Source organism: Ursus arctos, unplaced genomic scaffold (assembly GCF_023065955.2).
Source record: "Ursus arctos isolate Adak ecotype North America unplaced genomic scaffold, UrsArc2.0 scaffold_33, whole genome shotgun sequence".
Taxonomy (NCBI): domain Eukaryota; kingdom Metazoa; phylum Chordata; class Mammalia; order Carnivora; family Ursidae; genus Ursus; species Ursus arctos.
In genome coordinates, this window is record NW_026623019.1 from 25,949,424 (window position 1) to 26,021,512 (window position 72,089).

General features: G+C 44.6%; 2 protein-coding genes across 2 annotated transcripts in view; both read right to left on the reverse strand.

Moving 5' to 3' along the window:
- Nucleotides 1–18,013: 18,013 nt before the first annotated feature.
- FBP2 (fructose-bisphosphatase 2) lies at nt 18,014–48,807 on the reverse strand. The gene is made up of 7 exons (XM_026518721.4): nt 48,505–48,807; nt 43,920–44,082; nt 41,717–41,809; nt 29,663–29,803; nt 27,370–27,507; nt 21,478–21,597; nt 18,014–18,428 (listed from the first exon to the last, which is right to left on the reverse strand). Exons 1-7 carry the CDS (start codon nt 48,672–48,674, stop codon nt 18,234–18,236), a joined length of 1,020 nt encoding a protein of 339 aa, XP_026374506.1. The 5' UTR covers nt 48,675–48,807; the 3' UTR covers nt 18,014–18,233.
- Nucleotides 48,808–58,260: 9,453 nt separating this feature from the next.
- FBP1 (fructose-bisphosphatase 1) overlaps nt 58,261–72,089 on the reverse strand; it is a 25,533-nt gene continuing 11,704 nt past the window's right edge. The window contains exons 3-7 of the mRNA XM_026518719.4: nt 70,659–70,751; nt 64,801–64,941; nt 61,407–61,544; nt 60,331–60,450; nt 58,261–58,697 (exon numbers count right to left, since the gene is read on the reverse strand). Of these exons, the coding sequence (XP_026374504.1) occupies nt 58,506–58,697; nt 60,331–60,450; nt 61,407–61,544; nt 64,801–64,941; nt 70,659–70,751 (684 nt within the window). The 3' untranslated portion in view covers nt 58,261–58,505. The remainder of the gene's footprint in view (nt 58,698–60,330; nt 60,451–61,406; nt 61,545–64,800; nt 64,942–70,658; nt 70,752–72,089) is intronic.

Here is a 72,089-nt window from a genome sequence, read left to right on the forward strand (position 1 = left end):
CATGTTTCACAACCAATCAAATACAGTGTTGGACCCTTTCTGAGTCCCCAGGCTGCAGTATTAAATGCTGAACCTCTTCTTAGGGAGCCTATATCAACCAATCCATCGAAACCCAAGTTCATGTTCTTCTCCCCACTATCTCACACCCTTAATATCCATTCTCATACATGTTCCCAGAGCTGTTTGTATAAGTTAGAAAACTCAGGTGGTCCCTTGGAGTGTAGTGTACCTCTGAATGGGTTCACCTTGAACCTCACTTCTGGGGGCCTGCTGAGACCTGAGTTAAGCTACAGCATAGAGGGAGGTAGGGGTAGGTCCTGTCTTTGTGTGCTTGGGCTGCCATAACAAAATACCATAGACCGGGTGGCTTAAAGAACAGAAAATTTTCTCGCAGTTTTGGAGGCTGGAAGTTCAAGACCAAGGTGATGGTTGATTAGGTTTCTGGTGAGAGATCCCTTCCTGTCTTGCACATGGCCACCTTCCTGTCGTGTCTTCAAAATGGACTTTCCTTGTGCATGTGCATGGGGAGAGACAGAGATCGGTTTCTCTATATCATCTTATAATGCCACCAATCTTATTAGATTAGGACCCCCCTCCAAGGATCTCATTTAACATTAATTACCTCTTAAAAGCTGTATATCTGAACACAGTCACACTGAGGGTTAGACCTTTAACACTGAACTGTGTGTGGTACACAATTCATGGCAGAGGCTACGAATCTATAAAAGGGAAAAGAACATCTTTATTTTTTTCCGAACTTGAATCAAAACATTCCCTTCAAGTATGTATGTCACTCACAGACCAGGATATTAGCAGTACTCATGACTTTGTCATCATGAGAAATCAGATGTTTCATATCACATTACAGTTGTCCATAATCTTAGGAAATTGTTTATGCTTGTCACTATTTCAGAATTACAGCACTTAGAGGGTCCACCATTGCAGGTACACGTATTATCATGTTACCAACATATTTGTATCTTGGTAAATGTATTTCAATATCTGATCACCTTGTAATTTCAAGTACTTTGTTGCAAACCTTTAAAAGCATTATCATGAGACAGGGTCTGTGGGGCATCTTCAGATGGCCAGAGATGCCAGGGCTGAATGTCTCCTATTGCATGGATACCTGTATATTTAAGTTTTTGGACTTTGGTTTGTTCTCCACTGGTTACTAGTTATTCAGGATCAGCCAGGATTGTCTCAGCAGTGAGGGGTGGAGAGCTGAGCTGACATGTAAACCTGGAGGTCCCTTTGACAAGAAAGGAGTTTAGTGACCAGGCTTCTAAATACAGACTTGTAGGGCACTATGCATCATGGCCAGTACAGCACAATCATGGCCAAAACTCTGCAACTATGTTGAGGGTTATTGAAGCCTTGAAAATAAGGGCATGATTGACCAAACTTTAGCTAGAATTATTAGCAACCACCTTTTCTAATAGAACTATACTTTGTGGCATTGTTTTACACTGATCTCACGTTAATGGAAACTTGTCCTAAAATAAACAAGTGGTTATTTTCTGGATTGTGAACCAAAGTTTAAAAAGTTCCCTCTTTTGAACAGACACTTCTCAAAAGTGGCCACATGAAAAGCTACCCAACATCATTAGTCTTTAAAAAAAATACAGACTAAAACCACACTGAGATCCCTCATTCTACCTACTAAGATAGCTAACATTAAAATGCCTGACAAGACCAGATGGTGAGGATACAGAGAAACTGAAAATCTTACATTGCCGGTGGAAGTTAAAAATGATGCATCCACTTTGGAAAATAGGCTGTTTCTTAGAAAATTAAATTATAGGTCTCCCTCATGACTGAGCGATTTATTCCTAGGTGTTTCCCCAAGAGAAATGAAAGCAAGTGGCCACGGAACAGCTTGCTCTAGAATGATAAGAGCAGCTTTATTTGTAATGACCAAAAGGAGGAAAGACTCCCAACGGACATCAACAGGAAAACGCCTAGATGACTGTGGATATCCCTGCCCTGGAGTACTAGCCAGCCATGAGAGGAGGGAACTGCTAACGGGGGTAATATCATGGATGAATCTCACTGACATTATGTTGAGTGAAAGAGCAAGACACACAAAAGAGTGCCTGCAGTGTGACTCCACTGATACGAATGAATAAACACGCACCAGTGATGTGGTGAAAGAGATCTGAGCAGTGCTTGCCTCAGAAGGTGCGTTGGGGGGGCATTGCCTGGAAAAGCAGCACAATGGATGGTGCTGGTTGGATTGAATGTTCTACCTTCTGAGCTCAACGTTGTTCACACAAGTGAATATGTTTATCAAGACTCATCCATGTGCAAGATAGGAGCACTTCACCTCAATTAAACATATACCACAATTAAAACAAAGTGGGACCTGGATTCTCCCATATGGTAAACGTATGGAAACATTTCTCATGCCAATTTTTTTTCTCTGTGTAAAATTAGGATTAATATACATGCATAATAAAAGACGTGTCTATCTGGTCAGTGTGGCCAGAGTGTCAGCCCGGAGACTGTGCCTGATGGACACAAGTGGAAGAGACAGGGCTCAGTGGAGGAAGGGAGGAATGCAGGTGGAAGGGGCGTTCTCCAGGAAACCTGCCCCAACTTAGGAGAAAGGATCAAATCAAAGTGGACAAGTGCTGATGTATGAAAGGTTGTTGAGATGTGTCAGAAAGAAGTCGCTCTATGTTGCTGAAAATAAGAACTGGCATTAGTTTTCTGTAGAAGAAATTGTGCTAGCCATATTTTTCAGACTTATATTTTGCCCAAGATATTTCCCCTTTGAGGCGAGAGTTATTTTCCCCTACAGAACAATGTTCTGTTCATGTTTTCTTCTTAATTTAGTCTTCCCAGCTTTAGAACAACTAAAGCTGATTGATTTAGCATGTAAAATATTTTAAAAAGAATAATGGAATCCTATAAAAAGTCTCAACATAAGGTGTTTTTGGAATGCAATGAGGAATTCACACTTCTGTACCAGGGAGCCACAGAGTTGGCTGGGGCCACAGGCAACTCTGATATTTCAATAATCTATAAAACAAAACGATGATCTGCCATTCCGCCATTATGCCCTCTTCCTTAGGTGTGGATGGGAGATAGCGTTCATTCATTCATTCAACAAATATTTATTTAGGACCCATCATATTCCAGGTGAGTGGTGAACACAATGGTTCCAGGCAAAGGCAGACAATAATCAAATGAATAAATATGTAGTAATTTAGGCCTCTGATTGTGGAATTAAATAATTCTGGGTTCAAATCTTGATTCTGCTTCTTAACAGCCATTTAACCTTGGGCAAGACCCTTCACCTCTCAGAGACTCCATTTTTAGTTCTGTCAAAGGAGATTAAAAATGCCTACTTCTGGGAATGGAAGCTGGTGGAAAGCCACTTTGAAAAACAGTATGGAGGTTCCTCCGAGAGTTGGAAATAAAGCTAGCCTATGACCCAGCAATTGCACTACTGGGTATTTATCCCAAAGATACAAATGTAGTGATCCGAAGGGGCACCTGCATCCCAATGTTCATAGCAGCAATGTCCACAATAGCCAAACTATGGTTAGAGCCCAGATGTCCACTGACAGATGAATGGATAAAGAAGATACAGGTGTGTGTGTGTGTGTGTGTGTGTGTGTGTGTGTGTGTGTGTGTGTGAATATTACGCAGCCATCAAAAAGATGAAATCTTGCCATTTGCAACAACTTGGATGGAACTAGACGGTATTATGTTAAGTGAAATAAGTCAATCAGAGAAATCCAATTATCATATGATCTCACTGATATGTGGAGTTTAGGAAACAAGGCAGAGGATTGTAGGGGAAGAGAGGAAAAAATGAAACAAGACAAAACCAGGGAGGGAGACAAACCAAAAGAGACTCTTAATCTTAGGAAACAAACTGAGGGTTGCTGGAGGAGAGGAGGGTGGGCGGATGGGATAACTGGGTGATGGACATTGGGGAATGTATGTGTTGTAATGAACGCTGGGTAATATTTAAGACTGATGAAAAAAATGCCTACTTCTGAGGGTATTGTGAGGATTATAGAGGATACATTATATGGGGGTTAGCATACAGTCCTCAGCATGTAGCTACTACTATTATTCTTAATGATGCTCTGGAATTTGGATCTGGAGGGCCCTCAAACTATCAAAATACCCTTGTTGGGATCATACTTTAAGATATATCACTGAAGATTATAGAATTATCAGACAACACAGAAAAATAATAGAATATGTGACAAGGCCTTGAGGTCTAGGGTTGGCCGAGCACCTGCGATCAAGGCAGAGATGGACAGAGGATTAGGAACATGAGACCACAAATACTTAGCTGGAGCCATTCCAACACGCTGCCTCACCTGTGCTCTGTGCTCAAAGTTAGATGGAGAGTCAAGAACTTGGAGTCTCTCCACCAAAACAGCTTCCATCATCATGGCTTTCTGCCTGTGTTGCCCCTGCTTGTAGAGCTCCCAAATGCACAAGATGCACCAAAACAGGTCAGAATGGGCAGAATGGTGACAAAATGCAATGCTGTGTCCAGGCCTTGCCTTGGTGAACTTTGCTAATCTGTGATCTGTCTGGGAAGCTGGTGTTTTTCCCCCTCTTCTATTGCATGTTCTCAGAAAACCAAGCCAATGAGGGGCCTGGGTGGCTCAGTCGTTAAGCATCTGCCTTCGGCTCAGGTCATGATCCCAGGATCCTGGGATTGAGCCCCACGTCGGGCTCCCTGCTCAGCAGGAGGCCTGATTCTCCCTCTCCCTCTGCTTGTGTTCCCTCTCTTGCTGTGTCTCTCTCTGTCAAATAAATAAAATCTTAAAAGTGAAAGAAAGAAAGAAAGAAAGAAAGAAAGAAAGAAAGAAAGAAAGAAAGAAAGAAAAAGAGAGAGAGAGGGAGGGAGGAAGGAAGGAAGGGAAGGAAGGAAGGGAAGGAAGGAAGGAAAGAAGGAAGGAAGGAAGGAAGGAAGGAAGGAAGGAAGGAAGGAAGGAAGGAAGGAAGGAAACCAAGCCAAAAGCAACTTTGGAGACTTCCAGTGGGTTCATTCTCCAAATGGTCCTGGCAAATCGGACTTGCCAGAAAACATGACTAAATGATTACCTTAAAACGTCAGTCTCTATGTCCTGGACCTGTCCATAATCTAATGGATATGCGGTGGTTTGTTGTAAAAGTAAAGAGTGTGACTGTTTCACTACCAAGGGCAACAATTAACCAAACCAGTTGCCTGGCTCATGAGCAACAGTGTCACCCATTCCCGTGTCATGCTGCTGGGGATGGGACAGTCAAGCATCATTGCCCTGGCTCGTCCTCTCCTGTTAGAGCTTTCATGACCCACTTAGTAGTAGCTGTGTTCATGGATTCGCAGAGGGACATTGGCCATTGTCCTTCCAGCAGTTTCTTCTGTTACTTTTTCTAATTTTTTAGTAAAAAAAAAAACAAAACAAGGGAGCGCCTGGGTGGCACAGCGGTTAAGCATCTGCCTTCGGCTCAGGGTGTGATCCTGGCGTTATGGGATCGAGCCCCACAACAGGCTCCTCTGCTATGAGCCTGCTTCTTCCTCTCCCACTCCCCCTGCTTGTGTTCCCTCTCTCGCTGGCTGTCTCTATCTCTGTCAAATAAATAATTAAAATTTAAAAAAAAAAACACGTAATCATTATGAAAACTTTAGGAAGTATAGATAAGCAAAATGGGAGAAACATGCAATGAAAATCCCAGCCAACCTCCTAGTGGCCCCTTAAAGCCAGTGGACACCGGGGTATAGTCACAGACACTCTGCTTGGATGATGGGCTTTGTGCACCATAACGTCCCTATCTCATGCTCCAGAGGAATGAACTGAAGCTTGGAGAGGTCTGTCAGCTTCCCTGCTGGTAAATGGGGAGTCAGGGTTTGATCTCGGGAGCTGTTACTCCAGACAAGGCAGCACCCAGGGCTGGGCCAGACCTGGGATTGAAGGCTGACCATCAGTCAAGATCATTAAAGAGAATTGCAGAGGACAAGAGTTACTGTTTCATGCTACTGTCCTGGGGACAGCAGCCAAGGGACCACACTCCTCCCTGGGGCCCCACGTCATTACCCCAGGCACAATCCCCAACCCTCTGCCACTGCGTCCACTTAAACATTTCTGGAAAGTGCGTCCTGTGCTCTGTGACTGTGCACGACTTCTGGGGAGATCCTCTCTTCTCACTGCAGGAACCAGCACCCTCTAGCCCTAGTAGAAGACCCCCCACTGCTGAGTTATTTCCTCTAGAGCGGGTCCTGGGGTGCAGTTGGCAGGGCTGCAGGGAGACTGTATTTAGATGCTGAGGGGCCCTGTAGACACCTGCACACCTGTGCCATGTGTGAGGCAAGGGGAGTGATTTTTTCTGAATGTGTCAGTGTTTTTTTCCTGTCTGCGCTCCATTTCTAGGGACATGTCCCCTCCTCTGCCAGGGACATCCTTGTCTCATGGACAATCAGGATTTCAACAGCAGGAATGCAAAGAGGAGTAAGAGTCACTGTTCAGCACCTGACAACCCAATTAAAATTCCTGAGTCCACAAGGACCCTGAAAGCCAAACTTGGAAGAAAAAAAAGGTCTCCTAATCCCAGGGAGAGAGAATTCCTCTGATAAGGTCGCCGTCACCAAGGAATGACGTGCCTATTGTCTAGTGGAGTGGGAGGAAGCAAGGAGAAGAGTCTCCCCGACACTGGGAGAGGGTCAGGGGCTTCTCAAAGGCTGAGGGCCACAGCCTGCTCTCACTCATGCTGTGCAAGGCTGGTCTAGAGAGGGCGGGCTCCGGAGGCTCCCCAGACACAGCCATTGGCAGGGAGGGGCCCTGAGCGGCTGCACACAGAGGCAGTAGCATCCACATGTCCCCCTGCTCCTGTGTCCTGCCTGGTGGCCCGGCCCTTCCCCTCCTGCATTTTCAGGAGATGACAGCGCAAAGGGCCAGGTGTTTAGGGCAAACGTACCGCCTGCTGTCTGAGTGATATCAATGTGCCACGAGGACATCTGTCCCGGAGAAAGGCAACAGGCCTGGCCATTCTCGTAGGGCTCAGGGGAACCAGAGCTGTGGCCTGGGAGGGAGAAGAGCACGGCCCCCCAGGCACAGCAGAGCCTCTCTGCAATGACAGAGCTGCTGTGTCCATAATCAGACCCCCTTCCCTGGAGCCTATACAGTCAATCCAAGGAGCCTGTCCCCCTCCTCCAACCCGGTCTCCCCCAGGTGGCCTTCCTAGCCTGCCCATGTCTTGCTCTCCCTTAGGGTCCCCAGATGTCTCCAGTGAGCAGGGGAGGGCTTCTTGCTTTGGGGTGAACCAGGGATCTTGTCAGACACCACACCCCACCAGGGATTCCTGCCAAACTGCCTAGATCCTTACTGACACAACAAGAAAATGCCTCAGGTTAGCGGTTCCCAAACCTCACTGCACACTGGAACCCCGGGGTCTTTAAGAACCCCCGCTGGCTGCACGCGCCCACTCCCTTCTGGACACTCTGCTTCCCTCAGCCTGGGGGCAACCTGGACACAGCAGTCGTAAGCGCTCCCAGTGATTCTGACGTGCAGGCAAGCGTGGGGACCACTGTCCTAGTTGGGAGAAATCCGAGCCTTGACTGAAGCTGTCCCCGTCTTTTGGTGTCTTGTGGCCACAGCATTTCTCTCGGAGGCCCGGGATCGGCACGTTACACAGGCAGAGGACCTTCAGTGACAAAGGTTACTGTCCATCATGGAGCCTCCGCAGGAACAAGAAAACCACCAACAACCAAATGCCTGCACTTTACAGTTTGCAAAACACTTTGCCCAAGGAGATGCTGTTCAGGCTCCCAAAAGAGAGACCTGCCAGTGTCGTGGAGAGTTTGACCTTCGGAGTCAGAAGGACAAGGTTTACGTCCTGCATCTGCCCCTCGCCAGCTGTGCGGTCAGTCCCTGGGCCTCCTGGAACCTGGGCTTCTTCACCTGCAAGGCAGAAACAGGCACCCTCACCACACAGGGACTTGAGCAGATCGGAGAAAACCAAGTGACAAGAGCCCGCAGAGTGCCAGGCGCAGAGAAAGTGAGCGGCCGTAATTATGACTAAAGGGCTCAGAAAGTCCCAGAACTCCCTGGCTTCTGTCCAAAGGGAACAGGGTGGAGCTGGGTGTTTGCATTCTGGCCTTCCTCTACCCTGTGCCCCTGAGCCAGGCGCTGACTCCCTGGGAGCTTGTCACAAGGAGCAGGGGGATGTGCAGAGAAGGCCAAGACAGTGGGTTTATGGGTAATTAGAACTCGTGTCATCTGGAGGAAACCACCAGAGTAAAATTCATGTTCTGGGGCAGGTAGAACTTCCTGTTCCTTTGAGACATGAGGACCCCAAGCAGCTCATGTCATTGCCTCCCCTCCCCCATTGATTGTGAAATTAAAAAAAAAAAATCACACACCTTGCGGGGAGCCGCCCTCCGTAAGACCCCCTCATGTGGATCCTGAACACAGTCCTGAGGAGAAGTCTGTGTCTGCAGAACAGGGGTGGCCTTACCTTGCTTTGCCATTCCATAGGCTTCCAAGTGGACCCGATTAGCAGCAGAAACGCCCCCTGTCTGCACCTCGAATCAGTTGACAAGTCTAAGTTTTTAAAGAGGGTTTGCTAGGGAAGCCATAGGACTCCCTGTTCCAGAAATACAACCACAGTCCTGCAGAGGGCAGCTCCCCTCCTGCGGCCATAGTGAGACTCAGATGGTGCAAGGTCCTGGGAGCCACAAAGACGAGCCTCATGGGATCTTTGTCTTGGTGTTGCAGGGAAGGGCACCGGGGAACAGGCTCCTCATCCCCTCTGGGCGGCGCTGCCCTTGGTACAAAGCCTGCTCGTGTGCTGCCCTGTGGTGCCTGACGTCTCCATGTGGACAGGAGCGTCCCAGGGCCCGAGGCCTCTGTGGGCTGAGCTGGAGGCCACTGTGGGGGTTCCGCTTGGCTCCAAATCTGGATGGCACATTTCGAAAAAGAATCGAAACCGTCGGTGGAGATCCTGGTAGACAGTTTGCAAAAGGGGTTTAATTACAGCTGCAGGATTCCTTGAAATGACAAAACCACATTTGGCCCCAGAGTCCACATGGGTCTTACTAAACCTGGACCATGTGACCCTAGAAAAGCCACTGCAAAGTGCAGGGCTGAGCTAGCTCTTCCTACGCGCACGGCGGCCACGTGCCTGTCAGGAGGGACACGTGAAAGGAGGGTCAGGAGAGCTGAACTAACAGCAGAGGTGCTCAATGAACGGGCACACGACAGTTCCAGTCTGGAAGATGGAAACGCTCTGGGGACGGATGGTGGTGACGGTGCCCAGCACTGTGCGTGTGCTCACTGCCCCCATGCCGTGCAGGGAAATGCGGCTCAAATGAACAATTTTTTTTTAATTTAAATACAATTAAGGGGTGTCTGGGTGGCTCAGTTGGTTAAGCGTCTGCCTTCAGCTCAGGTCATGATCTCAAGGTCCAGGTATCCAAGCCGCCTCCTTTTCCTTCTGCCTCTCCCCCTGCTTGTGCTCTCTCTCGCTCATTCTCTCTCTCTCAAATAAATAAATAAAATCTTTTTTTAAAATAACCATAAATAAATAAATACAATTAACTAACATGTAGTGTATTAGTAGTTTCAGAGGTAGAGTTCAGTGATTCATCTGTTGTATATAACACCCAGTGGTCATCACCTCACATACCCTCCTTAATGCCCATCACCCAGTTACCCCATCCCTCCACCCCCCTTCCCTCCAGCAACCCATAGTTTGTTTCCTATGACTAAGAGTCTCTTATGGCTTGTCTTCCTCTCTGATTTGGTTTTGTTTCATTTTTTTCTTCCCTTCCCCTATGCTCCTCTGTTTTGTTTCTTAAATTCCACATATGAGTGAAATTGTCTTTCTCTGATTGACTTATTTCACTTAGCTTAATACCCTCTAGTTCTATCTACATCCTGGCAAATAACAAGATATCTTTTTGGTGATGGTTGCATAATATTCCATCGTGTGTGTGTGTGTATATATATCACATCTTCTTTTTTTTTTTTTAAAGATTTTATTTATTTATTCGACAGAGATAGAGACAGCCAGCGAGAGAGGGAACACAAGCAGGGGGAGTGGGAGAGGAAGAAGCAGGCTCATAGAGGAAGGACCTGATGTGGGGCTCGATCCCGTAATGCCGGGATCACGCCCTGAGCCGAAGGCAGACGCTTTAACCGCTGTGCCACCCAGGCGCCCCATATATCACATCTTCTTTTAAAAAGATTTTATTTATTTGACACACAGAGAGAGAGAGCAAGCACAAGCAGGGGGAGTGGCAGAGGGAGAGGGAGAAGCAGGCTCCCCACCAAGCAGGAAGCCCGATGTGGGGCTTGATCCCAGGACCCTAGGATCATGACTTGAGCCAAAGGCAGATGCTTAACCAACTGAGCCACCCAGGCGTCCATACACCACATCTTTTTTATCCATTCATCTGTCAGTGGACATCTGGGCTCTTTCCATAGTTGAGCTGTTGTGGACGTTGCTGCTATAAACATTGGGGTGCAGGTGCCCCGTTGGATCACTACATTTGTATCTTTGAGGTAAATACCCAGTAGTGCAGTTGCTGGGCCATAGGGTAGCTCTATTTTCAACTTTCTGAGGAAACTCCATACCTTTTTCCAGACTGTCTGCACCAGCTTGCATTCCCACCAACAGTGTAAGAGGGTTCCCCTTTCTCTGCATCCTCACCAACATCTGGTGCTTCCTGCCTTGTTAACTTTAGCTATTCTGACTGGTGTGAGGTGATATCTCACATCACGGTTTTGATTTGTATTTCCCTGATGCCGAGGGGTGCTGAGCATTTTTTCATGTGTCTGTTGGCCTTTTGGATGTCTTCTTTGGAGAAATGTCTGTTCATGTTTTCTGCCCATTTCTTGATTGGATTATTTGTTCTTTAGGTGTTGAGTTTGAAAATTCTTTCTAGATCTTGGATACTAGCCCTTTATTGGATATGTCATTTGCAAATATCTTCTCCCATTCTGTCATTTTCCTTTTGGTTTTGTGGACTACTTCTTTTGCTGTGCAAATGCTTTTCATCTTGATGAATTCCCAATAGTTCTTTTTATATTAATTTTTTATTATGTTATGTTAGTCACCATATAGTACATCCCTAGTTTTCGATGTAAAGTTCCATGATTCATTACTTGCATATAACACCCAGTGCACCATGCAATATGTGCCCTCCTTAATATCCTTCATTTTGGCCTTTGCTTCCTTGCCTTTGGACACGTGTCTCGCAAGAAGTTGCTGTGGCTGAGGTAGAAGAGGTTGCTGCCTGTGTTCTCCTCTAGGATTTTGATGGATTCCTGTCTCACATTTAGGTCTTTCATCCATTTTGAGTCTATTTTTGTGTATGGTGTGAGTAAATGGCCCAGTTTCATTCTTCTGCATGTGATTGTTCAATTTTCCCAACACCATTTGTTGAAGAGACTGTTTTTTTCCCTCGGATATTCTTTCTTTCTTTTGTCGAAGATTAGTTGACCATTCCATTTCTGGGTTCTCTATTCTGTTCCATTGATCTATGTCTGTTTTTGTTCCATTGATCTGTGCCAGTGCCATACTGTCTTGATGATGACAGCTTTGTCAGAGAGCTTGAAGTCTGGAATTGGGATGCCACCAGTTTTGGTTTTCTTTTTCAACATTCCTTTTGTTATTCGGGGTCTTTTCTGGTTCCATACAAATTTTAGGATTGTTTGTTCCAGCTCTGTGAAAAAAGCTGATGGTATTTTGATAGGGATTGCATTGAATGTGTAGATTCCTCCAGGTAGCATAGACATTTTATAATATTTGTTCTTCCAATCCATGAGTGTGGAACGTTTTTCCATTTCTTTGTGTCTTCCTCAATTTCTTTCATGAGTGTTCTATAGTTTTCTCAGTACAGATCCTTTGCCTCTTTGGTTAGGTTTATTCCTAGGTATCTTATGATTTTTGGTGCATTGTAAATGGGATTAACTCCTTAATTTCTCTTTCTTTTTTTTTTTTTTTTTAAAGATTTTATTTATTCATGTGACAGAGAGACAGCCAGCGAGAGAGGGAACACAGCAGGGGGAGTGGGAGAGGAAGAAGCAGGCTCACAGCGGAAGAGCCTGATGTGGGACTCGATCCCGGATCGCCAGGATCACGCCCCGAGCTGAAGGCAGACGCTTTAACGACTGCGCCACCCAGGCGCCCCTAATTTCTCTTTCTTATGTCTCATTGTTAGTATGTAGGAACGCAACTGATTTCTGTGCATTGATTTTATATCCTGCCACTTTGCTAAATTCCTGTATGAGGTCTAGCAATTTTGGCATGACATCTTTTGGGTTTTCCACATAAAGTGTCATGTCATCTGTAAAGAGTGAGAGTTTGACTTCTTCTTTGCTGATTCAGATGGCCTTTTATTTCTTTTTGTTGTCTCCTGAGGCCAGGACTTCCAGTACTCTGTTGAACAATAGTGGTGAGAGTGGACCTTAGGGGAATAGCTCTCAGTTTTTCCTCATTGAGAATGATATTCACTGTGGGCTTTTCATATATGGCTTTTATGATATTGAAGTATGTACCTTCTATCTCTACACTGTGATAAGTTTTAATCAAGAAAGGATGCTGTTTCTGCATCTACCAAGAGGATCATATGGTTCTTGTCCTTTCTTTTATTAACGTGGTGTATCACATTGATTGATTTGCCAATGTTGATCCACGCTTGCAGCCCAGGAATAAATCCCATTTGGTAGTGGTGAATAATCCTTTTAATGTACTGTTGGATCCTATTGGCTAGTACCTAGCAACTTTAGAGGATGAGAATGAATCTCTGGCCCCCGAGCCAAAAGCCTGGGGCCCCACTCCTCAGTGAGCCCTCGGAGAAAAGCAGTCAATCACTCCTGTCTTCCTGGTCTCTGATCACACTCCGTGCTCACCTGGCCTGTGACTGAGCATTTCTATCTCAGGTACACGACCCCATTTTGAGTCTCCAAGCCCTGCAGACACCTGTGGTGCCCACCTGCACCATTCCTCCCAGGGGAGCAAGGGGGAGTCTTGCTGGTTCTGCCACTTTTTGGGCCCCAGCTTGGAGAGCAGTGGCCCAGCAATTCCTCAGTTTGCAGTTTATGGCCACCCTGAGCTGAGATCCCACTCCTAGACTCACTCTTTGAAGCCAGCTTCCCCACTCTGATGCCTGGGAGCTCTGCTTCACTCAAGCACCCTCAGTCTTACTGTAACCCCGAGGATCCTGAGGCCACATTGTCCCAGCTAGGGTTCTGCCCCGGCTTAGCAGCCTGAGCCATGTCCCTCACCAGAGAAGACTTCTAAAAGTTCTGATTTTGTGCTCCAGTGCTCTATCACTTGCCAGTAGTTGGCTGACAAAGGATCCCTCCACCCGCGGTCTATCTTCCCATATATCACTTCTGATTCACTTCTCCGTACCTCCTACCTTGCAGAAAGTGGTCACTTTTCTATTCATAGAGTTGTAGCTATTCTTTTCTTAGATCTCTGGTTGAGTTCACAGGTGTTCAGAATGATTTGATAGCTATCAAGCTGAATTCCTGGGACCAAATGAAATTAAGATCTCCTACTCCTCCGCCATCTTGGACTCTCCTCCTCAAATGCTTTTTGTACATCAATTGAGAAGATCACATGGTTCTTGTCCTTTCTTTTATTAATGTGATGTATCACACTGATTGATTTGTGGATGTTGAGCCAACCTGGCAGCCCAGGAATAAATCCCCCTTGGTCATGGGGGATAATCCATTTAATGTACTGTTGGATCCTATTGGCTAGTATCTTGGTGAGAATTTTGACATCCATGTTCATCAGGGATATTGGTCTGTAATTCTCCTTTTTGGTGGGGTCTTTGTCTGGTTTTGGGATTGAGGTAATGCTGGCCTCATAGAATGAGTTTGGAAGTTTTCCTTCCATTTCTATTTTTTGAAACAGCTTCAGAAGAATCGGTATTAATTCTTCTTTAAATGTTTGGTAGAATTCCCCTGGGAAGCCATCTGGCCGTGGGCACTTGTTGGGAGATTTTTGATTACTGATTCAATTTCTTTGCTGGTTATGGGTCTGTTCAGGTTTTCTATTTCTTCCTGGTTCAGTTTGGGTAGTTTATATGTTTTTGGAACGCATCCATTTCTTCCAGATAGCCTAATTTGTTGGCATATCGTTGCTCATAATATGTTCTTATAATTGTTTGTATTTCTTCACTGTTGGTTGTGATCTCTCCTCTTTCATTCATGTTTTTATTTATTTAGGTCCTTTCTCTTTTCTTTTTGATTAATCTGGCCAGGGTTTTATCAATCTTTTTAATTCTTTCAGAGAACCAGCTCCTAATTACATTGATCTGTTCTACTTTTCTTTTGGTTTCTATTTCATTGATTTCTGCTCTGAACTTTATTATTTCTCTGTCTCCTGCTGGGTTTAGGCTTTATTTGCTTCTCCAGCTCTGTTAAGTGTAAGGTTGGCTTGTGTATTTGACACCTTTCTTGTTTCTTGAGAAAGACTTCTACTGCTATGTGTTTCCCTCTTAGGACTTCCTTTGCTGCGTCCCAAAGGTTTTGAACAGTTGTGTTTTCATTTTTATTTGTTTCCATGAATTCTTTTAATTCTTCTTTAATTTCCTGATTGACCCATTCATTCTTTAGTAGGAAGTTCCTTAGACTCCATGTATCTGAGTTCTTTCCAGCTTTCCTCTTGTCATTGAGTTCAAGTTTCAAAGCACTGTGGTCCAAAAATATGCAGGGAATGATCCCAATCTTTTGGTACCAGTCGAGACGTGATTTGTGACCCAGTATGTGATCTGTTCTGCAGAATGTTCCATGTGCACTCGAGAAGAATGTCTTTCTGCTGCTTTAGGATGGAATGTTCTGAATATATCTATAACATCCATCTGGTCCCATGTGTCATTCAAAGCCCTCATTTCCTTGTTGATCTTCAGCTTAGATGATCTGAACATTGCAGTGAGAGGGGGTGTTAAAGTCCCCTACTATCATTGTATTATTATCAGTGTGTTTCTTTAATTTTGTCATTAATTGGTTTATAATTGACTGCTCCCATATTAGGGGCATAAATATTTACAATTATTAGATCTTTTTCACAGACACTTTAATTATGATATAGTGTCCTTCCTCATGTCTCATTACAGTCTTTGGTTTAAAATCGAATTTGTCTGCTATAAGAATTGCCGCCCCAGCTTTCTTTTGATGTTCATTAGCATGATAAATGGTTTTCCACCCCCTCACTTTCAATCTGGAGGTGACTTTGGGTCTAAAATGGGTCTCTTACAGACACCATATTGATGATCTTCCTTTTTTATCCAATCTGATACCCCATGTCTTTTGATTGGGGCAGTTAGCCCATTTACATTCAGAGCAGCTATTGAAAGATATGAATTGAGTGCCATTGTATTACCTGTAAAGGCACTGTTTCTGTATAGTGTCTCTGTTCCCTTCTGGTCTCTGTTATATTTGGGCTCTCTTTTTGCTTACAGGATCCCTTTAATATTTCTCGCAGGGCTGGTTAAGTGATCACAAATTCTTTTAGTTTCTGTTTGTCTTGGAAGCTCTTTACCTCTCCTTCCATTCTGGATGAGAGCCTTGCTGGGTAAAGTATTCTTGGCTGCATGTTTTTCTCATTTAAGACCCTGAATATATCATGTCAGTCCTTTCTGACCTGCCATGTCTCTGCAGATAAGTCTTCTGCCAGTCTAATATTTCTACCCTTGTAGGTTAAGGACCTCTTGTCTCAAGTGGCTTTCAGGATTTTATCTTTATCTCTGAAATTTGCTAGTTTCACTCTTATATGTCAGGGTGTTGATCTATTTTTATTGATTTTGAGGGGGGTTCTCTGGGTCTCCTGGACTTGAATGTTTGTTTCCTTCCCCAGATTAGGGAATTTTTTGGCTATAATTTGTTCAAATAAACCTTCTGTCCCTTCTCTCTCTCTCTCTTCATCTTCTGGGACCCTTATTATTTGAATATTAATACACCTTATGGTATCACTGTTTTCTCGAAGCCTCCCCTCATGATCCAGGCATTGTTTTTTCCTCTTTTTCTCAGCTTCCTTACTTTCCATCATTTTGTCTTCAATATCACTGACTTTCTCTTCTGCCTCATTTACCCTAGCAGTTAGAGCCTCCATTTCTTACTGCATCTCAGTAATAGCATTTTTTATTTTGACCTGATTAGATTTTAGTTCAGTTATTTCTACACTAAGGGATTCTCTAGTGTCTTGTATGCTTTTTTCAACCCCAGTTAGTATCCTTATAATTGTTATCCTGTGTTCTAGTTCTGACATCTTATTTATATCCATATCCATTAAATCTATGGCAGAGTATTACCTCTGGTTCTTTCTTTAGTTGTGAATTTCTCCTTCTAGTCATTGTTTCCCAAAAGGAAAAGAGGAAAGAAAAAGAAAGGAAAAAAGGAAAAAGAAAAAAGAAAAAAAAACAGCAAAAACAGCAATAATAATAAACAACAACAACATTTTCAGGAAGTGATTCCAGTGTACACTCTGCTGTTGTGTTTTGGCTGCTCTTTCCCACTGGTCCTTCCTCTACAGAGTTCCTCCTTGTTTCTAGTGGAGGGTCTTTGTTCCTTTAAGTAGGTATGCACTGGTTTCTTTGTGAAGTCAAGCCAGAAGCTAATGTTTTGGAGCTTTCTTTAATCAGTAGACTTGGTATATGCTGGGGTTTGTGTTTGTCTTCCGAAGGAAAGAGCTGCTGTGCTGACTCACAAGCTGACTTGCCCTCACAAGATGCTCTTGCCAGATCAGGGGGTGGGGTTTAGTGTAGGGGATTCAAGCCTCTACCAGAGGGCTGTTTCTCTCTGGAGTCTGTGATGGTGGGTGGGAAGAGGGTGTGGTGGTGGTGTAGAAGGTAGAATATGGTGTCACCTCATCCCTTTGTCCCTGGGGGCCAGAACTCCCAGTAGCCACTGCTCAGGAGGCTCTCCCAGAAAATCGAGCCATCTCCTGTGGCCCGGGCCCAGGTCAATTCTTTGCCCTAACCTGTCTGCGTCTGGGTCATTGGCATGCCCAGAGCCACAGATCTCCTGTATTTTATCTCTGGCCAGTGGCTGGGATTCAAAACTCCAAGGTTTTTTGGTAAGGTGTGCATACCCACTCCCATCCCCAAGCAGGGAGGTGTGTCCAGCAGTGTTCTGTCCATAAAAAGCCTTTGCACAGTGTGTGTGCAGAGGCTAGAGTTTATTGTAACACTGAACAAAATGCTGGAGCCAGGTTATCAGCCATCTGCACTTTACTCAGTCCCCTACCCCCTTTGTCCTAGCAAAGCCATCGCAGAGGCTTGACTCTCTTGTGGCAGACAGCAAAAAGCAGCGGCCATGTTATCCGCGATCCACTCCAGCCTCTGCACTGCCCACAGCCAGTCCCAGAAAAGCAACTGCTGGCGTGCGCACAGAGGTGCAAGCCTATTGTGGCTCAGAGCAAAAAGTTAAGACGTTTTCTCCTCTCTGTGCACCCCTCTTGCCCTGCTAGAGAGCTCCCCTCAGTGGCTCCCTGGCTATCCCTTTATCTCTGGAGAGGACAAATAATGCTCCTCAAATGCCCTCCAGAAAGGGGAGCAATCTTTCCCTGAGCAACCCGGGGATCCACTTGCCACAGCTAATTATGGGGTCAGAAACCACTGCAATCTTTTCGACTTCCTCCCTTTTCCTGACTTGGCTCCACAAACTGGGCTTCCTCCCCTTCCCAGCCCCATGGCTTCCCAATCCCCCAATTCAGGGCTGCAAACCATGTTTCAGCCAAATTCATTCGTTCCAAATGTGGAGATTGTTTCCTTACTCCTATGATGGTGTTCCTAGTTTTTCAAAATAGTTCAGGGTTGGTCTAGCTGTATTCAAAACAAAGCAAGTTCAGGGTCCCCCTAACACTCTGCCATCTTGGAACCAGTCTCCACTAGGTTCAAATTTTAAGCCAACCAAGACAAATTCTTAACTAATCTCTAGACTTTTTGCCCACAAATCCGTAGCTGCCAATTCCCTGGCTGACAGACTTGGAACTCTAACCCTATTAGCTGCTATTCTTGAGAGAAGACAGATCGAGGCTGTTCTTTTCACATGTGAGTTTTTATTTTGAGCCCTTCACACTGAGCACAGAATTGCCTCTGGCTTCTAGAGCTGTGAAGAGCACTTGGCTGCTGCTCTTCTGGGGATGATTCAGGAGGGCTTTGCCTTTTGTTACTCATCACCACTATTTACAATGATCGTTTATTTAGGGCCCTTAATAGAAGGGACAAGACCAAAAAAAGGCAGTGTTCAGGGTGAAACCCACTACCTGCCTTCCTGGCTTTTCTGTACACAGGTGAGGTATTCCTTCACATCATCTGGGGACCCCAGAATGAGGGGGACGCGTTGGTGAATGGACTCTGGCTTCACATCCAGCACGGGCTGGGTGCCTGTGGTCGCCAGGCCTCCAGCCTGCTCTATGATATAGGCCACAGGATTGCACTCATACAGGAGCCGGAGCTGTGGGAGAAAGACAGTCAGGTGGACAAGCTCTGCAAGTGGCCAAAAATCCTGAAGCCACACCCCTAGAGCTTGATGGGGAATTCCAGGAGCTGAACTTCTGTGTCTTGTTAGCATGAATACACTGGGTTCATTTCCATGACTTTGGGGCACTGTTGGTCAGTCTCTACCTGTCTTGGGACCTTTGTGTTTATGAGAGACCTGCCTCCTCCCTTGGGAGTATGAGATCTAGATACTTGTTTGCTGTTCGTTCGGCAGCGAGGCAAACTGATGCTGAGGCCTGGTCAAGAGCCTTTGTATGTGAGGCCTTATGGCTAGGGAGGAGTCCAACTTGGATGAGATGGAAGGTCACCTAGAGAGTATTAGGTGGTCTCAGTGTTCGGGATCAAGTGGAAGATCCTCACATCTCAAGTGTCAACTTGACTAGGTATTTTGCTGGGGTTTAAATGGCCTTTTCTCTTGGCCCCCAAGACTGAGTTACCCTCAACTGCTTGCACTCCCATAGCATCCTTCATGTCCCTCTTCATCTATTTGTCACATTGAGGTTTGTTTCCTATCTGCCTTCCTCCTTACACACTCACCCTTGAGGGCAGGGACGGAGTCTATCTGGGTTGGTCATTGTGGCATCTACCTTCCCAGTAATGTCTGACACAAGGAAAGTGTCCAAACAAGGCTACTGGGTCCCTTGCCCAAGGGCTCCCAGTAGAAGGCAGAAATGGGCAGGGTGGGGAGGGTAAAGTCAGCCTGTGTCTTGCTTTCCAATGTGTGTCCATGGACCCAGGGCTGAGCCTATCCTGAGGAAGGACTTCTTTTTCTAATAGGCACTATGGGATCTAGCAGGTGTCTACCCTGCATCCAGTGAGTCCTTGGGGAATTGAACTGAAATGAGCTGGACCCAATGCCTTTTTTAGGCCTATTTCTGTGATTATGATGTGATTCCCTCCTCACCACCCCACCCCCACCAGACACACACACATATCACATTAGATTCAGGGTGACAGTCTAACTGCATGTTCTAACTCTGTATCATACTATTTTCTTCCTTCCTGATAGGTGCAAATCTGTATTTAAAAGAAAACATGTTCCTTTCTGTAGTCAGCTTACAAAGTGGTTGAGCCAGCTTTCTGCAGCCTTTTCTTTTCCATTCTTTTTCTCAAATCCACTGAAACTACTTTGAGAAGCAATCATATCTTGTGCTGATTTTTGAATCATTGTTATTTCATGGTGAGAAGCACAATATCTCTGGTCTAGGTTAGAGATCCAGGCATTCAGGATAGAGTAAGTTAAAACTCCAGGGGGCATTTACTGCCATTTTGGTAAAACAGTATACACTGCCCTCCAGCTCTTGGAGTAGTGGGTGTCCTGGCAGGGTGCAAAGAAGCCCCGGTGGGTATGGACACACTTGGATCTGCTAGTTTTGTCCCTGGTCATCCACAGGAAGGACACTGGTGGTCAATTGGTCCTGGACAGCTACCTGTTAGCTTCTAGAACTCAGCTCTTTCTTCCCCTTTTCCTCGCTCTGGGTGCTTGAGGATGAGGGACTTGGAATGTCAGACAAAGTCTCAGATTGTAACCAAGTAGCCTTTGTTTGTACCATGTTGATTCAGATACTTAAAAGAAGAAGAAAAAAACACAAAATTTGTCTTTGAGCCAAGGCTGCCCTTCTCCTAAAGTTGCCCTTGTAGTAAATTCATCTTAAAACACAATGTACAGGTCTTCATGATGCTTTGACCTACAGTCCATGTGACCTACTTTTTTTCTGCAATTAAAATCTAAACAGATATACAGAGACAAGCACACACAGGAGAAAAGGCATACGCATCTACCCCACCTCCAAAACACACACCAATGTGCTCACAGAGACCACAAAAGCTAAAACACAGAGGTCAGGAACCAATGGTACTTTCAATAGGGATGGTGGTGACGGTGCTATGAATATAGATCTGTACATGGAATTACATGTACTTATGGAAATGTCTCTGTACGTACGTGTGCATATTTTCGGACTCATTTTGACAATTAGAAAGAAATAGCCTAATGTTTTCTGTGTTGGCACTTAGTGGACAGCAAGAGTGGTTCTATGTAAGCATTCCCTCATTTTCTAGATCTCATTTAAGCACGTGTCATGCAGACGTGGCTGTGATTCTTACTTCTGAAGGTTATAATATACTTGAGCTCAACACTCACATGAAGAGAAATTCCTGACACCCAATCTGCATATTAAAAGTTTTCCCTCTGGTCTCATGTGCTCTTAGATTTCTTATCATGGCTTTGAATCTGGCATTCCAATAATTCAAATTGCACACCCTGGGAAACAAATATGCATGTGGCCAGTTGTTGGTGTGTCTGAGAATACCGTAGATCTTTGTTTTGAATTGTCTACTTACCTACGATTTCTGTGACCGGCTAAAAAATCAGACACGTTCCCATGGGAGGGTCTATTCAAGATAGATGCATTTGGATCCTAAGATTCCCATCTGATCATACAAGTATTTCTGGGTTTGTGTCATAAAGTTACAGTAAGATCACCCAGGAGCTACCTTTCCAGAAGTATTAAATAAGTTTTGACCAGAAGTTCTTATTCTGGAGTTTGGGAACTCTCTAGAGGACTCACGGGTAGACTTCAGGTCATCTATGATCCCCCTAAAAACTTATGCAATGTGTATGCTTATGAGCATTTTTTCCCCTGGGAAGTGGATCCATACCTTGCACTAGATTCCAGAGGGTCTATCATCCAGAACCAGGTGGTGCTGAAGCTACAAGTCAGCCATAGCACGTATTAAGCGATAGATGAACACAGCTGACTCATGGTGAATGACGGGCATGAGGCCAGGGAATGCGAAGGCCAGTGAAAATTGCCAATAACAACTTCAGCTTCTACCACAGCTTCAAAATTCATTAATGGGAAATACACCTCTTTTCTCTTCCACCTGCCCACTCACAAACAGATGTGAAAAGGACAGAGCAGTAGCCAAAAAGCAGGCATGAAGAGAAAGGGAACTCCAACTGGCTTACTGACCGATACAGCCAGAGGACAAATGAGAATTACCTTGCCCTTAGGACTTTTCTGGTTCGCTGGGTACAGGAAGATCCCTCCATAGACCAGGGTGCGGTGCACGTCGGCCACCATAGAGCCCACGTACCTGGCCCCATATGGAGCACTGCCATCCTAGAAGGCAGAGAGAAAAGAGACAAGATGCTCACCTGGATTAGATACTCCCTTACCCACGTATCCTGCCTTAGGAGGTTTGCAAAGCAAAGTAACTATTAAAGTCTTCTAAGGAAAGAAGGAGACCTGGGTAGCATTTAGGCTTGGATTAGACAAGCAAGAGATAGTCACACACACACACACACACACACACACACACACACACACAGATTTGAATTGCAATAAAAGCAGGCACTGTGGGTGATTCCAAACCCTGAATATTAGGTGGAAGGCAAAACCTGCCAATTACTCTCCTAGTTAACAACATGAGTAGTACTGTTCACAAATCATGTGTAAATTCAGCTCAATAAATAATTTTTCAGCATCTTATGCCTGGCACCAGGCTGGACCCTGAGGATGCCACAAACAGGAAGACAGTCTCTGCCCCAAAGAACTCACCAACTAAAGGGGGAGACTAGCATACATAAATGAATAAAAATAAATGAACTTACAATTTTATGATAAAAAGATAAATAACCCCATTTTAAAAATAGACTACAAACTTACCTGACACCACATGACAGATTAACCCAAAGTAGATGGAAGACTTACACATTTAGAGCCAAGACTATAAAACTCTTAGAAAATATCAACAGACTTTTGGGGGAAGAAACTTGAAAGAAATGGTATTAAAATTTCCTGGCAAAGAAAACAGGAACATTTGTGAAAATGAAGAACAAGGAAAAGAGTATCTCTATCAAATCTAAGAGCATACAGTGAAATAACAATATTTACATATGCAAAGAAGAAATGCAAACACCGACCAGTGGATCAGAATAGAGCCCAGTCCTGGGCCTAAAGATAGACGAGAATTTCATTTAAGCTGAATAGGACATTTCAAACAGCGTAGGAGAGGACTATTAGTAAGCAAACAGCACTGTGCTAGCTGCTTAGAGAAGAGGTGTGTAGGATCCCTACCTCATTCTTTACAGCCAAATTATTTCAAGATAGAGAGAGTTAAAAGGAGAAAATTACAAATAATTTAGAACAAGGCTGTCCAGTGAAATTCTCGGTTGTGATGAAAACACTTTTTATCACCAATGTCCCACTTAGCAGCCACTGACCACGTGTGACTGTTGAGCTTTGGGAATGAGACAAGTATAGAAAAAATAGAATGATTTACATGTTATTTACCAGCAATTAATTAAAACTGAAATAGCCACATGTGGCTAGTAGCTATTGTATTGGACAGCACAGAAGAGGAAAACATGAGTACATTAATTTATAATTTGGTACACCACACCCATTAGATATAAAGAAAAATAAATATAACACAAAACTGTAAACGCCTCTATAGGGTCAAAAGCTGAAAGTCTACACATATTTCTAACATGAATAACAGACAAAGACTAGTTTTCTTCATTTACTAAGTGCTTATACAGGCAACAAGAAAAAGATAAATAATACTAATTAAATATTTGCATAGGATAGAAATATGCAATTTACTAAGACAAAAGTAGGTGCTCAATAAATACAAGGAAAGCTGTACAACATAAACCATAATTAACCATGTACAAATCAAGTCACAAGGTTCACCTTTTTACTGTCAAAGGGACAAAAATTTTAAAAGATTCACCATATCTCACACTGGCAAGGACACAGGGAAATGGGTACTTTTCCATATGATGCTGGAGAGTATGAACTGATGCAACTTTTCTGGAAGAGTATTTGGTAACAACAGCATGTGAAATGCTCATACCTTTTGACCCAGCAACTTTAGTAAGACATGTGCCCTACGGATATATTTGCAAAAGGTCATGAGTGTACACGTTTGGGATCTCCATTGCAGCTGTGTCAATCTCCAAATCATGAAAAAGAAAATCAGGTGAGACTAATATGCTCTACCTGATGTTTTAGAAGGGTGGTGGGGTAGACATGGAGATGAGTGTGCATAATCCCTCCTCCATCCCAGCTCAAAGAATAGAAGCAAGAGTTGGCAGTGGTCATCCCTGCAAAGAGCAACTTGGCTGGGGGCAAGGGAGGGGGGAGCCTTTCACTTTTAATTTTGTATATTACTGTATGTTTTACATTTCCTAATCTTAGGAAATTGAAGTAAAATTTACATCAGATAAAATTATCAGTTTTAAAATATGCAATCCAGTGGCATTTAGTACATTCACAATGTGGTGCAACCACGACCTTTATCTGATTACAGAACATTTCCATTGCCCAAAGGAAAACCCTATATCCATTAAGCAGTCTCCATCCTCCCTTCCCCCAGACCGTGGCAACCACTAATCTGCCTTATGTCTCTACACATTGACCTAATCTTTGCAACTGGCTTTTTCCACTTAGCGTAAATGTTTTTGACATCATCCATGTGGTGGTATAGATCAGTACTTCATTCCTTTTTCTGGCTGAATGATACTCCCTTGTATGGATGTACCACCTTTTATTCATCCGCTCATCAGTTGATGGACATTTGAGTTGTTCCCACCTTTCGTTATTGTGAATAATGCTGCTATGAATATCTGTGTGCAAGTTTTTTCTAAATATATCATTTTCAATTATTTAGGGTATAAACCGAGGAGTGGAATTGCTGGGTCATATGGTAATTCTATGTTTAACTTGTGAGATATATTGCTTTTTAAATTTTGTTAACAAGAAAAGAAACTAGCTTCAATCAAGTGGAAATATTACGAACTATTTATTGTCTTCTTCTTTGGACCTTTCTTTATTTAAAAAGAGTTAAAAGTACTTAATAAAAGAAAGCAACAGCTTCATGCCAATATCCACCAGGCCAGCCTCTCCCGCTTTCATTTCTGCCCTTCTCTCTTCTCAGAGAATTGCTAAGGGAAGGGGGCTCAGATTATTTTCCCTAATTTCCTCTTAATCTTTCTAAGGAATCACTGCAAACCTCAACCATAGCCAGGAGGATGCCCAACACTCTGTTGAGGGTATCCCCATTTGTCCAAAGTCAAAATTCCTTTTTGTTTCTATAGGTGGAAATTCTAGAAAGTAGCTTTGGGTTTCATTTTATCTCTGTTGTCTTATTAGTTAGAATTGGACACTCCAAGACCATTCAGCACTTCCGTCAAAATGATCATTGTTTTTACATCAAGAAGAAAGTCCCGTCCCCACCCCCACCCATTCCCTCACTCCCCCCACCCCGCCCCAGCTCTCAAGCATTGCCTGAGGAAATCATCAAGCATTCACACTGGTTTCCTACTGTTACCTGTAGAGTGAACTTTCTGGGCCAGAACCAACTAATCCCCAGTCTTCAATTTATGGAAATTGTAAGATTTTATGTAAAAAGCAAGCAAGAAAACCAAAATCTCCTAGAGACAAAACAACTCCTTTTATGCTAGGGGCAGATGCATATTAAATCTAGAGTTCCACGTTAAAAAATAACTGGAAGATTCCGGAGACTTGCCTTATGTTGGGGAATATGGGCCTTCCTTTGTTGTTGAGAAGGGTCTCATCTTTGAAGCAGTATTGAAATACTGATTAATACGTTAGGCTCAGTAGTCTATGATTTCCATGATAAGTGAACACTGACTTTTATTTTCTAAAAGGGACTACTCTGCTGAACAACTGTGACAGAGTGAGGAGGAGATCAGAATATCCTGCTGTTTAGATCCTATTGCATGAGTCCCACAGGTTCAGCATACTGGGTGCAATAACAGGCCATCTACGGGCTACCCAAGTGACGTTAACCTGTTCTGTATGTTATGCATACATTCCCCTTTATTTTATTTTTGTCTCACTATCTCCCTTCTGAATCTGTAGATTATTTTTATGATCTAGTAAAATGTCTAGGAAGCTGCCCAGTGCAGTGCTTTTTCAAGTGTGGATGGAAATCCATTAATGGGTCATAAAATCCATTTAATGCATCATTACTAAACATGGTTTTTTTTTTAAATGAAATGCAATCTAAACAAATGGAATGGAACAGAACAGAATGGATCAGATCTCATTAGAACAAAACAGAATTGAATTGAATAGAAAAGTAAAGAGTGAAAAAATATCTTAGAGCACAGTAGCCAGTAAGGCAGTTTACTTTTGTTTCGGTGTGCGCATGTGCGTGTGAGCGTGTGTGTGTGTGTGTGTGTGCGTGCTTGCACAAATGTGCTCTGAATTAGACATTAAATGCATTTGTTACTAATGGTCGCAGTCAAAAACCCCACTGGCCTAATGGACCTTTCTTACTCCTGGGACATTTCTTGGGAAACTGTGTAGATCCTCTTAAGGCATTTACCCCATTTTGTAAAATTACAACAGGTAGGTTCACCTTAGAACCTAGTGTCTTTCTTCTAGCTTTGGTCAAACTATTTAAGCTGGTTGTGAGAAAGGATGCAAAAGAAACTTTTTTTTTAAAGAGCAGAGAGCATTACTTGGGAAGAGAAAAAGTTAAAATGGAATTGAGAAAGATCTTAAATATCTTCTAAGAGTTCCAGTTTTACTGAGAGGGCAAGGGATTCGTGTTTCTTCCCTGACTAGCATAATCATGCCCTTTGCGTGGTTTTCCATTTGGGAGCTCAGCCTGTGGTAAGATTTACAAGGGGTCCTTGTCCGGTCAGCCTGTTCACCAGCCGTCGGTCATTCATGGACTGATGCCTTTTTTCTCATTTGAAACCTCTCCGTCAAAGAGATTTATGGTATTTTTTGTGTAGGACTTTTATCTTTTAGTGGTAACATAAATATCTTCTTTTATGGGCTCCAGAGGAGGCACTTTTTAGCTTAGAATGGGAGCCACCATGAAACATCTCCAAGACCGGAAGCATGTAAATAATTTTGACTTTATCAAGCTTGCAATCCACATCCTGTGACTTTTGCCCTCAAGACATTGGATGGGTTTGTGCGTGATAGCAAAATACAACCCTATGAAGGAGAGGTACAGGAAACTGCACTTTTGAGAACTTCGCTTAAAAAACAAATGAAAGAAAGTAAAAAGTTCTCTATAGTTTCAGCTTCAGGTAGCAAAGGCAAGTCCTGGGATCCTGTTGACTGACTGCCTCTTGGTCCCATGGAATCACGAGCTCTTTTTCCTTGGAGCTCATGAGGACTTCCAGGGACAGCCAAGCTAGCACACTACACCACTGCCTTTCCACCACAGGATAAAGGTCCTCTCTTATGACATCTCCCAGAATTTGGTGAGAGATGGTCCCACTTGTAAACAAGCTTGCATTCCTCTTCCAATTTAGAACAGACTTTACACACTTGATCTGGAAATTCTTTGACTTTGCTTCCACACCTGTCTTAAAAGCTCTCTTAGTATGGTGAACATACTGAATGGATTATTTGGGTTGCATTAATAGACACATGAAGTTCAGAACTTGGTAATCCCATTGAGAGACAAAGAACATCCTAAAGCTTGGGTTAAACACAAGGCCTTGATATTAGGGCATATGAATGGGACTTCCAAATATAATTACTCTACCTAAAAGCAAATATAAGTGAGTGACCAGAATCTATATAGAGGATAGCTCAGCAAGCAAATGACCTGACAGCTTCTGGCCTGAACTCTGAATTTTGAAAATGTGGTCTGTCTTCTTCATAAACAAAGTCTCCTAGAAAAACTTAAGTAGGGGGTATTATCTTGAGTAGGTAACTTTTAGCTGTAAAAGATGTTGTTTGTTTATGAAGAAAGGCAGAGTCTGCCATTCTCATACTGATCAGAGCCATAAACAGTGGCATCAACCTCTTTCAGTCAGGCTCCCAAAGCCACCACCCAAACAGGGACCCACTGAGGCAGCATTCTCCCTGCTTCTGCCTTAGGCTTTCTTCACTCACCTCAGGAAATTTCTTTCTCTGCACATATTCTGAGGTGGCGGCATCAAAATACTTGGCATAGCCCTCATTGAGACTGTAAATCTTTCCTTTCTGTTTTATCTTGACATCTTTTTCCACCAGGATAAATTCACCGAGAGCCTAGAAAGATGAAAAGAAACACCTGGAAGAAGAGAGATACCAGGAAACAGAAGCCAACAGCACACTCCCCAACAATCAGAGAGCGTTGGGAGGTGTGGGCCTGCTCGAAGAGCCTGGCTGTGCCACGTCCTTCTGAATCTCCAGTGGTGCTCTAGCAAGAGATGACATAACTCAAAGGAAAGAGGGAAAGTTTCCTTGGTAGTTTTTACTGCCTGCCAGGTTACTCATTTATAGGGAACCTCAAAGTATTAATGCCCCAAGTTCTCATCCCTAGTTAATTCCTAACGTTTCCAGGAAGATTTGGGCCATCGACAATGAGAGAAAGAAGTTTCATGGATGGGAGTCATCATAAAGGTGGGGGATGTGGTTCCCCTACTACTCTGTAGTCCATTTATTTTAATGACTCAGTCTTAGAAACCATGAAAAATTCCCAGTATCCCAGTGACTCTTATACAAAGAAATGAGGAAATCCCTTCAATCAGAAACTGTATTCACTTGACATAAGGAATAAAAAGGATAACAATGAAAGAAATCCTCAGAATTATTAATAAAATTGTGCCCACTGCCCCCACCATGGTTACTCTGCGGGACATCACTCAGGTACCCATTCATCTGAGGGCTTGTGGATGTGATTAGCTGGCTGCGGGCATCACCTTGAAAGGCTGGCTGTCTCTCTAAGTCACAAGGAGGAAAACCAGGCTTGGAAATGTAATCAGTTTTAATGAACTTCAAAGACTAGGAAAGTGAAATCCCCCAGGATGACAGCTCACAGCTGGCAGCTAGACTAGAAGGTTCCTAATAAACATAGGAATTTATATTCCCAGAATATAAAGAGGCAAGACCATGCAGACCATGTCTGAAATAAAACAGTGATGAGAATACTCAGCAACCACAAAAGTAACAAAGCATCTCTCCCTTCTGCTGTATGTGAGTGATGACTTCTTTACCAATGAATCTCTACCTTCACTTTAATCTTCCCACTTCCTAGATAAAAAAATTATTGATACACAATCACTAATCATACCCACTGCCAAGGCCAGAACTGACCCTCTCTTTCTTGAATGCTCCTGAGATGATCAAGCAAAAGCCCACTTGCTAGAGAGTAAGTCCATCCCGACTCCCTCCTAGCATAATAACACTCTACTCTCGTTCTAGAGCACATCCATCCCTGTTCAGAAAACCCAACTTCTTTTTATTACAGGCAAGTTCCTGATAGTCTCTGGCTCATGAGCTTTAACAACCTACTGTGGACAGCCCAGTGTAGAGTAACACTTCCTAGAAGCAGCCTAACTCCCCTTGAAGAAGTAACTCTTCCCATTGGATGCCAATCTAGGAGGACTAAGCTGAGCCTCCTCTAGCCCAGGGTCAGGCATTTGACTTAGATTGGCAAATTAGATACTCCTCCCTGGCAACTGAAACCTGAGTGAGAGACACAGAATTAGGGGTAGTGTACAGACCAGATTGGCCATGGTCTGCAAGCTCGTTCCTGGGACTCCTGCATCCCAGTCCTCAAGACCTGCCCATTTCCAGCCTGTGTCCTGAGCTTTACCATTAATACGGTAACATCCTTTATTTAATTGGGAAGAACATCTACTTTAGCGGCAGTCCCACAAACACATGCTCTCCAATAGCGTAGCCACTAGTCACGTGTGGCAATTTAAGTTAATTAGAATGAGATAAAGTTTTAAAACTGAATTTCTTAGTCACACTAACCACATTGCAAGTGTTCAATAACCACATGAAGTGGCTACCATATTGGACAGCACAGATTACAGAACATATGCATGGTCACAGAAAGTTCTATTGAACGTTGCTACTCTAAAAAATTCGTGTTTCTGTCTAGACATTGGCAACATTAGGTTTTTTTTTATTATTGTATTTCCATAAGCCAAAGAAATTGAAAGCATTTTTGGATTACAAACTCCTTAAGGGCAGAGCCTGAGTTGATACGACAGACCCCATAGAACACTTCAAATGCCCTCCATTGGACACAGGTCATTAGTGTTTTTTGATGTTGGTGTTGATTCCCCAACTAGACTCTCTTGTCCCAAAAGCAAGTATTAAGAATGACCAGAAAATTACCCCAGCCAACTGGAATTAAAGCACAGAGATGCATGGAGTCCTAAGTACTGATACTGCCTTATTGGGTACCTACTGGGTCAAGCATGAAGAGGTCCACTCCTTGCCCAGTGGAAAGAGCCACCAGGGTTGCACTACCATAGAGGGCATAGCCCGCAGCCACGATATTTCGGCCTGGCTGCAGAGCATCCTTTTCAGAAGGCTCATCCTCTGAGGTCTGTGGAAGAGAAAAGAGAAACACGGGGTGTTATTGTCTCTGGACAGAACCCTTTGCCAGAGGCCTGGGCGTCAGATCTCCTTGGACCACTGAAGAAAGTGCAGTCCTCAGAATTTTGAACTGAAGCAAATGCCTCTGGAGGGAATACATTGCCACGGTAACAAATGGTTCTTAGCTGAGCCATTGCAGAGGCCATCTTGGACTTATCCCTGGTTTCTGAACACATTCGTCTGCATCCTGCCCAAAAACCACCCCAAGATGCTAAAACTACAGCCCCTCTTAAAAATTATAAGCCATGCTCCTTAACTGTTACAACAACCAAAGTCATTCAGCTTGATCTTATGCCATATTTCATTGTATGTACTCAACAGCCCTCTGAGGGAAATATCTTTATCATCTCCATTGTGTAGATGCAACACTCAGAGCCTGAAAGTCTGGATAACTCACCTGACACCAAGAAGCCTCAGAGCTGGAGTCAAGCCCTGGCAGCCTGGCCCAGGGCTCTTCCCTGTTCCATGTGCTGCACCTGGATGGTCTTGCCCTTGCCTGCCCCCCACCTACACCCCCATACCCCCACCCTGAGCCCATGTCTACAGTTCTGAACATTTTCTTGAGGAAGTTTTGCTCTTTGCCATGGCGGCAGTGCAGATTTGAGTGAGAATTCAGGGAGACAGGACAGGTGGGGATGCTGAGGAAGGAACAGAGATTGCTCTCAATGGAGGGGCTCTGCAGTTGAAAGTCCACTTTATAACCCACTTTCCCCAATATCTCTCGAAGGTTCCTTCCCTCCCCACCTCTTGTGCTCTAAAAGGCAAGTGAATCAAATCTGATTGATTTGGAAAAAATGAATAGCAAACTTCTAGGCTCAGCTGTGAAGAGCTGAGTTGCGGTGGGGGGAGGAGAAGAGGCATTCTCTGTTCTTTCCCTGACCTTCTTCTGGGGTTCTGACTTCACAGCAAAGCCTTCAAGGATAGGGGAGAATTCTGGACAAGCACTGGGGCTGGCTCTGGACCGTAAAATCATTGTGGATGGCAGATGTGACAGGAGCTCGGAAGGAGAGGTGAATGGGCAGACTCCAATCAACTCTTTTCAAATCAGAAGATCCAGATGGATTCAGCTCCACAGACCATGACAAATAGCTATGACAAATGTGACAAGTGCAGCTCCAAACTCACTTTCCCGTAGCCTGTCATACCCAAGGAGCGTGGAGCTCGGTGTGCAAGGGTTAAATACAAACTGTTGGCCTCACTGCTTCTGAGCCATTCGATTCCCCACTCTCTGTTTTCCAGCACTGCTACCTCTGTTGTTTAGTTAGATGCTCCGTGTTCCCTAGACGCCATGGATTTTGGCTAAAAGGCCAGTCCAGAAATATTGCCTAGAGATTCCCTGCTGAGCAGAAAATTCCAGAGAATTGCAAAGTGGTGGAGGTGAACAAAATACCTTTAAAATTATGAAGACACACTGGTGATTATGAAATAGGAATCAGAACAACAATATTGAGCCAGAATATTACACACACATTAAAAATATGTCAATTATGCTAATTAATTCTCCTGAAGAATAACTTCTAAAATTACTAAAAATATTAATTTGTATTTATATGGGGTTTTATCTTTTTCAAAGTACTTTCACATCATCATGCTTTTGTGAAAGAATGGAGAGTCTCCCTAACCCTCACTTAAAACTGAAGGGATGGAGGTCAGGAGAGGTACCCACAGATTTTGAAACCAGTGAGTGACAAAACTGAGGTGGACCCACATCTCCCAAGGCTAAGCCAGCATCCTTCTCAGCACTGTCACGGAATATGGGGCCAGTCTGCCCTTTATAAATAATATCTTAATGACTTCACTGTAAAGCAAACCTTACCCTTCTTTAAAAGTGTCATGTTCTCTCTAATAATTTTTCCTTATTTTCACAATCTTGCATTGTTTCTAATAGCTTTTTTTTTTGCAAAAAAAATTACATTTTTATTTGACTTGGATGGGTTCAATAAATTGGCCTTATTTCTAATTCCTGGCCACATATGGATTCTGAGAAACAGGCCCTGGAGCAGACTCTCAAAGTGGACCAGCAGCATCAGCGTCCCCTGGGATCTTGTTAGAAGGACAAATATTCATCCTCCCCCGCTCCCCCAACCAGGCCTATGGAGTTGGAAACTCTGGGCCTCCAGAAAACTTCCAGGTGATTCTGAGGCATGCTAGCTTGAACCACAGCTCTAAAGCATGAGCTCCTAAGAAGAAGGTTTTTTACTAAAATCTTTAGTCTTCACCATTGAAGCTTCTGAAACAGCTTCATTCGGTCACCAGAAGGGCCATATTTTCTGTGTATGAAACCAGAGCTCTGTCCTGCTGATTTCTCCCTGACCAGAGGCTGTCCTTCCTCTGAGCTGTGGTCCTACAGCCCCCACGCAGCCTAGCACCCTCTCCGTGGCCCTCTGGGCTCTGCACTGGGCCTTGAAGAGTTGAAGAGAACCACTCCTTCCCTACTGGCTTCACTGGCTTATAATAACAGGTGGAACTCTCTGGCCTAAAGAAATAAGAAAAAATCTTTCCAGATCACAAGACTTCCCTCTAGCCATTGCCCTATCTCCGTCTTCATCTAGATCCTGGTGTCTAGAATGTCTGTGTACACTAGCTATCTTTCTTCTCCTGCCACCACTGCAGGCTGCCAGATATGACCCCATCTACCATCTAGGGGGAGCACACTGTCCAGTCCTCCTTACCCTACCTTTGGGCAATGTTGGGTCCCTTACCTACTGTCTTCATCTTGACATGGGTCTCTCCTGAGCTTCTGTCCACCTCCCTCTTTTCTGACCTCTGATACTGTGATTTATAAGAAATATCTATTTGTGCATTCAGATGACCAAAATGCATTTCTCATATATATTTAGTTTTCACCTACAGTTCCTGGCTCACAGCTTCCAAAACCCTCAGACTTCCCCAAGTGTTCAGAGTGATAAAATGTCTTTGTCATGCTGACAGATGGCTTTTGGACAGCATGGAAGGAGGATGGCTTGTTGCCAGGAGAACCAACTCCTGTGATTAGAAGGTTGGAACTTTCAGTCCCACCCCCTGACCTCCTGGAGGAGTGAAAGGGTTGGAGATTGAATCTACTGCCGGTGGCCAATGATTTAATCAATCAAGCCTATGTAATGAAGCCTCCATAAACCTGAAAAGCCCAGAGTTTGAAGAGTTTCTGGACTGGTGAACTCCCAGAGGTTCAGGGAAAGTGGTGTGCCTAGAGAGGGCAGGGACGCTCTGCACCCTTTCCCCATATCCTACCCAAGGTATCTCTTCCATCTGGCTATTCCTGAGTTATATCCTTTAATAATAAACTGGTGATCTAGCAGCATGTTTCTCTGAGTTCTGTGAGCTGCTCTAGCAAATTAGTCAAACCTGAGGAGGGAGTCTTGGGAACCTCTGATTTCTAGCCAGTCCCTCAGAAGCACAGATAACAACAGGGCTTGTGACTGGCATCTGAATTGAGTTGCCAAAGAAGGGGATCATTAGGATTTCCAATCTATAGCAGGTTGGTCAGAAATACAGATAATAGCCTGGGGTTGCCTTGTAGGACTGAGCCCTTCACCCCTGGAATCTGATGCTATCTCTGGGTAGATAGTGTCAGAAATGAGTTGAATTCTTGGACACCTGCCAGTGTCTGAGAATTGCTTTGTGCTATGTGGGGACCCCACCTCACTCCCACGTTGGAATTGGGTCCAGGAACCTTTCATGACCTTCTTTCTAACTCTCTAGCTGTGCCTTCATACTTGCTTTTGCCACCTCCTACTCTTCTGACCCCTTAAATGTAGGTGCTCCTTCTGGTTCCTCCCCACCCTCAGGGTATCTAACCAGTGCAAAATGAACTTTCTTAACTGCTACCCTCTCCAAAGTGGATACTCTGAGTTGCTGTGAGACAAACAAATTTAATGAGGACTGGGATAAATGCCTGACCCAACCTGGCCCAATCAGAGTCTGCTCCAGAAATCCAGATTTGGGGCTAGAACACTCTGGCTTATGTTAACTTAGGAGCTGTGGGATGGCACCTTTCTTCTGCCAGTGGCCAGAGAACCAGAGAACCAACTTCTGTTGGTTCACAGAGAGAGGAAGGAGTGAAGTGGCCATGTGGCAGGAAGTCAAGATAAGAGACTCTTTTCTGGTCCCAGCCTTCCCTGAGGCTGGCCATATTCCTGCCTTAAAGTTTCCTAATCCATTCCTGCCATTTACAACCAGAGCCCTGACCAATAAAGCTCTCTTCTCAGTCTACACACTTCTTGGCGATCTCACCCACAACCACTCCTTGGCGATCTCACCCACTGCTTGGCGATCTCAAAGCCCTATACACGTGCTGATGACTCCCAGACCTCCATGTTCATCTCCCCTGAGAGCCCAGCCTCAGAGTCACCCGCCCACCAGACAACCCTAGTCAGGTATCCCACAGATACCTCAAACTCAAGATGGAATTTGTCTGCCCAATCTCACCCCCCAAAATCCCTGCTCTGCTCCCAGTGCTTCCTGTCTCAGCAAACGGCAGTCATTTGCCCAGTAGAAACCTGAGGGTCACCTGCCCCTCCCTTTCCCTGACCACCCTCCTTGCCCTCACCCATGCCCAACACTCAGTTACTAACCCCAGTCACGCTAGTACCCAATACTGAGCTTCTTTTCTCTTCTTGAGCATTTCACCCTTTATCTGAGCTCCAAGACTCTATGACCTTCTCTCTAGCCGGAATGGTCAGCTCCTTTCTCCTCACATCCTCTGCCTGAAGAACTCATAGTTAACCTTCAAGGCCCAGGTGAAACATCACTTTCCCCATGGATGACTTCCCTGGCCTCATGGTTGGTCTTCTAAGTACTCGGTTCTTCTCCTCAGAAGCTCCCAACACACCTTCATTACTGTGTTTAATGTCTGCCTCCTAAATAGACTGTATGCTGCATGGTGGCAGGTGCCAACTGTTTTGTTCATGCCTGTTTTCCTACCATGAGGTGCAATCTGGCCCATGGTGACTGCATTCAGTTGACAGACACGTGCAAATACACATGCCAGTTCATACACGTGCATATATGTATCTAAGGTAAGCACGCCTACTTTTTCAGGAGCAGGCTGGGCAGGCTATTGCACAGGCATTCCCAAATTTAATCAACCTCTTGTTTAAAATTTAGATTGGTCCTGAAATTCTTTAACTTTTTGTTTTAAAATAATGGTAGATTCACAGGAAGTTGCACAGGTAGTATAGAGATCCCGTGTATCTTTCACCCAATTTCCCTCGGTAGTTACATTGCATATATTTTACTATATAGTACAGTATCAAAACCAGGAAACTGACATTGGTATTAAGTCTGTGTGTCACTCTGTGCCATTTTATCACATGTGTAGACACCACATAAAGATACAGAACTATCCCATCAGGCAGAGAAATCTCCCTCACGCTACTCCTTTATGATCACACCTATCCTCCTTCCCACCCCGCCATCCCTAACCCCTGGCAACCACTGATCTTTCTCCAGCTGTACAAGTATGTCTTTTTTTTTTTTTTAAGATTTGCTTATTTATTATTAGAGAGAGAAAGAGCATGGGGGAAGGGGCAGGGGGAGGGACAGAAGGAGAGAATCTTTCAAGCAGACTCCCTGCTGATCACAGAGCCAGATGTGGGGCTCGATCCCACAACCCATGAGATCACTACCTGAGCCAAAACCAAGAGGTAGATGCTCAGCAGACTGAACCGCCCAGGCGCCCTGCACAAGTATGTTTTTTAGAGAAGGTTACGTAAATGGGATCATAAAGCTTGCGAACTTTTGATATTGTCTTTTTTCATTCAGCACGATACCCTTGAGATTCATCAAGATTGTTATGAGTATGGATAGTTTATCCCATTTTATTGCTGAATGGTTCCCCATGGTATAGATGTATCACCTATTGTAGGACATTTAAGTTATCTCCAGTTGTGGGCTGTTACAAATAAAACTGTCACAAACAATCACATGCAGGTTTTTGTGTGGACATAAGTCTTCATTTCTCTGGGATAAACGAAGAAACTGTCAAATGTTTCCCAAGTAGACGTGTCATTTTACATTTCCACTAAAAACACAGGAGTGATATCATTTCTCTGCATCCTTGCCAGCATTTGGTATTTTGTATTTTAGGGGTTCTATTAGGTGTGTAGTGATGTCTCATTGTGGTCTCACTTTGCATTTCCCTAATGGCTAGTGATGCTGATTATCCTTTTATGTGCCTATTTGCCAACAAACTTATTTTCACCTGTTTGGTAACATGTCTCTTAATGTCTCATGGACTAATTGCGTTGTTCACAGAGTTTTTTTCTACTGAGTTCTGAGAGTGATTTTACGTTCTAGATAGGAGGCCTTTGTCAGACTGGTTTTCAAATATCTTCTCTCATTTTGTAGCTTGTGTGTTCATCCTCTTAACAGAGTGTGATTTTGAGGAATTGCTCGATTTCATCTAAGTTGTCAGATTCATGTGTGTAGACGTGTTTATAGTATTTCCTCATTTTTCTTTTCTTTTTTTTTTTTTAAAGATTTTTATTTATTTATTTATTTGACAGAGATAGAGACAGCCAGGGAGAGAGGGAACCCAAGCAGGGGAGTGGGAGAGGAAGAAGCAGGCTCATAGCGGAGGAGCCTGATGTGGGGCTCGATCCCATAACGCTGGGATCACGCCCTGAGCCGAAGGCAGACGCTTAACCGCTGTGCCACCCAGGCGCCCCTCCTCATTTTTCTTTTGATGCCTCCTAATTTTTTTAAAATACCAAAACAACTCTGAGATGAACAATCTACTGTACGAATCTGTGTTTCTCTGATTATTTTCCCAAGAGAAATTCCAAATAATGAAATTACTGGGTAGAAGACTGGTTGATACATATTGAAAATTTGGCCCTCAGAAAGATTGTATTAACTTATAGCTTTACTATCAGTGATAAAAGCATTTGCTTTTTTTTTTTTTTTTTTGAGAGAGAGAGCACACGCCAGTGGGCGTGGGGTAGGGTGGGGGGAGGGGCAGAGGGAGAGGAAGAGAAAGAATCTTTAGCAGGCTCCATGCTCAGTGCTCATGACCTGAGCCAAAATCAAGAATCAGACACTTCACCAACCAACCACCCAGGTGCCCCAAAGCATTTGCTTTAATTCAATCTGGTGAACATAAGAGAGCACTAACTTTTCAACTTGGCCAATTTGATGGCTGGAAAAAAATTACATTTCTTTTGTTTTAATTGCCCTTTTTTATAGTTAGCAATGTAAACTTCATAGCCTTCTTGTCCATTTTTAAATCTTATTTTGTAAGTTGCCCATTTCGTGTCTCTGTGTATTTTTCTCTAAGGGTATTTGTCTTCTTGGTTGTTTATTTTAATATCTTTTTACATCTGAGAGATAGTAATGCTTTATATGTGTTACATTTATTTTCCTCGAGTGCCATCTGCCTTTTAATTTGATTTACAGTGGCCTTTTCTTTCACAGTGCAATTTTTTGATAATTAAAATTATTCATTACAGCCCATATTATTTTCGTCTCTTGTATTTATGGTTAGATAGAATTTCTCCTACATCAGGACAAGGCCAGACAAATAGTCTTCTATATTTTATTTCTAGTTTCCTCCCCCATCTCTCCACAAAATTCATTAACCCATCTGTAATTTATTTCAGTACATGGAAAAAAGAAAATTTCATTATTTTCCTGGTTTTGAGACTTCAAAAATCTACTTCACATTAGTCATCTCTATTGCTATGATACTCTCCAAGAAAATCTCAGAGTGGTTTGCAAATGATTTGGTGCTATCTTTCTTTCTCTGGGCTTTTTATTTCTTCCTACCCCCAGAAAATATCTAAATCTGTCACATATAAGAGAAGGGATGCATCCTATGGCCACTTACCAGTAAAGTTAATGGCATTGCAAAGGCTCCCTGTGTTTGGTGGGAGAGGGTATGGCAAAGTAGACCATTTTTCCTTTTATCGAGGTATAACTTCACATAGCAAAGCGCACAGACCCAAACTGTACAGTTCGGTAAGTTTGCAGACATGTGTGGTACATACCCATGTAACCACCAAGATCAGTTTACAGAACATGGCTAACAACCAGCAGACTCTTTTGCCCTCCTCAGTCATTACCACCTCCCTCAAAGGTAACGTCTACCCTGCCCTTGAGCGTGTGGATATCAAAAGGCTAATCATCTTTGCCTGTTTTGGAACTTCATAGAAATGAACTCACGAAGCAGGTGTTCTTTTGAATCTGGCTTATGTTTCACAACATCATGTCTTTGCTGTTCTATCTGTGTTTTTGCACACAGCGGTTTTCTGTTCGTTTTCATTGTTATGTCGTTTTCTGTTGTATGGATATATCACAGTTTATTTATGCATTCTAATGTTGACACACACTTGGGCTTTGTTTTCCAGTCAGGGGCTATTATGCATCATTTGTTGCACGTCTTTGGGCAGACACGAGCACTCACTTACCTTGGGTGCGTACCAGGAGTGGACTTGTTGGACCATAATGTATGACTCTGTGCTTATCATCAGCAGGTGCCGTCCCAACTTTCCAAAGTGTTTGTGTTATTTTTTACTCCCACCAACAATGTACAACAATTTCAGTTTCTTCATCAACACTTGGTATGCACTTTTCATTTTAGCCATTCTCATGGGGATGAATGACGTCTCGTTGTTTTAAGTTCCATTTCCCTGATGACCAATGATGCTGAGCATCTCTCTCGTGCTTGTATTAACCGGTGGTGGTAAAAAATCACTTTAGTGAAGTGCCTGTTGAAGTCTTTCCTTATCCCTTTGATTAGGTTGATAGTATTTCTTCAAGTCATTTGTAGAAGTTCTTTATTTATTCTGCATAGGAGTGCCTTGTTAGAAATAGGTCTTGAAAACCTTTTCTGCCAGTCTGTAGTTACCTTTCCACTCTCTTAATTTTGTCTTCTGATGAACAAAAGTTCTTAATTTTAATGAACTACAGTTCATTAGCCTTTTCTTTCATGGTTATTGCTTTCTAGCTCTTGTTTGAGAAATATTTACCTTCCCCAAAGAAAGGGATAAAGAAAGGGGGGGTAATCAGAAGGGGGAATGAAGCATGAGAGACTATGGACTCTGAGAAACAAACTGAGGGCCACAGAGGGGAGGGGGATGGGGGAATGGGATAGGCTGGTGATGGGTAGTGAGGAGGGCACATATTGCATGGTGCACTGGGTGTTATACACAACTAATGAATCATCGAACTTTACATCAAAAACCAGGGATGTATTGTATGGTGACTAACATAATATAATAAAAAAAAATTTAAAAAAAGAAATATTTACCTTCCCCAAAGGCATGAAGATATTCTCCTGCGGCTTTTTTCTAGGAACATATTGGTAGTTGCCAGAGGCAGGGGTGGAAGGGTGAAGGGCAAATGGGTGAAGGTGGCCAAAAGATACAAATTTCCAGTTATTAGATGAAAAAGTCCTAAAGATGTAACGTAAAGCATGGTGACTATAGTTAACAATACTGATTGCACATTTGAAAGTTGCTATGAGGGTAGATCGTAAAAGTTCTCATGACCAGAAAAGAATATATATTTAACTATGTGAGGTGATAGATGTTAACCAGACTTACTGGGGTGATCATCTCACCATATATAACAAAATGTATATGTGTGTACACACACAGGTATGTATCTATAGACACACATATCTCAAATCCTCAAGTGCAGCTGTATCTCAATAGAACTGGAGGGGGGGAGAAGCTGTTAAGAGCTGCAATTGGTGGCGCTGGAGAGCCCGTTTGAACCCCTGACCTGTCACGTACTAACTGGGGATTTTAGTCAAGTCACTTAACTTCTCTGTGCTTCCATGCGTTCACCAGGAAGAAAGGGACAGCAGAGCGTGCTCCTGGCTCACGTGCTGAGGCGAGGACCGACCCAGGAGCACGGTGCTTGCAGGGGGCGGAACGTGCCCGACTCATGCTCAGCAGTCTGTATCATTAGCCATAATGAAAAAGCCAATGGGCAAACCCACCTCAAAGGTACAACTGGTGTCTTTTTCCAGAATCTCATAAAGATCACACCATCTATCCCTTTATTTTTCTCTCTAAGCTGTACTTCAAAGGGAGAAGCAAAGCTCGTTTATTCACCTACCTCATTTTTGCTTCACCTCAAAACATCATCTTAGTCTTTCACTTTCTCAAATACCAGAGAAAGTGTCTGGGGTCATTCTTGCCTGCTCCCTCAGCAAAAGTCTCCTTTTCTCTCTTTGCAAGAAAAAAAGAGAGAAGCACCAACTGGGAGAGCAAAATTCTCAGAGGTTCCCTTCAGCCCAGGCTGGCGTGGCTTCCATTTGGTTCTCCAAAACAGGAGTAACAGAGCCAGCTCCTGCTCCTTGATGTTCTCCTCAGAGAGAAGCTTAGACTAATTCACATATCTCGCTAAGGTTAGTTTTCTGCTAAGCTTTTGCCCCCGAAAATCAAATTCTGGCCCCTGTCTTTGGGCAATCGTCAGGCAGGCAGAAATATCTTGCAATACCAACATCTACAGAGAACACATTAGGTGACATGGGACAGACCCAATCCTCCCCCACGTTTATCATCTAAGAGCACTAAGGAAAACACTTGGAGAAAGTTAATTACATGCACATTACAGAATTAATGCCAAATCGTAGTGTAGAAAGTCAGTGATGCCTGTAATTTGTTTGATCACTAGCTTAGTGGACAGTACGTGTGCTGTGGGGCCAGAGGCATGGGTATGGGCCTCTACAACCAGCCTGGAGGGAGGATTACCCAACTGAACAATCCTTACGACCATCCAGCATCCTTGGTCTCCCTTCGGCCTGAAAGCCCCCAGGGCAGGGGCCCAGCCATCCTGATTGGAGTAAAGACTGATCCTCAAATTGAGATCTAATGTGGATTATGTGGTTTGACATGAAGTCTCTGGTGATTCTGATGGCCACAAACCAACCCATAAAATCCTCCCTGTTGTTAGGTATGTGGGGTTGGTGAAATGCCCCCAAAGAGATCCTAATCCCCAGAATCTGTGACTGTGTTGCATTATGTGGCACAAGGGACTTTGCGGATGCAATTAGGGTTATCAATTTAAAATAGAGAGATCATCGTGGATTATCCAGATGGCCCCAATCTAATCAAATGAGCCCTTAGAAGCACAGAACTTTCTGTGGCTGAGGGCAGGGGAGATGAAGCAAAGTGGGGATACCCGAGAGATTAGAAGTCTGAGCAAGACTTGGCCTGCCTTTGCTGCCTTGGAGGATGTAAGAGTCACAGGCCACAGAATGTAGGTAGTTTCTAGAAGCTGAGAATGGCCTCAGCATCAGCCAGCCAAAAAACCAGGGGCCCCATTCCACAACAGAATGGAGCTGTTCTGCCAACAACCTAAATGAGGCTGGGGGCTAATCCCACCCCCAGCTTCTCAGGAGGAGGCCAGGCTGGCTGACACCCAGATTTTGGCCTTATGAGACCCGAGCAGAGAACCCAGCCATGCCTGTCAGACTTCTGAACTACAGAATGATAGATAGTAAGTGGACACTGCTTTAAGCCTCTAAATGTGTGGCCAATTGTTACAGCAGCAATAGAAAATTAATACGGTAAGATTTGAGAAACATAACGAAGAAACAGAGGAGTCCTCAAGTGCCACCAGGAACCTAATACCACGTCTGATATTTGTGTCACATCCAGATTTTCAAAACCAGGCCCCATCTTCCCTCTGACAATACGTTCCCACCTGGGCAGTGAAGAAGGCCGTCGGAGAAGTACCAGATCAGTTCTTCCGGTGAGGATCCCGACACCAAGAGAGTTATGGTTTCCCTACAGTGGTGTGTCTGGTGAGTAGGAGGACAGAGATTGGAACTCCAAACTTGTGGCTCCCAGCCTAGGAACCTTCCAGAAACTACCAGAGGGAAGAGGCATTAAAGATCAGACTGTCTACTCACCTTTCTATAGATGGCAAAGATGGTTCCAATAGAGGCCAGGCAGTCAATGTTAGAAGATCCATCCAGTGGGTCAAAGCAGACCACGTACTTCCCCTAAATCACAGAGGGAAGAACCACCGGATTGGTCCCCTTCCAAACAACACACTCTGTGTAAACGGCTCTACACGGCAGGTAACACTACATCAAAAAGTGATTTAGAGCAAAGGGATATCCTTATCAAAAAATGCAATTACTTAAGGAGGGCAAAGTGTACCAGCATCGATGAGGGCCAACCTGTCCATAGACTGATAAGTTGATACCCACATGGGCCGATCCAGGTCCCATCCACCTCTGCGCCTTCTCTGGCTCTGCCCTCCCCTCCTGTATGGGCCCACTGGGGACTCAGAGCTGCCCAGGGTGTGAGACGAAACCAGGTCTGAAATGGGCACCTGGCCCAGACGGAGTGGAGAAGCTGAAAGATGAACCCGGGTTAGCTCTATCCATACCCACGGTAAGGTCAGTTATGAATTCATTCATGATTCTTTCTGAACCTCTCTGCAGACAGGCTTTCTTCATTTTGGAACATTTTTGCCAAAAGACTTTGGAAAATCTCAGAACAACATCCCAGAGCCTCTGGATCTGTCTTATTAAAAGAGCCAGAATGCGTCAGTAGTCAGGGGAATAAAAATACTGTCTTAGGTTTTGCTGCATCCAACCCACCTGTCCTATGTGAAGACCAGAAGACAGAGCGGGTGGGATCTTTCTAGCCCACACTCACACCGCTGTCACAGGCTGCTCCGGCTGTCATTCCATAGGAAGAAATCACCAGATACTTTTTACAGGCCTCCCAGGTGTAAGGCTCCAGGAGAGCTTTAGTGATGGGGATTGGCATCTCCTGGCTAATTAAACACGGATAATATAACATGGAGTAAGATGGGAGTCATTCCTCCCACTACTAAAATTACTTTTCCCTGACTTTCTGGTGAGTGATGCCCTAGCTTAAACTGACCTTTATTTCTTTTTTATTCCTTGCTCATGGGGGTGAGGATGGGCTAAAAAGTGGGATAATCCATAAATTTGGAAATTCCCCATTCTCCAGAATTATCTGTAGATAATTCAGCTTATCCATTCACTCACGCATGCACTCATTCAGCAGACATCTGTTGAGCATCTAGCAATAGCATATGCTGGAAAATGTTCAAGGAGCTGGCATGGAAATAGGCACAGAATATTCAAGAACTAGCACGAAGACCTGTATAGCTCAGGCCAACTGGGAAAGAAAATGATGGATTAGATTGGAGAGATGATTGGGGGCATATCGGTGGGAACTAAACATTGAAAATAATCAGTGTGATTTAGTTTAAATTATGTGAGACAACGAGAATAAAGTGCTTTGCACAGTCCCTGGTATACAGAGGTGTTTAAGAAATTTGGTTTTACCTCTTTCCTCCTCTCAGCTAATTATGAAGAAATGGTCTCCAACACCCAATGTATAAAACAAGGGCCAGTCCCAGTATTTATTTTGTATCATAGCTGAATATAGGTTGAATTCTTGGCCACCAGCAAACCTCTGTCTTTAATGAAGTGTTGGTGAAACCAGAATGACTATAGACCCTCCCCGGCCATGCCCTGCACTGACCAAGTTTGCCACTGGATTAAGGCAAGAGCACACGATCTTTATGATTTCCTCCTACATGAGTCTAACAGTTTGTCAGGCATGAAGAAATCTCTGCTGAAACCAGAGCCCCCTTGGAGAAGTGCGTGTTGGGGCGAGACGGGAAAGTGGGGATGGGAAGAGTACGTCCTGCTCTTCCCAGGAACTCTACTTTTTGTTGGACTTGATGATTTTACAGCCACAAAAAAAATTAAAATAAAAATAAAATAATAATAAAGTGCAGCACTTGTTCCAGGCACATGAAGTGAAACATCAGTCCCGGGGACATCAACTCCACCCACTGAGGCATTTTCAGTAAATTACTCTGATTTATTTCCTGAATGAATCACCCCCCTGTAATGGAATTTTTTTCACTAGACTGCGTAAGACTTCTAGCTAAAGAAGTATGCAACCCATTTTTGGGTTGTTTGGTTGGTTTAGAAAACAGAATTTAAGGAATCAAGGAAAATCCCAGAAACTAAAGAAAAGCAAGGCAACTAAAGATTCTGCCCAACTCGGTAGTACCATCTACTGGTCAAGAGGGGAACTGCATCCCGGCCCCGCACTCACCCTCTTGTCCTTGGCTGTGATAATCGCGTCTTTATTCTCCTCAGAAACCAGGACGCAGGTGCTGTAGGAGGACTGGAGCATATTGATCACCAGGGAGTTGGATAACACGTCCAGTTTCTTCACCTCATCCCCGGTCACGTTCACGCTTCCCGCAATTCCATACCTAAGAAGAGGAAAGTCTGAATGAAATCGCTAAGGGCATCCAAACTCCAGCAAAGAAGCCCGGACGCTAAGACGCCACCATTGTATCCCGCCTTTCCCCTCATGCCTGCAGAGTCTCCAAATTATACAAGCCAAGTATACCATGTCTCACAGCGGTGATTCCCAACCTTGCTTCCTTTACACCTCGGGGGCGTTGTCATATCCCCTTAGTTTCACAACAACCCTACCCAGAATTCAATCTTAATAGAGCACAAACCTGCGTTTGGCAGTGGGAGGTGAGGGGAAAGAGCTAGTACATACAGTCAGACACGTCGCCATCACTGATGACTCCAGCAAGTAAAGGCCCGTGGCCTTCCAGCACTGACATTTCAAGTATCTGTTGATTACCCTCAAACAGTGGCCTGGTGGGCCGAATGAAAAATTGCCCTGTGGTAGGTTTGCACTCCTTAAGAAGGAAACTCGGGGACACAATTAGCTAATTTAATTTTGTTCTTCACTACCATTTCAAGCAATGTAAGAAAACCTCTATCTAGCTTTACGTTTTAGAATATTCGTATGCAAAGATCTCCCAGCTCCCACCCTCATGGGCACGCTTCCTCTAAAATGCCAACCAGATCATGCTGGTCTCACCCAGAGCTCCCAGGTCCCCACAGTGGGCTTAAGGCCCCACCAGAGAAGCCCTGTCCCACTCACCTCGCTCAGCCAGCCTTGCCTCTGGAATCCACCAGGCACACACTTGCCTTACAGGTACCCCTGAGTTTCCTGCCCTACCTCCACACTCTTCCCTCCAAGAATGGCGTGGCTATTACTCCACTCAAGCCTTTTTCATCTCAACACCCACAAAGGTCCTGTGGCCACCAGCACCCAGCAAGCTGTTCCTCTCCTTTTCACCTTCACTCATGGTGTTTCCCCCACAGGAATACTATTGGCCAACCATCAGCTTCTCCCTACTCTCCCTCCTGATCCCTTCCGGAAGCTTCCCTGGTCGCACTGCACACACTAGGCACATCCCTTGTCGTCCCTCCCACAGCAATTCACGACCTGTTCATGTGAATACCATTCCTGCTGGGTTGTCTGCTCACTGAAGGCTAGAATACTGGTCTACTGTACAGGTTTCCATAGTGTTCAAGGATGCATAGATGCTTAATACATGTCCACTGAATTATGAAGAAGGCATGGCAGGAAAGTAATTTCCCTACTTTTCCTTTATTTAATGTCATTTACTTGTTGAAGGAATCCTCAGGTGGTTCTAACAGATAGCCAGGATATAGAACCACTGATCTACCCTAGGTAGGGGACAACTCATTTCCCACCCTTTTCCTTGACTGACAGCCTTCCTCCAGGTGCTGCCTACCATTCACCACTATCAAAACCCCTCCTTCCAGAGAGAATGGAAACTCATTCATAATACGATCTAATTGTCTGATAACTGTTCCAAGTTAGATCATGGATGCAAGAGAGCTTTATAACCCACAGGACAATATCCTTTACCATTTTAACTAACATTAAAGCTTTACTGACAATTTTTAAATGAAATATTCTACCACTTTGACAGTAGAGAACCATGAAGATGTTTCCAGGAGAAGCAGTCTAGCATTCCCTTCTTCCTACAGCAATGAGAGGACAAAAAAGAAGAAAAAACATGAAAATTTCTGATCCCTTTTGCATTCATTGTTTGTGCCTAAAAATGTCTTCCCAGAAAAAGGAAGCAAGAGATTGAGGGGCTTGAGGTCCCCTAAATGGGAAAGGGGCAGGAGTACGTGGAAGTCCCATTTTCATGAGCAGAATGGCTCCAGGACAGAGCAATATGAGAAGCAGTTCCAGGGTCTTGTTAATTAATCTCAGCATTTTGTTAGAAAGAAGAAATTTCCAGACAATGGGCTTCTCACCCTGCCAGTTTGGTCTTTCTTACTGAGGGGCCAGGGAAAAGATGTCATCTGAATGGGCAGGATGTGGGGCTCCTGCCAGCCTGAGGACGCCTGCCTCAGCCTCTGAGAAAAAGGTGGGTCCTGACATCGTGATTCCATGGGCTGCACCTGTCACCTAGTGGACAATCAGCAGCATGCACCAGCCAGCGGGCACATTTCCCCAGATCAGGGCTTGGAACCACTGTAATAATGAGCATTTACTGAGCATTTGTAATGGTTGTGGCCCTGTTGAAATCTTCATCCCATGGATACACTAAGCCTTCCAACAACCCTATAATTTAGGGACTGTTAGCATCCCCTCCATTTTACAAATGGGAAACTGAGGTCCTGGCAAGAGTAGACAATCACATGGAAGGAAGAGCCAAGTTCGGTGAACACCCTATGATCCAATTTCTGAGTCTGTTTCATCTGGACACTCAACAGCCACAAAGGTAGAGCTCTGGAGCCGATTAATGCAACCCTCCCACAGCACCCACTGCCCAACGAAGCAGCGTGCACAGACGAGGAGCACATTAGGTGGGTGGATGATACCAAGATGTCAGCAAGCAGCGGAGATGCCCAGAACATGGCTCTAAGCATAGCCGGGCCCACATACAGGGACAGGTAAAGTCACTAGTTAGTGTCAGCACGGCCCATCACCTCATAGGAGCAGGACAGAGGCAAATGGCTGCATTCATGAAGGTCCTTAAACGTAGAGCTTGGCCATTATTGCTGAATGAGGCAATTATACAGTTACAGCAATACACAGAGAGGGGAGGAAAGGCAATCATAACGCATCTTTTTTTTTTTTTTTTAAGTAGGCACGGGGCTTAAACTCATGACCCTGAGATGAGTTGTCTCATCTCTCCCAAGTCAGATGCTTAACTGACTGGGCCACCCAAGTACCCCATAACGCTATCAAAATTTTTGTATTGAAAGTACTACATTGTTAAGAATTAATATTTTAAATTATTAGATTTTATTATTTCTTTTTGTTATTTCATTTTTGAAGGAATAATAATAATGGGCCCCTTCAGCTTTTTTTTTTTTTTTAAAGATTTTATTTATTTATTTGACAGAGATAGAGACAGCCAGCGAGAGAGGGAACACAAGCAGGGGGAGTGGGAGAGGAAGAAGCAGGCTCATAGCGGAGGAGCCTGATATGGGGCTCGATCCCACAACGCCGGGATCACGCCCTGAGCCAAAGGCAGACGCTTAACCGCTGTGCCACCCAGGCGCCCCCCCTTCAGCTTTTGAGAAGACATCCACTGGAATTGCTACAAAGAAAATAGAACCCCAGGGAAAGTCAGCTTCTTTTTACCACAGACTTAAACTGGACGCTTGGCTGTGTGACAATTAGGAAAGGGAAACCTCAGTAAAATTGAGGCAGGGGCCACAAGGGGGCGCCCTCACACTGCACCACTGGAGGGCATTGCCGGAAGTGTTGTCAATTCCAGACCCCCACTGAAGAATCCTCCAGGAAATCATCAATTACAGGCCCCTACAGGGAAAGATGTACATGGCATCTCCTACAAGAAATTGACTGCCCCAACAACTCAGCCAGTGAGAAACCATTATGGCCCGAACTCTTGCTTTTCACCAATAGGCTTTTGTTCAAAATAACCCCTGCCAATTTCCTCCTCCATAAAATAACGTTCTTCTCCTTTGTTAGACCAGCCGATGGTTTTTGGCATAGCTTGCTTATCCCAGATTGCGATTCTCTTCCGTTCCCCAACAAACTCCTTTTTGCTGGTAAAATACACGGCTTATTTTCTAAATCAGCCGCTGTGACGGCAGCTGTAGTGTGAACTTAGCCTCGTTCTGTGCTTGGACAGAGCACGGAAGAGAGCAAAGTGGAAGAACGCTCTGCATCCCCTCCTCCTAGACCCAGAACCTCCCAGCTTCCTGCGTACCATAGAGAAGAAGATAAGAGTCACAGAAAAGAAAACAAAAAATTGTTTTAAAAGCGAAAGACTCCTTTCCAGAGTAAGACTGGAGCGTCAGGGTAGGAAGTTATTTTGTAAATGATTCCTAGCTTCTAGCACGTTGGCAAAGTTCGTGGCAATGAAATGCTCCTATCTGCTAAGAGCATAAAGCCAAATAAGTCTTCTTTGCTCTTTCTTTGTACCACAAGAAACAAGTCGTGATAATTCAATCTATATTTTTAATGCAACAAGCCCCTGAGCTTGTCATCATTCTAATACATGGCGACTGGAAAACTTATATATATATATATATAAAAAAAAAAAAAAGAAAAGAAAAGAAAATGAAAAAGTATATCTTTTTTCTCCATACCACGTCTCCAAGAATTTTGTTCCTTTCTTGAAACAAGTCAAAAGCCCTTTATCAGAGACAGAAACTCTAAAAGCACCTTCCGTCCAGGGCACAGAGGCAACTAGCTCTTGCCACGATAGCTTGCCCACGCACCTGCGGTTTTGCCCATGCCCCACCTGGGCCTGAATCCCTGCATGTCAGGGGCGGCTCTGAGCACCCACACCTGCTCCCCCGGGACTCACAGGTGGGCCAGGCCGGCCTTGCGCACAGCCGAGGAGATGGCTTTGATGGCCGTCAGCATGGAGTTCAGCAGTTGGGTGAGCTCCCCGGTCCCTTTGGCCTGACGCCCCTTTTCCATAACGTAGCGAGTCAGGGTGATCATGTCCGTTTCGAAGGGGCTTCTGTCTGACATGGTGGCGGGTAACTTTCCAAATCCTTCTTTTCTCCCAGGAAGTCTTGTTTTTCTCTAAAGGCTGTAGCTCCTTGGTATCAGAGGTGGTTCCTGCGAGCCCTGCCAGGACCTTGAAGGAAAAAGTGCCCCAACCCACGTGGTTAAGATAACTGGGCAAGCCCTCAAGGAAATCTCGCTGGCAGGCTGATCTGGAAGGCTGCCAAAGCACCATAAGCCAGCTGTAAATAGAATCAGGCAGCCCAGAAACACACACCTACTTTCTCTTGATGAACCTTTTCCTTTGAAGAGCCTAGGAAGCAACACTTTAGTAACTGGTGGGAGAGGAGAAATCCAGCCACTAAAGAATGATCCATAAAACCCTCTCATTCAAGGACTCAGGATTCTTCGCATAGACCTACTGCTGAGCCCGACGCCCTGGTGCCCATGGGAGGCACTCTGGCAGAGATCTTCTCTGGGGGATAGTTCACGCAGTAAGATAATGGCAACCCTGGCGCCGCTTAGCCAGGGGTCTTTCATAAACGTTTGAAAAGGGTGCTTATTTCCAAAAAGCACATATGACTAAGTGGGGTATCCATGTAGATATCCAAATCTAGAAGAAAATTATGTTCCTAGCACAGTGCCTCACATCAGGGTTGTTTTATCAATTCCTCTAGATTTGCACTTCTAATCCAAAAATATTACTTGCTTACTGAAAGGGAGCACTACAGAACTATGTAAAGAAAACGGAGGGGCACCTGGTGGCTCAGTCCATTAAGCGTCTGCCTTCAGCTCGAGTCATGACCCCAGGGTCCTGGGATTGAGTCCTGGGATCAAGTCTTGCATAGGGCTCCCTGTTCAGCAGGGATTCTGCTTCTGCCCTTCCCCCTGCTCATGCTCTCTCTCTCTCTCTCTCTCATAAATAAATAAATAAATAAATAAATAAAATCAGAAAGAAAGAAAGAAAGAAAGAAAGAAAGAAAGAAAGAAAGAAAGAAAGAAAAATGTGAGGTCCTCACCACCAGCCCAGCCCCCAACCCACTCTCTAGGACTAAATGAGTTGGTGGGGGTCTGTGTGGGTAATAGGCACTGGGGGAGAGGGGGGATGCCTACATAGCATGGACCAAGAACTTTCTGCAGGGGCCCACAGACCCGGCACTGAGTCCCAGGCTAGTTATTTGCTGGCTCTCCTGGGAAAGTTCCTGAAGCCTCGGTTTCCTCTCTTATAAACGGGAATAGCAGTAAAACATCTACCTTATAGAGTGGTTGTCATGATTAGAAGCAATAAGATGAGTCTGGCACATAGTAGGTGCTCAGAACCTCTTAGCTATATCTACTTTAGACGTATATATAATTATTACGTGTACGTATAGTTTAGATGTATGTATATATATATATATAACTATTGTTATAGTTTTGAGAAGTATATACAACTATTTTAGATGTGCATATAATTATTATGTAATATAACTATTTTAGATGTATATATCACTACTATGTGTACACATATAATTCCATTTTGCAAACTAGAATGTGCACATCGCTCTGTCGAGTATACACATCGCTCTGCCGTAGGATGTGTTTCTTTTGACAGTTATGTCAATCAGAAAGTGTTCAGCTGCAAGTGAGAGAACTCACATGACTTAGATATGCAGGGGATTCTTTCTCTCATATTTTCTCATGAGTTCACCAGGAGGTGGCTGCTGGCATTTATTTAGCTACTCAAAGGCTCCATTAGGGGCCCCTCTGTCTCTTCTGTTCCCCTTGCTCAGCTGGCTTCCACCTCCAAGCTAAGACAACTCAAGAGCACAAAATGGCAACACCATTCTGAACGTCTCGCCCACACTGAAGACCCAAAGGGGGAGAAGGGCGCTCCAATCACATCAGTTCCCTTTTATTAGAAAAGAAATATTTCCCCAGAACACACACACACACACACACACACACACACACACACCAGTGGACCTCTACCTACATAGCTTTGGCCAGATTTGTGTCCTGTGGGGACCCCATGCTATGAGGGTTGGGCATGGGTATTCCATGGATCACCCAATCTCACGAAGCTTCTGTAGCAAAACAGCTTGGAAATACACATCCATGTCGGTACACAGAGATATACTGCATCCCAGTGTGTGGACTGTTCCATGATTTTGGAAATGTTCGCTCTTGAAACAATGCTTCAACAAGCTTCCATAGTTGTGCGCGTGCTTGTGTGAAGCGTCCAGTACGACACAGCTGTGGAAGGGGACCTGCTCTGCAGAACATTTTAATTTTGACATCACCAGGATCTAAACCAGAAAGCTCTCTTTCTTTTCTGAGAGCTTCGGGGAATGGTAAGCACTGTGGAGGGAACCTTCTTTACCTGCCATGTCATGTTGCCATTAATGAATAACTAAGTTTTGTCTTCCGAGTGGGAGATCAACAGTGATTCTTCTGACATAATTATAGGAAGAGCTGTGGCTGGATGTTAGGAGTTCTGGGCCAGTAAGTGAATACAAGAGAAGAGTGGCCTGGTTATTGGCTTTCAGGTTTCCCTTGAAGTACCGCATTTTCATCAAAGGATTTCCCCCATGATGGTGTGAAACGATGCCCATCATTCATCCCCGACATCTTCCCTAGAGAAATGATTATGTCTATTCACACAAACAACCTTTCATGAGTATTTATAGCAGCTCTGTTTATAATGTCAGAGACTGCAAACCCAAATACTCTTCAGTGAATGGGTAAACAGACTGGGGTAGAGCCATAAAACGGACTAGCATTCGGCAATGAAAAGGAACAAACTTGTTGCAGGCAGCCCTGGGACGAATCTCAAAGACACTGTGCTAAGTGAAAGAAGCCAGCCTCAGCGATTATATGTGCTATGATTCCATTTATATTTTGAAAAAACAAAATTAAGTACAAAGAGAACAATTCCATGGTTGCCAAGGCCTAAGCGTGTGGGGAGGGTCAGAACAAGTGAGGGGATTTTTTGCCTGATGGAACTATTCTGTATCTTAATTATGGTGATGGCAATCTGAATCTGGATGTGTGTCAAATACTGTACACTTTTTTAAAAATTCATTTTACTGTAGAACAAAATACAAAATGGATCACGGGCAGTCTGCAAACTGTACCGGTCCATGACAAAGTTAGTAGAAAAATTGAAGTATTCAGAAATTTCTACACCAATTGTCCTATGTTATATTTGCTCTGTCTCTATTAAAATGTGATTTAAATCTAGAAATAAGGGGCACCTGGGTGACTCAGTCAGTTAATCATCTGCCTTCGGCTCAGGTCATGATCCCAGAGTCCTGGGATCGAGTCCTGCATCAGGCTCCCTGCTTCTCTCTCTCCCTCTGCTCCTCTCCTCTGCTCTCTCTCTCTCCATCTCTCTCTCAAAATAAATAATAAAATCTTTTTTTAAAAAATAAATAAGTCTAGCAATAAAATATAACTTAAATTTAAATGACATTACAATCTAATACTGAACAATCCAGGACTGCATTTTGTATGTAATTATTTTTTATTTCATTTTTCCAGATTTTGGTTTTGTTTTTGTTTTTACCATTTTAACCATTTTTAATCACACCATCCAGTGGCGTCAAATACATTCACAGTGTGGCGCATCCCTCACCACCATCCATCTCCAGACTGTTTCATTTCCCCTAACTGAAACCCTACTTAAACGATAACTCTCTTCATTGGCTTTTCCTGTAATTCTCTGTATTAGGTTTTATAAAAGTATCTGTTAACAAGAGAGTGGAAGTGAAACCAACCAACCAGTACTTCGGTGCAAACTACCCGGAGAAAGTTCTGCGCCTGGCGCACACGGACGATAAGAATAAGCAGAAGACTGGAGAACCTGGAGACGAGGAGGGAGCAGTATTGGCCAGTGTCATTTACAAGCGGTCCGTGAGTCATCCATAAAGGGGACAGGGGAGGGTCCGCTATTTCTGCCACCATCTGGCCTGGGCTGACAGCTGGGTGCAGCAATCCTACCCTTTTGCAGCTACACTTAAATGTTAGAAGTTCGAGTTACCCAACGGTCTAAAATTGCAACTGATGACCTTTCAGCAAATGCCAGAGTTCTTTCAGGGCACACAACAGGGTGGAAACAGAGCAGCCATGGGGGAAGCCGGGAGAAAGGGAGAGTAGTATCCAGCTTACATTCACTTCAGGGCCACTGATACACCGGTGACCCCAAAGCTGCCTGTGGCCTCGCTCTGCGTGGTGGAGAATGCTCGCAGACCTGAGGCTAAGTGAGTAAGGACAAGCAGGCCCTCCTGATCGTTGAGGCAATCTCGCTCTTGCGTCAGGATCTGAAGACAAGGACCTAGAATATGACTCTAGAGTTCCAACTGAGGGACACATCTGTGTTAGCAAAACCCTACCAGCAGGGTTTACGTATACCCTCTCACGTAATCCCAGCAGATGAGGTTGTTTTTAAGTTGTCAATCAGAAAAGATTTTATTACAAGAAGCAATGCCATCGGGCAAAAAAGCAAAAAAAAAAAAAAAAAAAAAAAAAAGCAATTGTGGCAAAATGTTTAAAAACGCGCACATTTGCCCCCGCAGGACTGCAGCGCTTCCTCCGTAGCTGGGCGCGGGACACGGAGGCCGTTGTAAGCTGCGCCAGGTGGGGAATCTGATTCCTCGGGGATCACCCTGCTTTCCTCACGCACCGATGATATCAGCTTGAGCTTCAGCTTTGTAGGACAACAGAAAACAAGGATGGGAGACCAAGAATCCAATCTCTACTTTTCTATAATATACCAAGTCCAGTTTTCAACGCATAAAAAATATATAGGACAGTGCTACGTACATTCTTCAAGTGAAAAAACAAAGTTGAAGTGGACCCGGTCCATGTTAGACCTGTGTTTTAATTGTGGTAACCGCCTTGCTTTTTACTTTTATTCCCATCATGTTATGCGTTTTGTTTTGTTTTTAATTTAAGACTGGTTTTTTTTTAGCGCTGTTTAGGTTTACGATAAAATCAAGCGGAGGTACGGAGATTTCCCATTTCTCCCTGCACGCACGCAGGCTCAGCCCACCCCCCGCCCCGTTACCAACATCACTCACTAGAGTGACGTATTTTTTACAAAGTATGAACCTACATTGACACATCGTAATCACCTTAGGATTCTCTCTTGGTGTTCCATATCTTATGGGTCTAGACAAATGTATACTGACGTGTATCTATCATCATAATATCATACAGAGTATGATATTCACTGTCCCAGATATTCACTGTCCCAGAAACCCTCTTTGCTCTGCCCGTTCATGTCTCTTCCCCCGCTGACCTCTGCCAACCACTGACCTTTTTACTGTCTCCATTGTTTTGCTTTTACCAAACTGCCATATAGTTAGAATCATACACCATGTAGCCTTTTCATTTCAGCTTCTTTCTCTTAGAAATATGCATCTAAGTTTCTTCCGTGTCCTTTCATGCCTTTATAGTTCATTTCTTTCAAGCACCAAAAAATATTCCATTGTATGGATGGACCACAGTGTATTTACCCATTCACTGCTGAAGGGCATCTTGGTTGCTTCAAGGTTTTGGCAGTGATGAATAAGGCTGCTTTAAGTGACTTTCTGCAGATTTTTGTATGATGGAAGTTTTCAGCATCTTTGGGTTAAGTGTCAAGTCCTATGATGGCTGGATCATATGGTGAGTGTGTTTAGTTTTATAAGAAAACTGCCAAGCTCTCTTTCAGAATGGCTATACCGCTTGGCATTCCTGCCAGCAATGAATGGGAGTTCCTGTTGCTTCACACATCCTCACCAGCATTTGGTGTTGTCAGTGTTCCGGATTTTGGCTATTCTAAAAAGTGTGTAGGGGTGTTCCTTTAATTTGCATTTCCCTGATGACATATGATGTAGAGCATCTTTTCATATGCTTATTTGCCATCTGAATATCTTCTTTGGTGAGGTGTCTGTTAAGGTCTTTGGCCCCTTTTTTAAGCAGTTGTTTTCTTATTGAATTTTTAAGAGTTCTTTGTATATTTTGAGTAACAGTCCTTTATCAGATGTGTCTTTTGCAAGTATTTTTTCCCAGACTGTGGCCTATCTTCTCATCCTCTTGACACTGTCTTTCCCAGAGCAATTTTTCATCTTAATGAAGCCCAGCTTATCAATTACTTCTTTCATGGATCTTGTCTTTGGTGTTGTATCTAAAAAGTCATTACCATACCCAAGCTCACCTAGGTTTTCTCCTATATTATTTTCTAGGAGTTTTCGGTTTATATTTAGGCCTATGATTCATTTTGAGTTAATTTTGGGCGGGGTATAAGATCTGTGTCTAAATTCATTTCACGCATGTGGATGTCTGGTCGTTCCAGCACCATTTGCTCAAGAGACTATCTTTGCTCCATTGTATTCCCTTTGCTCCTTTGTCAAGGATCGATTGACTATATTTATGGGGGTCTGTTTCTGGGTTCTCTATCCTGTTCCATTGATCTATTTGTCTGTTCTTTCACCAATACTACACTGTCTTAATTACTCTAGATTTTTTAAAATATTTATTTATTTATTTAAATTTATTTATTAGAGAGAGCGCAAACATGAGCAGGGGGAGGGGCAGAGGGAGCGGGACATGCAGACTCCACACTGAGCGTGGAGCCCAATGCGGGGCTTGATCCCACAACCCCAAGACCATGGCCCAAGCTGGCATCAAGTTGAATGCCCCATTGAGCCACCCAGGTGCCCCTTAATTACTGTAGATTTATAGTAAGTCTTGTAGTTGGGTAGCATCCGTCCTCCAATCATGTTCTTCCCCTTCAATATTGTGTTGGCTATTTTGGGTCTTTTGCCTGTCCACAGAAACTGTAGAATCAGTTTGTCAATATCCATGAAATAACTTGCTGGAATTTTGGTTGGGATTGCATTGAATCTATAAATCAAGCTGGGAAGAACTGACATCTTGACAATATTGAGTCTTCCTACCCATGAACACAGAATAACTCTCCATGTAGTTCTTCTTTGATTTGGTGCTTCAGAGTTTGCAGATCTTACACATATTTTGCTGGATTTATATGTCTTTCATTTTGTTGGGTGCTCCCTCGAGCTGTAGGGATGAATCCTTCCTTGGCTCCTCCAGCTTCTGGTGGCCGTTGGCATTCTTCAGTTTCTTTGACTTGTGGACCCATCAGTCTAGTCTCTGCTTCCATCTTCACATTGCATTCTGTGTGCTTCTCTTATAAGAGAATGCATATCATTGGATTTTGGACAGACCCAGGTAATTCGGGATAATCTCATCGTCTCAAATTCCTTAATTTAGTTAAATCTGCAAAGATCCTCTTTCTAAATAAGGTCATGTTCACAGGCTCCAGGGATTTGGATGTGGACATGTCATTGCAGGGTGGGGGTGGTGCCACTGTAGTCATCCTGAAATTATTTCCAATTCTAAGCTGGGGACCAGGGACCACAGTCACTCTGAGAACTTTGAGAACCAATGATGCTCATCTGGAGTTTCTACCCCCTTCCTGGTCACAGGGCGTCCACCAAACCCCAAGTGGCATAGCATGGTAGCAAAGTCAGGACAGACAGGTGCTTCAAGTCAAACTGGACTTAGCTTTTGGTGAAAGACACAAAACAGCAAGCATGCCATTGTGGAGAAACTCCTCCACTGACATACTTTAAAGTATTTAGGCATGATTTTAACTTAGAACATGAGGAATATGCCTATGGAACCTCTGGGAACCAGTCAGGCCTGTAGGTGGCAGCAGGGAGGCATGGGGACCTCTACAAATCCTGCTATTGCCGTTACTGAGGAACCTAACAGAAAGTCCCTGGCAGCCAAATATTTGAGTGGTTAAAGGGGTGTTTTCCTTTGCAAAGAGAACATTATGTGTTTTGATTAGGAGTAGGAGGGAGCTCGCATTTTAGGGACAGCATGACATGTGGAGCCTGAGAACCAGCAGACCCGAGTTCCTGCCAAGCCCCCACACAATGCTCAGCGAACACCAGCCCTTCGGGCTCAGCGGCGAAGGGCATCTCAGGATTTCCAAGGTCAAATCCAACTTTTGAGATTCCACAAATCATCAGAGGAGAATCACTGTTTACGCTAAGTCTGTCTTCCTCAGTGTGAAAGAGAAAGACTGGATGCATCCACGGCAGAACCCAAGTACCAGTTGAAGACTATAAATAAACCAGCGGCCTCATCAAAAGACCACACAGAACACACAGAGCAGAGCAAAGTTATCTTTTTGTGGTTTTGTTTGGTTTCATCATGGCACTGGGTAAGGGAGTATTGTTTCCCATCCAGTTCTCTTAATAGTAAGAAATGGCTCCCAGGCCACCCCGTCTCCCTCAGTGCTTCCAGAGCCAGGAGTTACAAGAACTAAGAGGGTGAAAAATCAAAAGGTGCTTTGTGAGTTCGGGGGACTTTCCTGAGGCCTAGCCACAGCTGGAGTGGGAAAAATACTGGCTTTGGGTCCGGTCAGTGCACAAAAGCAGATCCAATGCTTAAGCTCAAACATGAGTTTCCTATTGGAAACACCAAAGTAGCAGGGATCGTTTGCAGGAAAAGAGGATTTACACGGATGCATATTTAAGCTCACAAGTTAAATATATGTATTTTATATATCTACATTTTAACATAGTAACACATTAAATAGATTTGAAGTATTTAAAATATTTAATGTGTAATGTTAAACTTATCTGATTAAATGTATTTAATATATTTATATTTAGCAAATGACATATTATATTTGCCTAAATCTGAGCTCAAGAAAGTCCACAGAGGTTTAACACGTAACTTGCTATGATCTTGGAATTCTAGCTCAGGGTCAGCTAAGGCAGAAACTGCTTATATAGAAAGCCTAGTGAGAAATGTACTTGCTTGCAACAAATTGTATTTCCTTTTTTTTTTTTTTTAAACTACAGGACTGATTTTTTTTTTTAAAGATTTTATTTATTTATTTGACAGAGATAGGAACAGCCAGCGAGAGAGGGAACACAAGCAGGGGGAGTGGGAGAGGAAGAAGCAGGCTCATAGTGGAGGAGCCTGATGTGGGGCTCGATCCCATAACGCCGGGATCACGCCCTGAGCCGAAGGCAGCCGCTTAACCACTGTGCCACCCAGGCGCCCCAACAAATTGTATTTCCTTAAACCTTGTTTTTACGATGAATATTTTTCCTTATGGTAATTAGACATTAGGAATTGCTAGGCTTTGTTGTTCAATAGTGTGTTACGTTTTTATAAAAATGTCACCCCTTAGTACTAATGTAAGCCTTCCTCTGTGACTCAGAGGGTTCCACCCACATGTGACGCCAACAGCTCGTAGACGGGTAGCCCCTAACTTTTCACCTGTCCAGTACCCAGAAGGCGCAACCAGCTCTGCTCAGGTCAGCTCTGCACGCTCAGACCCAACGGACAACACACGGGAGAGGCAATACATGAAGTGTTTCCTGGCCAGACTACCTGGGTTCACATACCTGTGCTGCCGCTCACTGGCTGGAGACCTTGGGCCAATGACTTCCCCTCTCCGTTCTCCATTCTGTCATCTGTGAAAGGGGTTATTTGTATAGAGTACCTAATTCGTGAGGTCGTGAAAACTAAGTGAGTTACCAAATGCAATACGCATTCACTGTTATTACTACTACTACTATTTGACACAAGGCAAGAAAACTTTTTTTTTAGAAAAAGAAAGAATATGTTTATTTCTCCCCATCCACTCAAAATACGCGCTCAGTGGCATTACTGAGATAGCAAGGCAGCGCCAGGCTCTACGCGGCATTTGATGGTGAAAATACCCATGCTTTTTATTTCTGCGGTCTAGGAATGTGTGATGCACGGTCAGGAAGGCGTAGCACCCTGTGAGACGAAAGGTCCAGATAAATGGCAATTCTTTTTGGTGTGGGCAAGACCCGTTCTTCATTTGGCAGCGTGCTTCTTATAGATCTCCAGGAACTCCTTCACGTCTTCAGGCGACCCCAAGATCACTGGCGCCCTCTGGTGGATGTCAGTGGGAACAACGTCCAGCACAGCTTCCTTCCCTGTGGTGGCCAGTCCTCCCGCCTTCTCCATGATGTAGGCCATGGGGTTACATTCGTATAGCAGTCTCAACTGGAAAAAAAGAGCCACGAGCAGCAAGCTCACACCAGCAATATTACACAGAAAAGGGAGGCATTCTTTAGCAAACTAGTACAGAGCTGGTGGGAGTTTCCAAGGTAACTGATACTCTCCCTTTCCTTCTGTGAGGTTCTAATAGTCCTCTTAAGACCTAATGGTTAATTTAACCATTTGGTTAAATTAAGCCATTCCTCCAGCCACAGCCAGCAACAGATTGCCTGATGCGGGTGAGACAGACCACCTGGACTCAGGACTGAATGACATTTTGGCAGAACTGATGGTTCCCTTCTCTTTATAGCACGGAAACTGGACCTAATGAGTGACTCCGTGTGTTTTGGATGGAGCTTTGCCTATTCTGAAAGCATTAAACGTCCGTGGTACTGTCTGGCTGCAGACATCTGGAAAGCAGACTGGCTCCTCCAAACAGTATAATATTGTTTGCAATCCTGTACACATTCCTTTTACAATTCTCTGAAGGCTTCGGGGTTGGGATTTAGTATGTTATACATCTTGGCATTGACTTTTAAATATTAACTTTTTTATTGTCTGCATTTTCATGCAGTCTGCCTATTGAGCAGACAGCTCCTTGCAGGTGTTTCCTGGCTGTATTTGCATACAGGTGTCATGGCCATATTTGCAAAATAGAAAAAAAAAAAAAAAGGAGGAACCTCAATATTCTTGTTAAGAAACCATTGTTTGAGGCATTAAAGAAAAGTGCTGTCCAGTAGGCTAATCACACGGGCTGGGATGCCTGAGGAGGCAATGGCAAGAGTAGTGTCTTAAGTGCAGTGAACTGGACACCACCGGCTCTAAACAGGGATCTGAACGTATCTGGAACATACCCATTTCTATCTATCTTACGGGGATTATTGTTCCCATTCCTTCTCCCACATCTGGCGGGGGGAGAAAAAGACTATCTGTTGGGGAAGGCAAAGGGACAATATTTGGGAAGGAAAGACATTGTCATGGTGCAGAAGAGAACTGGGCTGTCCCTTAGCCAGTCTAAGCAAGGACAGCCCCCCGCTCCCCAGCCCCGCGTGTGTGCGTGCGCGCACACACACACACACACGCACACACACGGCTTTGGGACACTGTGGGCATTAGACCAGTGCAGTCGGTAGCAACGGCTCACCCGAAAGCTCTAGGTTTCCCCAGAGATTCTTTCCTTCCCTAGGAAGGTATCCTTCATTTTCCAAGCAGCCCATGTCAGCTCATCAGTTATTTCTATTTTAGGCCTTTTGAAAGCAATTTCAAATGAAACCTCTATTTGGATACATATCTGATTTTCTGCCTTCATAATGAAGGGCAACGGTTTCATTTCATATCGTGAATTGCATTCACCTTGCCCAAGCCACCCACTGGAAGCACCCATCCTGACCTAACACTGTTACTCATCTTCAGCGATGGAAGGGCTCCCACGAGACCACTTGGAGCCGCTGTCACCTGGCTGTAACTAAGACAGCCTTCAATCTAGGGCAGAATGTGCCGCAGACATCCTCAGCATCGTACTACAGAGCAGAACAGCAACGTAACAGCTACTGTCATCTCTCTCTCTTCCTAAATCCAATCCCCCGGGCTGCAAATGGAATCCACTGCTTCTCAACCACTTTTCAGGGGATTTGATCACCTTTCCGTTGGGGCTCTTCTTGTTAGCAGGGTACAGGAAGATCCCTCCATAGACCAGGGTCCGGTGCACATCGGCCACCATGGAGCCCACGTACCTGGCACCATAAGGGGCTGTGTTATCCTGCAAGGTTAAGACCAACAATTAGGGTTGTGGAATGGAAAGAGTTCTGTGTCCTCTCTGCTCATGTGGTTCAACGATCACTTAATGAGCACCTACGAGGTGCGTGTTTGGAGCTGTGCTAGGAAACATGATGAAAATCCCAAGCCCCGGGAGCAGAAACAGACAGCCTCTTATGCATCTCATCAGAGGGTCAAATTACCTGCAGAGGCCCCAAGGAGGGCGTGGTTGATTCTGACCACGGGGTTGGGACAGGCATCACAAAATTGTACGTTTCAGCAGAACCTTGCAGGCTCAGGAGGACTTTGCCAAGCTAAGGAGCCGGGCAAGGGGGGTGCAAACTGCCCGAGCAAAGCATGCAACCCAGAGAGACAGATGCCGTCTACCTGGGGCCTGCGGAGGAAGCCGGGGCACTGCATGTGTGCGGGGTTCAGCGGGTGGGAGGGCAACGCAGGGTAAGGTGGAAGGAGAGAGAAGAAAGCTGGGAGAGCGAGCCTGGGGCCAGCTTGGAGGCCCTGAATGCCATCCTATCAAGATCTGGGTTTTCTCATCACACAGCAGCTTTCAACGGCCTTGCAGAGTGTGACAAAATTGGATATTCCTCCACAGAACCAGCTCTGTAAACAGGCGTTCTTCTCTTTGTATTCGGTACAAAGATGGTACCAAGATGGACACTCGTGATGTTGAGATGGCCGACAGAAATCCATCAGCCACAGAAGTGAAATGTTTTACTGCCCTGAGCTCATTCATCTGGCTGACTTTATTATCCTGATTTAACGGACCCTCGGACTTTGACATGAGGGCAGGAGTTCCAGTCCCCAGTCCGAACCTCACCATGGGGTCAGTGCACAGTGGAATCCAAGCCCCTGCCATCCTTGCCACCTTTAGCCTGCAGGGTAAATCATGAACCAACAGATTTGTGCCCAACTCAGGGGCCCTTCCCCAGAGCCCTCACTTACCGGGGGGAACTTCTTCCTCTGGACATACTCAGTGACGGCAGGGTCGAACTCCCTGGCATAGCCCTCATTGAGGCTGTAGATGTTCCCTTTCTTTTTGATTTTCACATCTTTGTCCACCAAAATGAACTCTCCAATGGCCTGGGAAACAGGAAGGAGACGGAGAGCTGATGAGTGGCCTCCTCAAAGCCCGTGTGAGGGCTGATGGGCTGGGCTGTGCCGGGGCTCCTGAGTCTGGGGGCACAGGGTGCTTCTCCAGGCCCCGGGACACACTGTCCCCGGCCTGCCGCTCCAGGAATTGCGAACAGGACCAGGGAAGAGCCAGTGAATGAAAAGGAAACAGGAGGAGAAATGAGGCTGCCGCAGATGTTGTCAGGGGATCGAAACTTTTGACTTGGCTTTCACATGGTTTCAGTAAAACACAGAAAACAGGCAAAAGCAGGGAGGGCAGAAATACGTACAACAGCAGCAAAACCTGAGGGAGAGTAAGAACTGTGTATCCATTCATGCGGAATTTAAGAAACAAATGAGCAAAGGGAAAAAAAGAGAGAGCGACAAACCAAGAAACAGACTCTTTACATATAGAAAACGAACAGCTGGTTACCAGAGGGGAGGGGGGCAGGGGGTGGGGAAATCCTCATCATGATGAGAAAATAATAATAAAGTAAGATAAAATAAACAAACAGCTGTGCCCCCCCCAGTGGGGGGGAGAGGAAATGTGTGTCCAAAGCAATATGCAATTTTGCAAAAAAAAAAAAAAAGGAAGGAAAAATGTGTTGGTGCAGCCAGGAGGTGGGGTATGAGGAGAGGAGGGCACCGGTGTGCTCAGGGGTGCTCTGGGCTTTCCATTTCTGCCTTGATGACATTTCCCTTCTGTGGGCTGCCACAGAAGAGAAGAGAATCCTGAGTCTGGACTCACAGCGTCTGTAACGCCAGGTGCTTTGGCTCGCTGATCTGCAAAACGTTTCCCAGAACTCAGTCCTGCCACCAAGTTCTGGGGCTGAGTTGATGCCTTTAGGGCTGAGGTGCTTTAGAGGAGATTGGAAAGTGGAGAGAAGTGTCACCTAACTTCAGTTGTTCTGGACTGAGGATTGATTGGGGCTCCCACGTGTCCTGAGAAGAGGGTGACTCTGGTCGGGAGGGGGCTGCTCCCTGGAGGCAGGAGGTTAAGAAGAAAGGAGGTGCCCATACACCTCGCCCCAGCCACTCACCCCCATCGCAGAGAGTGGTTCCTGCAGGTAGGACAGTGACCTAGAAAGGCAGGAAGAGAGGGAGGGACAGAAGGAGGAATAGGAGAGCAGGCAGGAGGACAGAGGAGGGGAACGAGAAAGAGAGACTGGAATTAACAGTGGTCACTGAAAGCTTTCACGTGAGTGATTCTTTTCTTTCTTTTACTCTTTGTGTGTTTGTGTGTGTGTGTGTGTTTCCAAAAATTCTGACCACAATTCCATAGAAACGTTCTTTTATAATCAGAAAACTAACTAGATATCATTACAGAAGTCTTGGAAACCAAGCCCTGCTTCCCGGACGCCCTGCCCTGGCACCTGGCCAGAGCGTCCGAGACGTGACCGAGGAAAGTCTCCTGCACACAAGATGAGAGCCCGAGAGCCTTCTGAGAGTGCAAGCCCGCTGGAAACGCACACTCGGCTGCCTCTGTCTTTTGAGCCGAAACCGCCAGCCAAAATGAAAAGGAAGCGCTCAGGGGGTCCGAGATTCACCCCCGCCGGCAGCGCCGAGCAGGGGCTTAATGAGAAGGTGGCCCCAGCAGGGGGACTATCACAGCAGACCCGCTGGTCTTCCCAGCAGCGAGGGGCCACGACATCCCGGGGTGACAAAAGCCTACCAAATACACAGAAACTGAGACACCGGTCTACGACCTGGAAACAAGAAAGATCTCATTTTTTCTACACGTTCATCAACTCAAAGGTAATGGAGAAGTCACTAGAAGAACGTCTGGGGAAGCAGTACATCTCTGGCAGACTTCAGTGATTGCAGAAACTGTACCCGGGGCTCAGGGTGAACTTTGCTCTGGCTCTGCCACTATTTTCCCCTGAGGTTGCCCCATTTGGAGACTTAATCGAGTGTTGTTCTCCTACCTTTGTTTATTTATTAAGCGCTGGTACTTCCAAGGAGCCAAAGTCCAGTTGTGCAAGAGTGCAGGGGGCCAAAGCAGCCTACGTTCTCACTGCTATGATCTGCCATGCACACAGAGCCCAGGGCCTCACCGGGAGCTCCCCGTCTCCCGCCCGATTCCAGCCGGCTGTGCGTACCCTGGGTTCAGCGTGGCCCCAGAACGCACCGAATCAATCAAGTCTCATTACTGTCACAGGAGGACATGTCTAAAACTAAAAGGTATTTACAAACCCAATTCTTTTCCCTTCGGGGCCCTGGATCAAGTGCACAATCAACGTGCCCACCTACTGCATTCTAGAGTCAACGGTGGGCCGGGCTGGGCCGAACAGTGAAAGAGATTTCTTGCCACAATTCATCGGCTTCGCTGGAACTGTCATCTACCTGAATAAGTAACTCCAATTAATAAACATGTGCAAGAAATTATCCATAAACTCAAGCTGTTAATCAGTATTTTTCATGGCACCTTGGGCTCCTCTCCACCAAGTAGCTTTTCTCTCTGAAGTGGAATGAGGACTTACCTTCATTTCATTATTTTCTCCTTAAGTTTATCGAAGCCTTATGGAAACTGCGAGCGTTGAGAGCGCTCACTTGTGTACGCACAACATGAAATGGATTTGGTAGCTAAGTCTGGAACCATGCAATCCATGGCATCAGTTGGGACACCCTCTCACCTCTGCAGAACAAGCGAGGCATGGACACAGTGGGTGGCAAAGAGACCATCTACAGGCCCATCTGGTCCCTGAATGTGTTTCAGTTGGCTAGCACGTATGTTTTACAAATCTAGAAATATTACATTTTTTTAATTCAGTGTTTCTTGAGACATTGGAAGCATTGGCAAGACTGGGCCCCTATTTCCGAATACTAACAGTTGCTAGACCGCTCCAGCTTACCCCCAACCCCACCATTGCCCTTGGCCTTCCTTCCCCAGTACACCTCACTCATTTATATGGCCTGCCTGGACTCAGTGGGTATTTGAGTCAGTTGAATAATGTTTGTTCTGAAGAATTAATCTTGGAACAAAGACTCCCTCTTATGCTCTGGAATATTATTATTACGTATTATTATTTTTCACCTCAGTAATCTTCTCACGACATACGCATGGTCCCTCCATCTCCCTCACCCCCTTGCCCACTCCATCATCTCTGGCTCTCTGTGGGCCTCACTTCCTACCTCTACATACCTCCTCTCTCACCCTCTCATACAAATAACAGACCCTTGCAGAAGGTCACCAGCCAAGCACCCCATCTCCCACAGGGTCTCTCACCGGGTCCAGCATGAAGCAGTTGACGCCATTCACCATGGCCAGGACCAACATGGTGGCACTGCCATACAGGGCATAGCCAGCAGCTATCAGGTTCCTGCCTGGCTGCAAAGCATCCTTCTCAGAAGGCTCATCAGTTGAACTCTGGGACAAGAAAGAAAACGAAACAATACTTTTTGTTTTGTTTCTTTTTTCCAGTTCAATCGTTAGCAAGATGCATTATCAAGGTGCGCTCTCCTAATGCAACAGGGCATCTTCCCAAAGGGGCCTTCCTCCACGCATCAATAATATCCTGATTATATTACCATGGCAGCCTCCCCCCGCCCCACCGTACCACAGATTTCCTGCATCTGGATCCTTCTTTCTAATCAGGGTCCTCCTCCAATTTTACTAATTTGATATTCCCTCATTTCCCCATTATCACTTTCAAAAAAGAGCATGCCTTCTTGCCAGCTCCCACTAATTTAATCTTATTATAGGCATCAACGTCTTCCACCTGCCTACTCCATCTTTATTTAAACGTATTAAGACTGGGCTGCAGGACCGCTAGTCTGGCGAGGAAATCAATTTTATGAGTTCTTGCCAGTTGTGGCACGTGCCTCAGTGGGCACTCACGCGCCCAAGCAATTCTCAGAAATGTGGGAACCTGGATATCTCTCCGGAGTCAGGACAGGGTAGGGCAGTTGCTTTCCATTTTTTTCACCACCCCCACAATAAAAAAGTACACGTACACCACAAACCAGTACCAACACACACACCCATGTACATACAACTACACAAACTGAACTAAGCAATGCTTAGAACGTAATATGCACTCTCATCTTTCCTATTTTGTTTCATTAAAAACAGCCCAGTGGGTCATGTGACCATAGTTTGATACTAAGGAAGGCGACACGTTAAGGGGATGGCTCCTCCTCAACGTTAACTGATGAAGATAATGATATTCTTTCTTAACACTTGGCTTCTTCGCTCCTCAAACCAACCCCCGAACAACTCTCTCAGCTTTAATACTCTCTATTTGAATTTAAACAGAAATGAAAATGGGCAACTTCCGCCAATATCATTTTAACTTCCGCAACCAGGGATTCCAGTAGGTAGAAGTAAGTACGGGCATCGGTATCACAACGCTGGTGACGGAGGTCATCCCAGCAAAAACATTCCTGGTGATTTTTTTTCCTGAACTTTTGAAAGTGTGGTCCAGAGACCACGGGCATCAGAATCACCTGGGATGCTTATAAAAATGCATAACCTGGGTGGCCTAGGCTTACTAGGCCAGACTTCCTAAGGGGGAGGGTGTTCCCGACAATCTGCATTTTATTGTGCGCCATACGTGACTCTTGCACTAAATTTATGTAAACGGAAGAGTCGTAAGGGCATTTCTCTCCTTTTCCCCCTCATCCCCACTCCTTGTGTTTAATAAACGTAAACGGTTTTTGCATAGGTGGCTGGCTGGCTGGTTGGTTGGGTTAGGTCAAGTTATTTGATTTAGTTTGCTTTGTGTTCACAGAAGAGTGCATTGCATCTGAACAGACTAAACATACATCAAAAATTTGAGCTGTTTTCCTAACTCCAAATTTTACCAATGCCCAGCCTTAAAGAACCAGCTTCCCTCAAAGCCAGTACATAGGGGAGGACACAGGCCTCCGACTATCCTCTATCACAACTACTTAACCCTGCCAGGGCCGTGAGAGATCAGACCAGCACCATGTAGACAAATGAGTTGACTGGGAGCCACTGAAGACTTGGAATGATCACTTCTCCACTAAGAAAAATCCCTCAGAGATCCACCTCACCCAGAACCATCCACGCCTGCCTGTGCCAAGGGTACAAGAGTAAACAGCCTTCCTGAAATGTTGTCACCTAATACTCAATTCTGACTTCCGTATTGTAAGAAACTGTAACATCGTCCATGAGCCACACACTCTCAAAGAGAGAATCATGCCATGGTATCATGGATGAGGAGGAATCCTTTCCTAGCCAGATCTTTCTAATGCATGAATTCCTTCCTTCAAACCCCAGCAGGGAAGACCTCTGCTGTAGTGATCCATCAGATTCTCATGCAGGTGCTCACGGATCGACTGAGTCACATAAAGCCCTTGGCAAAATCAGAAGCTTCTAGACCCTACCTTTCTCTGCCTATCCCAGGCCACAACCTGCTGGAGGTACTGGTCTGTCTTATTCCCCACCACCTCATAAGGGGTATAGAGGGAGACACCATGGATTCTGGAGACTTGAGGTGGTAGAGAAAATCTGGTGGATGTAGGGATAAGCTGTCATGTCACCAATGGTCTTTCCTCAAGAGGGGTGGCCAACCCTCCTTGGAAAGGCTCCTAGAGCATTCGGGGGGGGGGGGGGCATAACTCAGCCAATATCGTTCACCTACCACCGCGCTAGGCAACTAGCCTACAAAAAATATTAAGATGAGGTCCCTGTCCTCAAGAGAGTTTTGAAGATGGGTTGGTTTTGCGTGGCCAGCATCCACCACCCTTCTGCTGGGAACTACACGTTAATCTCCTTAGGATGCTGCTTCCCTTGCCTCAGCTCTCGGGTGGGCACATGACCCGGCCTGGCCAACCAAATCATTGCATGCCTCAGGCCATAGTGATTGGCTATGGGATGGCCACGTGACCTCAGCCACGCCAATCAGATCCCCTGAAATGACATTCCTCTTGGAATGGAAAAGAGGCTTGCGTCTTCCGCTCGACTTATTGAGAGGGCTGGGCACCTGTCTCCTACCAGAGATCTCCTACCAGAGAGGAGGAACGTAGGAGAGAGAAAGGGGAAGTGCCTCCTGGTTGCATGGTCTGAGTCCCTGTATGCAGCAGCACCTGAAGCGAATCTATCCGTTGGGCTACTTACGAAAACCAATCATTTTTTTCGCCCTTCTTTCCCTTCCTCCCTCCCTCCCTCTTTTTCATTCCTTTCTTAAGTTAAAGTTCTGATACTGTCCACTGAATATTAATACACAAAACAAGTAATATTAATAGCTAATACTTATCAAGCACTTTTTATGTGCCCGGTACTATTTTCAGGGCATTATTTCTAACTTTCAGTATCTCCCCTTTACAGATAAGGAAGCAAGAGGCACAGAGTTACGTTGCCCGAGGTCCCATAGAATTTTAAGTGTCAATGTCAGGAAGCTACATTCCGTATGGTTATTAATTAATGTGGTTACTGATTAATAAGTCTAAGTCTCCCGGTGCTCAGTTAAAGGACTTGAACTGGATCCTGAAACTGCTAGAGCACTTTTGAAACTACATGTTTAGTTGTGGGGACTGGATTTTTTTTAAGGCATGTTGCAAATTAAAATATGCCCAGTACAGGGTGGCCACACTAGAGAGAGGTCTAAAATCTTCTCATATGAAAGGCGTTTAGCTTAAAAAAGTACTTTTTTTAAAGGAAGAGAAGGCAGGGCAGGAAAGCCATTTCCAAACACGTTAAAACAAACAAAGAAACACCTTTTTGGATGCTCTAAGAGGCCAAATGAGCAGTAGGGAGATATGTTGATTCAATATGTGGACAAACATTCTAACCATGATGGTCATTCAACCTCAGGAGAATTCTCCCCCTTCTGGGTGCCTCCACGGTAGGAACTTTCTGGGACACTGGACCATGTGCCCTTTGAGATACCTTTGGAACCTGTTTCCAGGCACCACGTGGGCAAGGCCTGATCACCGTTGCCAGGTTCAGTTACAAATCCTGTGCCCCATGGAGATGACTCCTAGCCCAGAACTATGGCTGCAGAAAGCAGGAAATGTGTCATTTGAAGCATCAGACACGTCGATGTTTATGCCCCATAAGCCCTCAAATAGTTTCAAATTATCAATAAGATGTTTAAAAACTGCAATGGCATAAAGGTGGGTGTCACACTCATTTTTTTCAGGCTTTTCAGAGGACCACTTCAGGTTTCTTAAGAAGAGCATGGACACTTGTTGAGTTTTAGCATTCGTTCACTCAAGCCGCTATTGCAAGCTGGTTTGATTGTTTTAGCTGATAGCTGGCTCTGGCTCTCGGTTTTCTAGGGATTTTTCTTTCCTTAAAAGCATCTTTATGGAGGGGGCTGAGGTGGAGACTGGGGCCGGCCAGAGGTTTGGTTAAGTCGTTAGCCAGGAGGCTTCCCTCACAGGAAGCATCTCGCTAGGAACCTCTCTTGCACTACTATGCATTTGATACTTTGTAGGGAAAATTACCTCCCTCCGTGTCTATCACAGAAAGGGTATGTTTGATGGTCTGGCCTGGAACATAGCTGAGTTGTTCCCTTTGCCTTTTTGTTATGAGCATTAGAACCTTCTATTACTCAAACTGTGTGGATCTCCCTCTCGGCCAAGACAGAAGAGCAAAATCCATTCCAATGATGAAAGAAAAGCATCCCGTGATGGTCTGTGTGTTTGGAAGGGGATTACGTGCAATACTAAGCAATAAGTCACTCTGAGAAATAAGGTACGAATTGCGGTCTTGCGTCTCACGCTGTGGCCTCTGTCTCCTGAACAGCAGAGCTGGGAGGAAACTCAGAAGCCAGCCGAACTAAGCCGCGTCATCCACTGTGATGAAGAAACGGGCTCCGGCTCAACCACGTCTGTGAGGTTTTATTTCTAAAATACACAACAAGGGCTGAAGCCAAGATGACGTATTTTTGATTTCATAATGTTAACAATGGGCTCATGGGTATTCATTCTATTTTTCACTTGTCTCTGTACTTGAGTTGGCCCACAACATACACGCACGCACACGCACAAAGAAAAAGGCAGCTCACACAGGTGAGAAAGTTTTGTTTAAAAAAAAAAAGTATTGGGGCGCCTGGGTGGCACAGCGGTTAAGCGTCTGCCTTCGGCTCAGGGCGTGATCCTGGCATTATGGGATCGAGCCCCACATCAGGCACCTCCGCTATGAGCCTGCTTCTTCCTCTCCCACTCCCCCTGCTTGTGTTCCCTCTCTCGCTGGCTGTCTCTATCTCTGTCAAATAAATAAATAAATTCTTTAAAAAAAAAAATATTGACTTGGAGCACATGCCAGTTTCAACTGTGTAAATACGCCCCATAGTTTATTTCAAGCTACCAACATGACATCACTGAAAGCAGAGGCTGGGAAGAGGTGTGCATGGCTAGCCTTTGGGCAGGAGTCCAGGTCCCCAAACTGCACCAGTGCACAGCCAACTCCCCGCAAAGGACAGACAGTAAACATCCAAGGCTTTACCATCACCGTCTCTATCTTACAACTCCCTCACCTTACAATCCCCTCATCGAGGGGATCAAAACAGCTCAGAATCAGCCAAGGGCAATAGGTAAACAAATGAGCTGACCATATGCCGTTAGAACTTTATTTACAGACAGTGAAAATTACATTTATTATATGAATGTCGTGGGCCATAAAATATTAAGTCTTTAGGTTTTTTTTTTTCAGCCACTTAAAAATGCAAAAGGGGTATTTTCTGCTCCCAGGCCGTACAAATTAGACAATGAGCTGGATATGGCCCCAGGGAGTTTCAGTTTGCAGACCCGTTTCAGAGGACTTAAGAGACAATTTTGACACAAATAATCGTTTGTTATACTCATAATTCTCAGTTCACATAGTATGATCACTGTATCCATACTGTCTCTTATTTTTACTCTCATTTTCCATCATAAGAAAAAGATAAAGTCAAAAAAGTGAAATGTCCATCTCTTCCCACTCGTGTTTTACTCTATTTCCTTTTAAACCACTTTATGGATCGTCAGCAAGCGGTTAAGGCTGGAAAAGTCAGAACCTGAGATATAAACCTATTTCAAGCCTCCGAGTTTCAAGACATACGTTCTGGCTGCTCTACCAATAGCGAAACAGTATGGATGTCAGCCTGGACTTTTTATCTCAATATCACGTTTTACCTTTTTGTAGATGCCGAAAATTGTTCCAATTGACGCAAGGCAGTCAATATTGGAAGATCCATCGAGGGGATCAAAACAGACCACATATTTACCCTGGGCCAAAAAAAAGGAAAAAAAAGGAAACAGAACTTTACTTTTAAAATTTTAACAAAACAAAGACTATACACTAAGGATCTAGGAGAAAGTTCAGGAAATGGGAGTCGGATTTATACCGTGTCACGGAAGGTGGTAGGAGGCATACAGAATGATATCCCAAAGGGTCATTAGACAGAGAAAACATAACTTAGAATAGCAGGTCTAGGGGCGCCTGGGTGGCACAGCGGTTAAGCATCTGCCTTCGACTCAGGGCGTGATCCCGGCGTTATGGGATCGAGCCCCACATCAGGCTCCTCTGCTATGAGCCTGCTTCTTCCTCTCCCACTCCCCCTGCTTGTGTTCCCTGTCTCGCTGTCGAATAAATAAATAAAATCTTTAAAAAAAAAAAAAGAATAGCAGGTCTAGATGAAGATGAAGAAAATACAGAAAAATGAGTCATTAATTGCCTACACTGTTGATATAGATGAATCGTAATTTTGGTTTGAGTTTCTTGACAGCCAAAGGAAAAAAAGAAACAAGGCTGACATCACTACTTTCTCTTTATTCACAAAGAAAAAAAAGTAACAATTCCTTAGCTGAAGCAAAGGTAGCATTAAGGTCTATTAAAAAAAAAAAAAACTTCTCATGCAGGTCTTACAGATGACAGGAGGTTGCAGTGCACAGAGTTCCCAACAACAGCCCTACTGCGATTCCTAAACGGCATCCCTCTGTCGTGGTGGGACTACCAAAACCTCATTCTACAAACCGGATTTGCAGTGGTGTGCTGGAGCTGGTTTCTATAGGGGCCCAAAGGCTAACCATGCACACCTCTTCCCAGACTGCTTTCAGTGATGTCATGTTGGTAGCTTGAAATAAACTATGGGGCGTATTTACACAGTTGAAACTGGCATGTGCTCCAAGTCAATACTTTTTTTTTTTTAAACAAAGCGCATGCGCGGGATTGGGGGGGAGGGGAAGAGCAAAGGGAGAGGGGAAGCATCTTAAGCAGGCTCCACACTCAGCACAGACCCTCATGCAGGGCTCCATCTCACAACCCAGAGATCATGACCTGAGGAATCAGGAGTCCGATGCCTAACTGACTAAGCCACCCAGGCGCCCCAGAGATTTTTTTTTTCTTTTAAGAGAGAGTTAACCAGTATACCACTGGGGATTTTCCATCTCCATATTAGCCACTTTAAGATGTGGTTTTTAAATGTTCTGCATCAAATTAAGAGGTTTCTCTGATTCCCTGACCTATTGCTCTTAACAAATCACCCCGGCCCATGCAGAGGAAACTGTCATCTGGAAAACAGAAACATGCCTATTACCAAGGCACATTATAGTCAGGGAAGTTTG

Bases quoted from the DNA above. Each gene is read 5' to 3' on its own strand.
- FBP2 (XM_026518721.4), bottom strand. From the start codon at position 48,674: ATGTCAGACAGAAGCCCCTTCGAAACGGACATGATCACCCTGACTCGC. The intron at 44,083-48,504 runs GTGAGTCCCGGG...TCCTCTTCTTAG, and splicing joins AAGGCCGGCCTGGCCCACCT to GTATGGAATTGCGGGAAGCG. The intron at 21,598-27,369 runs GTGAGTGAAGAA...TCTGCCTTCTAG, and splicing joins AGAGAAAGAAATTTCCTGAG to GATGGCAGTGCTCCATATGG.